The 72,089-nt window shown below is 33.8% G+C and overlaps 5 protein-coding genes and 2 non-coding genes across 7 annotated transcripts in view; 6 read left to right on the top strand and 1 right to left on the bottom strand.

Annotated features, from left to right (window-relative positions):
- LOC132606960 (small ribosomal subunit protein mS47) overlaps positions 1–16,618 on the top strand; it is a 23,686-nt gene extending 7,068 nt beyond the window's left edge. The window contains exons 5-14 of the mRNA XM_060320682.1: positions 6,597–6,676; positions 7,641–7,724; positions 10,349–10,433; positions 11,613–11,698; positions 11,781–11,902; positions 13,573–13,633; positions 14,683–14,781; positions 14,861–14,962; positions 15,936–15,977; positions 16,083–16,618. Of these exons, the coding sequence (XP_060176665.1) occupies positions 6,597–6,676; positions 7,641–7,724; positions 10,349–10,433; positions 11,613–11,698; positions 11,781–11,902; positions 13,573–13,633; positions 14,683–14,781; positions 14,861–14,962; positions 15,936–15,977; positions 16,083–16,202 (881 nt within the window). The 3' untranslated portion in view covers positions 16,203–16,618. The remainder of the gene's footprint in view (positions 1–6,596; positions 6,677–7,640; positions 7,725–10,348; positions 10,434–11,612; positions 11,699–11,780; positions 11,903–13,572; positions 13,634–14,682; positions 14,782–14,860; positions 14,963–15,935; positions 15,978–16,082) is intronic.
- LOC132608502 (small nucleolar RNA R71) lies at positions 796–902 on the bottom strand. The gene has a single exon (XR_009570416.1). It is a non-coding gene; the product is annotated as a small nucleolar RNA R71 (small nucleolar RNA).
- On the top strand, positions 4,066–4,172 carry LOC132608473 (small nucleolar RNA R71). Its single transcript, XR_009570392.1, has one exon. It is a non-coding gene; the product is annotated as a small nucleolar RNA R71 (small nucleolar RNA).
- Positions 16,619–21,364: 4,746 nt separating the features above from the next.
- LOC132606959 (beta-fructofuranosidase, insoluble isoenzyme 1-like) lies at positions 21,365–23,739 on the top strand. Its single transcript, XM_060320681.1, has 4 exons — positions 21,365–22,386; positions 22,655–22,899; positions 23,200–23,296; positions 23,407–23,739. The coding sequence occupies exons 1-4, from the start codon at positions 21,370–21,372 to the stop codon at positions 23,581–23,583; spliced, it is 1,536 nt and encodes a 511-aa protein (XP_060176664.1). The 5' UTR covers positions 21,365–21,369; the 3' UTR covers positions 23,584–23,739.
- A 15,321-nt stretch (positions 23,740–39,060) lies between these two features.
- Positions 39,061–41,742, top strand: LOC132608235 (uncharacterized). The gene is made up of 5 exons (XM_060322293.1): positions 39,061–39,120; positions 39,194–39,867; positions 39,949–40,147; positions 40,341–40,545; positions 40,637–41,742. Exons 1-5 carry the CDS (start codon positions 39,061–39,063, stop codon positions 41,740–41,742), a joined length of 2,244 nt encoding a protein of 747 aa, XP_060178276.1.
- Positions 41,743–51,944: 10,202 nt separating this feature from the next.
- On the top strand, positions 51,945–57,152 carry LOC132606957 (beta-fructofuranosidase, insoluble isoenzyme 1-like). Its single transcript, XM_060320680.1, has 6 exons — positions 51,945–52,181; positions 54,683–54,691; positions 54,792–55,819; positions 56,065–56,309; positions 56,579–56,675; positions 56,758–57,152. The coding sequence occupies exons 1-6, from the start codon at positions 51,989–51,991 to the stop codon at positions 56,932–56,934; spliced, it is 1,749 nt and encodes a 582-aa protein (XP_060176663.1). The 5' UTR covers positions 51,945–51,988; the 3' UTR covers positions 56,935–57,152.
- A 329-nt stretch (positions 57,153–57,481) lies between these two features.
- LOC132605362 (uncharacterized) lies at positions 57,482–60,362 on the top strand. Its single transcript, XM_060318533.1, has 3 exons — positions 57,482–58,659; positions 58,741–58,973; positions 59,431–60,362. Exons 2-3 carry the CDS (start codon positions 58,755–58,757, stop codon positions 60,334–60,336), a joined length of 1,125 nt encoding a protein of 374 aa, XP_060174516.1. The 5' UTR covers positions 57,482–58,659; positions 58,741–58,754; the 3' UTR covers positions 60,337–60,362.
- Positions 60,363–72,089: the final 11,727 nt, after the last annotated feature.

Genomic DNA, 72,089 nt, shown 5'->3' with positions numbered 1-72,089 from the left:
CGGAAAAAGTCGCCGGAAAAGTCGTCGGCGATGGCGCAGCGGCGTACTGGCAGCGCCAGAAGCAGATTAAAAAAGGGAAAAAAAAGGAGAAGAGAAGAAGAAGAGGAGAAGAAGAAAAGGAAAGAGAGAAGAAAAGTAAATCTAGCTGGAAAAGTGGCCGGCGTTACCTGGTCGCCGGCGTCACCTAAACAGTGGTGACGTATGGTCGCCGGACGGAGTGGCGGGTGGGCAGATCTGGGAGAGAGCAGAGGAGAGAGAGAAAGAACTCTTAATGAAGATCAAATACTCTTCTTTAAAACTTTTTCTATTCCATCACACCTTGTTTGCTGTTGTAGTGAATCAGGTGAACATGGCAGGAAGACACAATCGCAATCAAGGGAACCAAGGGGGAATCCAAGTGAACCATCCTGCACCGAAAGAAGAAGAGGAGGATGAGAATGTATTTGCGGAATTCATCAACGAAGCTGATTATGCTTCTGCTGTAGTTCCTCCTAGAACGGGAAATGCTAATTTCAAAATTGATGGTTCTATCTATCAGCTATTGAAACTTGAAGGCTATTTTCGAAATTCTTCTGAGGATTGTCCACTCCGACACCTGAAGAATTTCCTGCATGTATGTTCCAACAATCCCAAGGTGTTGTTCCTGTTGATGCACTGCGGTTACGGGTTTTCAAATATTCCTTGGCTGGCCAAGCAAGGGAATGGTATGAAAAGCTCCCCAGCAATACTATTCATACCTGGAACGAGTTAGCCAATATATTTTTGAAAAAGTGGTTCCCACCAAGCAAAAAGGCTGAGCTTCGGGACAAGATCTTTGAGTTCAAACAACTTCCGGGGGAACAATTATATGCAGCATGAGAGCGTTTCAAATACTATCTAGCTCAATCTCCGACTCATGGATTTACGGATGCTATCCTCACCGAGAAATTCTACAAGGGGTTAGATACCATGAATCAAATTGCTGTCAACACTGCAGCTGGGGGATGCTTCATGGACAAATCATTTGTCAACATCACCAGGTTGCTCGACAAGCTTACTACCCACAACCAAGCTTGGCATTCTAGTGATAGTGAAATCCTGTCATATGGTAGTCCCTCTGCTGCCGCGGTGGCCAAAGAAAATCATGAGCGAGATCATGCATTTGCTCAATTGCAAACCACCGTGGATTTATTATCGAAGAGGCTTACGGAGAAAGAAGCCAAAAGTGTAAATGTTGTCGAAGAAATGCCACCTCATGCTCCAGGAATGTACCAAGTCTCGGAAGAAGCTTATCTAGAGGGGCAGCCACAACGTGAGGATGCAAATTATATCGATCAGCCTCAAGGGGGTTATCAAAAGCCATGGAGACCCCAACAACAAAGCAATCAATATGGTCGAAATGAATATGGAGGTTCGGACAGGAGGGATTACAACACTAACAATTATAGTAATCGGAATTCCAATGCCTATGTTCCACCAAAAGGCCGTACGTCTACCTCTCAGAATTGGCGAGAAAGTCCTTCCAATGATCAAGGAACCTCTCGGATGGAATCTATGCTTGAAAAGATATTAGACAACCAACTCAAGAGTGACAAGAAGATCGAAAATTTGACCGAAGTGGTAGGTTCTCACACCGCTTCGATTCATAAACTTGAGTCACAAATGAGAGACCTTTCTCGTGAGCAGCACCCACCGTAAAGAGGGGGCCTTCCTAGCGACACAATTCCGAACCCAAGGGGTAGTGGAGGCGATCACATTGCCTCATGCAAAGCTATTTCCACTAGAAGCGGAAAGGTCCTTGACGCGGTAAATCAGAAAGTGGTTGAACCTATCATTGATGAGGTTATTGAAGAAGAGGTTGAAGAAGAAAAAGAGGCACCAATTGAAGTGCCTATTGTTGTTGAGAGGGAGAAGGAAGTGCACCCTAGTGTTAAAAAGGGTGACGAGGAGCCAAGTGTTGAAAAATCCACCGGAGAGAGCTTTCGAAAGAGCAAGGTCACAGGGGCAATTAAACCTTTAACTCAAACATATAAGTCTCCTCCCCCATTTCCGCAAAGATTGATGAAAAGAACGGAGGACGCCAAGTGCCAACGATTCTACGACCAACTGAAAGGGTTGTCAATGAATATCCCATTCCTAGACGCATTCCCAGAAATGCCGGGATTTGCTAAATATTTGAAGGATTTGTTGACAAAGAAAAGGCCGATCAAGCATGATACGGTGGGGGTCACCCACCGTGTGAGTTCTATTATTTCGTCATCAAATGTGGAGAAGAAGGGAGATCCTGGGGCTTTCACTATCCCTTGCACCATCGGTCATCATGATTTCGCTCGGGCTTTATGTGACAATGGTGCTAGTATTAATTTGATGCCACTAGCCATATATAAGCAAGCTGGTCTGGGAACACCTAAACCAACGAGCATGCGTCTCCAAATGGCCGACAGAACCATCAAATGACCGGTAGGTGTTGTTGATGATATCCTTGTTAGAGTGGGGGAATTCTTATTATCGGCAGATTTTGTCATCCTGGATTGTGCAGTTGACAAAGAAGTCCCAATTATCTTGAGAAGGCCATTTCTCACCACCGGAAGAGCCCTGATAGACTCGGAAAAGAATGAAATAAAATTCCGAGTCAATAATGAAGAAGTAACCTTCCAAGGGGTTAAAGTTGCCTAGTGCTTATGAGAGCATTTCAGTCATTGATTCATTCGATGATATAGACGAAGCGGTGGAACATCAGTTAGAAGAAGAGCATTTTGATGAGACACTTTCGGCTATCCTGGTGAACTTCGAGGCGGATAATATGCAGGAGTATATTGAAACAGTTAATTCTCTCATTGGCCGGGGTTCATACTCTTATGAGCCGAAGAAACTATCTCTTGATCTTGATAAACGAACCACTCCTCCGGCTAAGCCTTCAATTATTGAGCCTCCAAAACTTGAGCTCAAGCTCCTGCCCCCTCATCTGAAGTATGCTTTTCTTGGCCCAGATAATACTTTACCGGTTATTCTCTCATCTTTGTTGGGTGAGGACCAAACTCAAAAGGTGCTTGAAGTGTTGCAGGAGTATCGAAGAGCTATCGGGTGGATTATTGCAGATATTAGGGGAATTCCCTCCGGTATTTGTGAACATCGAATCGAGCTTGAGGAGGATAGTTCATCAAGTGTCGAGCATCAAAGGAGGCTCAACCCTCCTATGGTTTGAAGGACATGCTCAACCCTCCTATGGTTTGCATAGGAGGGTTGAGCCTCCTTTGATGCTCGACACTACCCCTTGGGTTCGGAACTGTGTCGCTAGGAAGGCCCCCTCTTTACGGTGGGTGCTGCTCACGAGAAAGGTCTCTCATTTGTGACTCAAGTTTATGAATCGAAGCGGTGTGAGAACCTACCACTTCGGTCGAATTTTCGATCTTCTTGTCACTCTTGAGTTGGTTGTCTAATATCTTTTCAAGCATAGATTCCATCCGAGAGGTTCCTTGATCATTGGAAGGACTTTCTCGCCAATTCTGAGAGGTAGACGTACGACCTTTTGGTGGAACATAGGCATTGGAATTCCGATTACTATAATTGTTAGTGTTGTAATCCCTCCTGTCCGAACCTCCATATTCATTTCGACCATATTGATTGCTTTGTTGTTGGGGTCTCCATGGCTTTTGATAACCCCCTTGAGGCTGATCGATATAATTTGCATCCTCACGTTGTGGCTGCCCCTCTAGATAAGCTTCTTCCGAGACTTGGTACATTCCTGGAGCATAAGGTGGCATTTCTTCGACAACATTCACACTTTTGGCTTCTTTCTCCGTAAGCCTCTTCGATAATAAATCCACGGTGGTTTGCAATTGAGCAAATGCATGATCTCGCTCATGATTTTCTTTGGCCACCGCGGCAGCAGAGGGACTACCATATGACAGGATTTCACTATCACTAGAATGCCAAGCTTGGTTGTGGGTAGTAAGCTTGTCGAGCAACCTGGTGATGTTGACAAATGATTTGTCCATGAAGCATCCCCCAGCTGCAGTGTTGACAGCAATTTGATTCATGGTATCTAACCCCTTGTAGAATTTCTCGGTGAGGATAGCATCCGTAAATCCATGAGTCGGAGATTGAGCTAGATAGTATTTGAAACGCTCCCATGCTGCATATAATTGTTCCCCCGGAAGTTGTTTGAACTCAAAGATCTTGTCCCGAAGCTCAGCCTTTTTGCTTGGTGGGAACCACTTTTTCAAAAATATATTGGCTAACTCGTTCCAGGTATGAATAGTATTGCTGGGGAGCTTTTCATACCATTCCCTTGCTTGGCCAGCCAAGGAATATTTGAAAACCCGTAACCGCAGTGCATCAACAGGAACATCACCTTGGGATTGTTGAGAACATACATGCAGGAAATTCTTCAGGTGTCGGAGTGGACAATCCTCAGAAGAATTTCGGAAATAGCCTTCAAGTTTCAATAGCTGATAGATAGAACCATCAATTTTGAAATTAGCATTTCCCGTTCTAGGAGGAACTACAGCAGAAGCATAATCAGCTTCGTTGATGAATTCCGCAAATACATTCTCATCCTCCTCTTCTTCTTCTGGTGCAGGATGGTTCACTTGGATTCCCCCTTGGTTCCCTTGATTGCGATTGTGTCTTCCTGCCATGTTCACCTGGTTCACTACAACAGCAAACAAGGTGTGATGGAATAGAAAAAGTTTTAAAGAAGAGTACACAACAATCAATAATTTCTAAACCGTATTCCCCGGCAACGGCGCCAAAATTTGATACGCTCAAATTACACCTATTAATGTCGTAAAGCGGACGTTGTCAAATATAGTAACCCAACAAGGTTTGGGTCGAATCCCACAGGGAATATGGAGAGAAAAGAGTACTAATCGTATGCGATACTAGTCTTTAAAGGCTTTAATCCTATTCCTGATAGTTTGAAATAGTTGTTGAATAATGTAATTAAGTATTTTGACTGAAATTGTATTTAATGCGAGATAGAGACTAAGGTTGTGTTCCCCAATTTGATTAGATATTATGCTTTAGATTTCAATGTGATATACTTCTAATGGTTGTTCTATGAATATGCACTTGGTCTCTTAAGGACTTCCTAATGTTTCCCAACAGTTAAGTCGTATTTCCTCTTTATGATTCTTCCGAATATAAAAGAGTTGCAATTGAAGAATGACCAATAATGCCAATTTAGACTTGTTCTTATCCCTAAGTTAGTCTATTAAACGAGGGTTAACGCCTCGAGTCATTGTCATTCAATCTTACCAATACTAACTCTCTTTCCCAAGAAAAGTTAATATAATGGCTTAGGATAATGCTTGCAATCATCACCCAACATTAAATCACAAAAACTGAATGAATACCAACAACCATTATGCATATATCAATAATAGAAACCCATTCACATAATATCCATCATGGGACTCACAACCTTAGCTTTAAAATTAGCTACTCATAATCTTGACTAACAAAGAAAGCTTAAAAGTTGACATAATGTACTTACAATGCAATTACAATGTGGAATGGAAGTGAAGTTGTTGCCTTAAATGCTCCAACCACTTCTAATAATGAAAACCTAGAGTTTATGCTCTCAAAATGAATCTAGCTGCCGAATTAAAACCCTATATTAAGTATTTATAGAGCCAAAAATCGCGCTAAGTTTCTGGACAAAAATGCCCTTACGCGGCATTGTTACGGACCGTAACCCAGGTTACGGTCCGTCCTTCAGTTCGTCATTTGTCAGCTTTGATGTTACGGCCACCATGCGATGGACCGTAACCAGTGTTACGGTCCGTCCTTCTGAGGCGTAACGTGTGATATTACTTGGCAACTCTCTGGAAATTTGGCTGATGTTACGGTGCTATGTTACGGACCGTAACACCACATCGTAACACCGATGGTTTCCAAGAAAACTCTCTGGAAATTTGAGTCTTGTTACGGTCCAATGTTACGGACCGTAACATGAGTTACGGACCGTAATTCATAGCGTCACATGTCCTTTCTGATACGGATAATGTTACGGTCCGTAACATAAGTTACGGATCCCGTTACGGTCCGTAACATGAGTTACGGATCGTCATTTAGCTCCAATTTGTCCGTTTTTCAGCATTTCATCTCATTTCCGATCCTTTGTCAACCAATCCTATAAAACACAAAAATAACATAAGAAACAATGTAAAAACACTTAAAAACAAGCAACATTTCTAGTTACAAAGGCATAAAATGTGCCGAAATTCACGGCACATCATTAATCTCTCTGTTCAAATTGTTAATCTCTGCAATTTGTTTGATTTTCTTGCTTCATAAGAGGAAACTAGCAGAATGATCATGAGAAGCTGCCATGTTTTTGGAGCTCTCCTTGTCTACATCAAATGAGTCTAACTCAGAAATATAATCAACATATTTTATTAACTTAGCTTCTTCTTATTGCTAGTATTTTACTTTATATTGCAACTGAAGGCCTAGATGGACCTTGTAAATTCCTATAGTTAGAGGAGAATATCAGAGCATTTTCTACACTTGCTCACAGAATTCGTTGTTTTTAAGGATAATAGTTAGTAGTTGTTAAATTTATTGCCTATGGAACTGTTGGCAAACATTTTCATAGATGCACTTATCTGCAGGGAAGGTTCAGGAATGCAAGAAGTTCTTCCAAACATTGTATAAATTTGTTTACCTGTTAGGAACATATCTCAAGCCAAATGTGAGTATCACTCTTTCTTTTTCTGCATATTGCATTGTCAGTGAGGTTGGATATTGAGATTTCTCATCAAAATGTTGTATCTCCCTTCTCTTATTAGGAGATCTTGACAGATGTTCCTTTGCGTCACCGCTTGTATCAATGCTTTGGATTTAAGTTTCTGTTTTAACTGTCAGTTCATGAATATTTATCTGCACAATTTAATAGTCTAACTCGACATATAATCGATAAATTGAAACTCAGCATATATTTATTAGGTAGAAATATGTTAAAAATCTGCTAAGTGAAACTTATATACATTGTTACAAAAAGTACTTGGAAGACATCAAAACTGTAAGGGAGGTTTCACTTCAAAAAGCCCACCTAATGTTGATGCTTATATCGTCATAGGTTAAAACATAATAAAAATCCATATATAAACTTGCTACCGCATACTGAAAAGCTACCCCATCGCGGTAAATTCATTTTCCGCTACCAGCGCACTCAATAGCTTAATTTCTACGTCATGCTGCTGACCTCTTTTCTCAGCTCTGCCTACCTTGAGTAAAATGGTCATAACTTTTTTCTAGCAAAGTTTAAGTGACTAAAATGTTTGAAACATTCAGAAGGAAACTAGCCTTGCTGGACTAGAATTGCTTCAGAAACCATGACGAAGGTCCTTCTACATTAAAACTTGTGCAGCTGAGAAGTAGTCAAGTCATGCATCCTTTAAAATCTTTTGATTTTCTCTTAGCTTCTTGTTTTCAGTGCACTTCTCCAACTATCCTCTCCTTAAAGCAACATTATAACACTACCACATGACCATTAAAAGCTTATAAGATGCTTTGAGTAATAGCGCTGACATGCGAGACTTCAGAGTGACATATTAGCCACTGTATCATCTGAAAATTTGACTTACTGAATTAACTTTCTACAAACTTTAGCAGACATGTTTAAGTCAACAAGTGTTATCGATCTTTATGTGCAGGTGGCTATTTTGGACGGCGTCACAATGGGAAGTGGGGCAGGTATTTCGCTTCCAGGAATGTTTCGCGTTGTAACTGATAGAACTGTACGTTCCTGCTTCCATGGTGCCGACTATAGCACCAGATTTCCTTATCTGATTAATTTGCAAGACACCTTATAAATGTCAATATTTTTGGTGGCACAACGAAAGAAAGTTCTTTTGCATGATTATTCTTTTCAGAGTTATATTGGTTTGGGTATAGAGTGCCTTAATGGACAGACTATTAACTATTACACTGGGAGAAGTGCTGTTGAATAGGCCCCATAAACTATCAGATATGAGGAAAATTTTAACCGTGCACTGAATAAGCTATGTTTGATGCGTGGGTGGTGATACCCAACTCTTTAATTTTGTTGCAATGCTCCAGTAATAATTTAAGGTCAAATGCACTATTTTTTAACTAAGGATTTTACTCCATTAATATTTGAATTCTGTAAGATGTCAGCATTTCTGTTGGCCAAGAAAGCTTTTCTATATGCGTTTCTTTTTGTACTTGTATCTTTTTCTTGAGTAGTGAGCACTTAGACCACAAATGCTTTTACGGTGCTTCCTTTTGTGATTGTGTGTGTGCAAGATTATTGAGTCGTGATTTTTGGGGGTCTTTGCTTGGGTTTTTATAGGAGGGATTGATGGGTGTTAAAATGGTGAGAAGCTTTCACAGAAAGCAGATTTGCTGGAGTTTTGTAGAGGAATTTGCAAAATAAATAGATTTTTGGGAGATTGTAGAAAATTAGGAGAGGATGAAGGAGGACTTGTCTGGTCTTTTTAAGGGAGTGATGTTTCTGTATTTTTGCTGAAGGTGGTTGACATTGATGTTTGGAAGTAAGATAAGAATTCAAGGATAAAGTAATGGGTAAAGAAAGAAAAAATAAGGGAAGAAATGAATAGGGAAATAGGGAATTGAAAAGAAAAGAAGGAAGAAGAATGTATCAGAATTGTAATTCAAACCCATGCTAATGGTGTGCCTAAACTCACCTTTGTGTATTCATCTTTTTTGAGGGTGTTATTTTTCATTTCGCATTTCTTTATTCTAAATAGAATGAAATAAATACTTATGTAAAAAAGATGCAAATTAACTACTCCCTCCGTCCCAACTTATGTAACACTCTTTTTCTTTTTAGTCAGTCTGCAAAGAAAATGACATCTTTCCATAGTTAGTAACAATTTAACTTTATATTTTCAATTTTTACCCTTAATGAAATGATTTATAGCCACATAAATTTCTATGGCTTATTTTAGACCACAAGTTTCGGAAGTTCCCCTTTTTCTCTTTAACTCTGTGCCAGTCAAACACCTTTACATAAATTGGGATGGAGGGAGTTGATACAATAACGGATACACGGAAACAAAAAAAAAATTAAGAAGAAAAGTAAAAGGATAGATAGATTGACACAAAAATAGGCACAATTAGGCAACCAAAGTTTTTAATTAGCTAACAGTATTAAGCACCTAATCTCTTAGGATGACCTCAAGGGAACTAATGTCCCAAGCAACCAATCCTCCCAACAATGTGACAAGACAATCAATGGCTTCAACAAGCCCTCAAACACTCTAAATTCTCAAAAGAGTATCAAAATATCATTCATCAAAATAGTCTAAGTCTAATGAAATGTTTACTCTACTATTTATACTGAGGATAGAAGGAAGACAAGCTATGCTATTACAATTCTACCCTTAATGAAGTAAGGGCCTTGTTTGGTTGGTCTTCCTGTGAGATGAAAAGATGAAATGATGGCTTGCATTTAAGTAGTAGCCCCTTTTGCACGCATAGCCATCCTCTTCACTCATTTGGTCATCTTGATGCTCCCTTTTCTTCTCTTCATCCTTCCATGCAATCATCCACACTTGGAATCCTCAGGAAGGTTCTCGAAATGTCCTTGAGGCAACTCGGATTGCATCAGGAGTACATCTATATATTGTATGCATATCAATCTAGGAAATCATGTACTAAAATTACATCTATATACACATCTAAAAGATAAAGAGAGCAACTTTCTTAATATAACTTCACCTATATATTAGACTAAAATCAAATATTCCTAAAACTTGGGCAACCAAAAAAAAAAAACTATTGTAAATTTTCTAAAAGTAGAAAACATATTCTTTTTCCAAAACAAAGTAATATCTTATACGGAAATTAATAATTGACCTATTTAGATTTGAAAAACTTATCCTAGGTAATATTTAAAAAATGATGGAGCAAGGAAGGGAAGGGTAAAAAATTTGGTGTCTACACTGAGCTTCAAATGAACTCTTTGCGACTAGACATGGAAATGATGTGTGAAAAGTATACTTTGAGTGGTGGTATACTTATGACCTCATCTTTACAGACTTCTGTATTCATTTGTTCACTTATGATGTATCCTTTTTGATTTACGAGGTTCATAATTCCTACGCCCAACTTCTATCCTCTTTAATGGATGGTTGCACCTTTTTGTTGTGCAAGTCATGCAATTCTCAATTAAATTTAGCAGACATGATATTATGTTACATGTGACAAATTGCAATACTCACCGTAGGACATTGTCCAAAACTTTGAACCATGACATGATTTCTACCTCAAGGAAAGCATGTTGTATGATATGTTGGCTTTTACTTTTTTGATGTGATGTTCTTTCCCTTAAAATTGATCCCTAAACTTACAAATGGAAATGGCAAAATCATTGCAGGTTTATTCCAATCCTGAGGCTCAAATTGGTTTCCATCCCGATGCAGGGGCTTCTTATTATCTTTCTCGCCTTCCTGGCTACTTAGGCAAGTTTAGAATAAAATATTACTGATAAATATATTCCATATGGGGCTACGCTGGTTGGTACGTAGTCTAGAAAACTTTACCTGAAGCAACATCTCTGTTAGGCGAAATGATTTGGTGTGCCATGTTGTTCTGTTATCATCTTATTGTTTTCCTACTTTGATATGTCTATTCCTGCAACATACTTGTGCCGGGTGAAACTGGCGATGCCTCTCTTTGATGATGAGGTGCATCGACCATTTAAGTAACCTATATATCCGGATTATCCTTGGAGGGGGGGGGGGGGGGGGGGGGCTTTAATCTTCATATTTTTGACTGGCCCCTTTGATTTATTTATTTAGTTATTTGAAGTCATCAGTTGGACAGAAGTGTTTACCGTTTTTGGTATTTTCTCTTTTTTCCAATTGTCCCGTTTTTATGTTCATGTATTAGATTACTTCACACCACCAAACAGTGGCGTATTTAAGGGGGTTCCTGGGTTCACGTGAACCCATGTTCCCCTCCCTAGATCATGTAAAGTACTTTTATATTTTTTTTTGAAAAATACTTAAATATATATGTACGCACCCAAGTTCAAAGTATCATATAATTCGAGGTTATTGGGCGCACGGTGCACCTCTCTAAGTGGTTTTGGTGTCACTTCTTGTATTTTAATTAAGTACTTTTTTCGTTTTCTTTATTTATTTTTTGGTTTATTCTTTCAAAATTTTCAAGCCTGACACATTGAAATTCCTATTTTTCTTGTCACCGTAAAATTTTATATAATTAAACCAAATTTGTATATTGAAACTAGTAGTAGTGGATCCCATCATCTTCGACACGGAGTATAGCTATATATGTAAAAATTTGTACAATTTGAAAAGTGATAATTAATTTTGAACCTATAATTTCAAAAGCATAATGGGCTCAATGGTAAGAACCTAAAGGTGGAATCGGTCAAATTTATATCCTGAATCTACCTCTTCGTAATAATGCACTCATCTTCTCGAAATCCTGGATACACGTCTGCCACCAAAGGGCATTGATTGTTTTGATGAATTCTCTTTATTTCTTTTGTTTGATTAATACTGCTTAAGACATGCTGGGTCTGAAGTTATTTTTATATCAATGCATCCGCCTACTTTGACTATAACCGGAAGTTTGATGCTAGGAGTTTAATACTGGCATCTCCTTCTTTACAGGGGAGTATTTGGCTTTAACAGGGGAAAAGCTTAATGGTGTAGAAATGATTGCTTGTGGTCTTGCTACCCACTATTCACTCAAAGAAGTTAGTGATAAGTTAATTTGTAACTATTATTCTCAATTCATAATCTACTTTTTTAGTAGTTCTGATGTTTGCTGTCCAACAGAGGCTTCCTTGGATGGAAGAACGCCTTGGTAAATTGATCACAGATGATCGTCTTGTCATTGAAAATTCTCTAGCTCAGTATGGTGACCTTGTTTACCCAGATAGCAGGAGTGTTCTACACAAGTAATTTCTATCTAAATCTCCTTCTTCCATCATTTTATTTTCTATTACTTGCTCATTGTGAATGCTGCGGGCTCTGCTCAATTCTATGGATTTGGAAGGGAAGAGAGTAAATTACTCTAGGATTCAATTTAGTGTTTAGGAAGCTTTTAAGATAGTGACATGTTTTAGAAACTCATGGTGGAATGGTTTATCAGCCCGTTAAATTATCTATATATGAGTATAGGTAACGTGCTATGGCTTTTGGATGTTCTATGTTTCTCCCCCCCTCTCCCTGTTTACCCTTTTGGTTTTAAATAATGCAAACTTAGAAATGGTAGTCTCCCAGCCAACTTCCAATAAGAGAAGTGGTTAAGGAACTAAGATAAAGAGAGATAAATAGAGAATAAAAAGAAAGGAAAAGGAAAGATTTCAGAGAACGTAAGACGGTACAATAACAGGAAAAGGAAGAAATTATCTCCCCCACCCCCAACAAAAAACAGAAAAGAAAGAAAAGAATAGAAGCTGCAGAAAATACGAAGATGAAATGAGATGGAATTGGAGGGAGAGGAGAATATGGGTGACAATGTGGTCAATTATGTTATCTAGTAAGCATTGGCCATCAGTCTTTTAGTAATGAGTGTTATTGCTATTTAACACGAATAAAGTATTTTACAAACGCAAACTGTAGACATGTAACTTTTGAAAAATAGGTGACTATGATATAAGCAAACTCTATACCTAATTCTTTTGTGTACAAAACAAACATTTTACCTTATGCATATAAAGTTGTGTAAATTGTAGCATAATTTAGTTCTGTGTGGTTTGCGAGCTATTGCACAGAAGCTGGGTTTACCCTGTGCGCACCCGAAGGGTAGCGGCTGCGGGTTCCCATGTCATCAAAAAAAAAATTGTAGCATAATTTAGCAATCAGCCCACAATTATTTTTGCAAGAAGCATTGGTAACTATAAAAAAAAGGGGCAGCCCTATGCACTAAGCTCCCGCTAGAACAAGCAAAAAGCTCATGTCACATCATTAACTATGAACGTTAGTTATCAAAAGAACTATGAACTCAAGTTGCCAACATCATATGTATCTTGAAATAGCACTCAAATGCTTAAAAAGGTATCTAGCACAATACTTATCTAAATGCTGAAATTTAGCTTGATGTTAATCCGAAAACTGCGTGCCTAGATTTATGACTTTAAAGAGTATGCTCCTGCTGATTTGATTTTCAAAGCTTTTGTTTATTAAATGAACCCGAATTGTCTTTCAAGTTTCTGTTACCTCAACAGTGTCTATTTAACATTCCTTTCTAAAATGTGGGAATATGTGTGACTCATTTTTTTCAGTTTGCATCTAATAGGCATTAGACTAATCGGGACTATGTGATTTAGCCATCCAAAACAAGTTATCTTAGGGGGGGGGGGGGGGGGGGGGGTCTTTGGTTCTTCCAGGGCCACAGATCAATCCTTTCTGAGCCACGAGTCAAACGAGTTCTCTTTAAGCCTTTTTTGTCTTCCCTGAAATTTTGGACGAATCTTTACAAGATGCCAGTGTTATCTTTTCTGTTGCTCCCAAGTTAATTTCGTTTGTCTTCTTATTTATAATAAAATTATGTTTTTTTCTTTCATCACATTTCATTGTAACCTGCCCTCTGTTTCAGTTTGTTTAACCCCCTTTTGTGATTCAGGCTCGAGAAAATCGATAAATGCTTTAGCCAGGATACAGTTGAGGAAATTATAGAAGCTCTGGTAAGTGCTCTCGCTCCCTCTCTTGCTTGTTCTTGATGTCCTTCCTTTCTCTTGGTACAAATGCAATAAATTACGGAAGTAGGTCTTTAAGACAAGACTAGTATTTCTGGATTTATCATTATGGAAGTATGTCTTTCAGCCACTACTAGTATTTCTGGATTTACCATATGCAAGCACTAAATTTGATGAGCTGCTCCAAACTGTTGACTAATATTGAATGTAGGTAAAACTAACAAGCAAGATTAAGATGGAAAACTTCATTTGATAAATCTTCGAACACACGCTATTTGTACCTTTTGTAAGAGAGATGGCAAATCTTCTGGAACAGTGGATAATATGACTTCAATAACAGAAACTATATCTTCGGAACGACCCATTACTGATAGCACAAGAAATGGTGCTTTCCAATGGCTTTTAGTGTTTCAATACGTGCTTCTCTGGGTTCAATACTTAACGCCTGACACAACATTCCGATAATTAAACTTAGTAGACCTTGTTATGCCACAAACCCAAACCTTTGTACATATTAGCTTTGCCAAAAAGGTAAAAAAACTTGGTCCAAAAAGAAAGTTAGAAAAATTGTATTCTCCCACAAAACTTTGAACTATAGACGACTTTAGTATACTATATTGACAAGCAGCTATAAAGAAATTTGTGAAACAATCCTGGCTGTAAATCGGCCTTATTTAGTTTCTAGGTCTTTTTCCCCCTTTTTTGTCCTGTTTCATTTTTTGGTCTTAGATCATGGTAATAGAAGTTTTAGGGACATTATTTTAAGACCTTTTCTCCTGGATATTGATCTTGGAAATTTGTCTCACTGATACTTTTGTTTGATTTAATGTTTTGCCTTAATAGAAATAGTATATGTTTTCTGATCTCAGAAATCTAGTTTAGCTGTTGTTGACGTTCTGGTTGATTTCCTTTGACTAGGGGTTGTGGAGGATGCTATTTTCTTGACATGCTTTATTGACTTTAGTATTCGTAAATATTTGCTCGTCTCTTTTTTACTTGCACCAAGTTCCACTGGTTTATTCTGTCACGAAATGCAGGAAAGAGAGGCAGCAGAATCTCATGATGAATTGTGTAAAACAGCTCTTAATAAAATAAAAGAAGCCTCTCCATTGAGTTTGAAAGTGGCTTTGAAATCAGTAAGTTGCTAACCGTTTCCTTTACTTTTGCAATCTAGTTTGTCGGGGTTTAAAATTTCTTTTTGCTGCCAAAATGTAGATTAGAGAAGGCAGATTTCAACCCCTTGATCAGTGTCTAGTCCGTGAATATCGCATATCAGTTAATTGGGTGTCCAAACGGGTGTCCGATGATTTTTGTGAGGTATGTCTTCCTCTGACCATTGGCTGTACAAAGTTGTATGCACCATATTTCGTTATAGAATGTGGAGGGAGAGGGAAGGGAAAAATGAAGTAAATCATTGTATACATACAATATGCGCGCGTATACACTGTGTGTTTGTGTGTATGGTGGTGTTTGGGCCACCTTGCATGCACCTTGACTATTCAGTGTGTACTGCTACCACCTGTCAACACAGTGACCGGGTGCCACTAAGCCTTGGGTAGAGGAGAAGAAATCACCTGATGTTTTTTTGCATTGTGTCTCCCTATCTTTTGCCAAATTTAAAACTGGAATAGAAGAGGAAATATAGTGATTTACCATCATACATCATAAACATTGAGGGTTCGTTTAAAGGTTTAGTTGACTGGGATTATAATAGTTATGCGGTGATTGATAATATATAAATTGTTATATAGGAATTGCAATACCAAACTTAAGATTTAACTTTACTAATTCATGCACTTGTAGAAGTTTTAGTTAAAGAAAACTTTAAATTAGAAGTTTTAGTTTTTATAAGCCTTGCAGTTTTATTACTCCATTTACTTGACGAGGCCCTTACTTTTAAGGGTATATTGTTGTTCGAGGTGTTCTATCCGTATACTTAATCTTATCTCACATCTTATTCCACGTAAAATGATTCATAAATTCCTTAGGTTATGCAGAGTTTTATGTCGGAAACCAACTTTTGTACTGGCAACACAGGGTTTCATTAAGTAATGTAGGTCTTGTTGTGGAATCTAAACATTCTGTTAATTAGTATTGCAGAGTTTTAAGTCAGCATTATTTTTCCTTATAACTCAAACCAATGAGTTGATGTGGAGGTAAAAATCTCCAAATTTAGCTCTTAACCTAACAAGAAAAAGCCTCTTCTGCTACTAAGCTCCTCCTTGATGTCCAACCAAAGTATAATCGTTTCTTGTTAAGCTATGATACTTATCCACAAAAACATTTTCAGGGTGTCCGTGCTAGATTGGTTGACAAGGACTTTGCTCCAAAGGTAATGAACTGTCTTCTATGCATGCTTAACTTCCTCTCTCCCTCCCTTCTCTATTTAGTTAGGAGAAGATGAGAAAACTTATTCGTTCTTGTACTGAACATTCAGTGGGGCCCAACACGGCTTGAGGAAGTTACCACCGACATGGTTGACTGCTTCTTTATCCCATTAGATGAATTAGAACCCGAACTCAATTTGGCCACTGCAATGCGGGAGCCTGCTATGTGATTGAAATCCTTCTTTGTCCGCATACGGAAAGTTCATATTCTTGGATCGATCATAGAACATGGGACTGACTGGAAAATCAGGACCGCTGAAGACATTTCATTCCTATCAACATGCTGGGTAGTTATTGTTCCCTTGGAGCAGATGTAAACGACTGAACTGCTCTAATGTCTGTTTAGGCACTAGATGGTGGTAACAGAAGAAAATGGTAGGACAAGCTGCAAATTGATTTCCTTCGTCTTTTACTTGTTTCAAATATATTTCTGATGTTTAGAGGACCTCCCAGAAATTGATTTTCGTGCAGAGGCTCTCAGATTTTGACTGATTTTGTGTGTACTTAGAAGGCTCTTGAGTTGGACTACACATCATGACAATAATATCTTGTGAAATAAATTACCAATAGCATGGTACTTTGAGAATTTTTTGCATATACTTCTTGACCCATGGACGAGTGTAAATGAAAATTTTGTAAGAGCAATACTACTAGCAATAGTTATAATTGACCCTAGTTCACATTGTGTTCTGTTGCAATTCGAATTGCTGAACTCGACGTTTGGTTCAAAATCAGGTTATGATCATTTATCCCATCCTCTATATGGGATAAGATAATGTTATGATCGTGGTATAAAATTTATCATAATTTTAACAAATACCCTCAACCTAACACGAGATAAATTTCTAATCTCAAATTTTATATAGAGATAACTCACTTAATGCCTCTAACTAAACGGTCTAAGATAGACACATGGCCTTCCTAAATTGCGGGATCATATAAATTTTTGTAAGGAAACTAAAGGCTAGTGCTTTGCTTGCTCAAAAATGATTTTTGACTAATATTTCGGTCTTAGCTAAATAGCATGGTTCCTTTAATGAATTGCCATTCAAGACGTGCCTTCAAGAGTAAGTGTAAAGTAAAAATAGTTATGGTACCTTCTAATATCTGTTGCCTCATTTTTTAATAACCAGTCCCTTGTATTGTCTCATTGTTTTTGTTATTAGTGATTTTAATTTGTGAGGAGATATAAAAATAAAAAAAATAAAAAAACAAAGAACGGGAACAAGTTACTTTAGATAAAATAGATTTGCAGCAGTAAAAATGTTTCTAAAAAGCCTGGATGAAGTTAGCACTTGCGGAGTACTTTTTAAAAAAAACTGTTGGGGAGAGTAGCAACTTGGATTTGGTTAAATCTTTTGAGAAGCGTTTTTTATTTGTAATTTATATTTGACCACTATTTTCAAAGAATGCTTTTAAGCGTCAAATTATGTATTAAAAGATATGCATATAAGTTATCACCCATCTTCATGTATTTTTGACATGACATGGGTATTCTTGTCCTAAGAAATTTTTAAAAAATACTATTTTCTTGTAGATGCTACGCACTTATTTCTTCACAAAAAGCTTGACCAAACACTTTCATCCTCTAACGTGTGCTTTTGTTAGTAATATGTGTTTGGACAATATTCTCAACAAAACATTTTTAACTGTAAATTTATGAAAAAGGAAGTTCATACTCCCTCCGTTCGAATTATTTGTCGTTTTAGGAGTTCAAGACACAATTAGTTATACTTTTCCTAATTTTTTCATTAATGGAGATGACACATAAATAGAGTAAATATTTAATAAATATAGATTATAACATAAATAAGGGTAACGTTAGTCAAATACCCATCCTAGTTAATATTTCTTAAGGGGCATGTAAAAAAAAAAGCGACAGATAATTTGATACGGAAGGAGTACTATTTGGTTTGGTAAATATGTGTTGAAGTGTGTAACCATCTAACTAATAGCTTAAACGGTTAGAAAGAGCATATTTAATTTATTTAATTATATGTTCAACACGCCCCCTCACGTGCGTGCCTCATTCTTTTTTCATGGGCCAAGCACGTAAAAATTCTTTTAAACATGTGCTCTCTCACGTGCGATCTTGACTTTTTTATGGATCACATGTGTGAATTTTTTAAATAATGTGCGAAGTGATTATATCTCTACTGGATGAAAAGTTGAACGGAAAATTTAAAAGAACAAAGAACATGTTGTTGCAGATATAAAATAATCATGACGCAAAAATGTGCCTCTTTTCTAACTATTTAAACTTGGAGCTGAACAATCACAAAATTCGAAATAGTACCTTAGTAGGGAGGGTTTATACTTAAGGTGGGGTTTGTTTTTGAAACGTGTTTGAAATATCCTCATCGAAGACTTTTGCAATTTTTTTAGAAAAGGCAACTTTTTTTTTTTCCTGAAACAAATGTCATGTTATATCCCATTTTTCATAGACTAGGCGTAGAAAAAAATAAATTGAATTATTTAATCTGAAACTTTGAAATTACCTGTTCACTTAATTCTTAAAGATGAAACTTAAGAATTCGGAAGATGCATTAGAGAAATAATTCCTCTAAACGATTTATATGTGCAAACGTGATAGCTACAATATCGTAAACTGAATATTTGACTGCTTTCAGATATCAACTTTTGCCACGTAAAATTGATCCATAAATGTTTCAGCGTTAAAATTTTAGAACTCACATTAAAAAATTATTACATGGCAACAACATATGCTGGAGCCTCGATGTCAATGCATGTTGAGTAAATTAGCAAAATTGAATTACACATCGGGTTTACTATTTTGGCACACATATTGAATAATAAGTTATTTAATAACATTAATTATAAGGAGTATTTGGAGAAATTATAAGCACTACAAAAGGAGAATAGATCGTTTATTTATCTACCGCTATTCTAGTTTGACACCAAGCAATGGAACTCTTTGTTTCTCATAAATTCCTTTCTAATAAGAGGTTGTCATTAACCATTTTTTTTATAGACACAATTAAATATTGTGAGAAGCTTAATAAGGTCTTTCCCCGGAAAGGGAAGCATAAAAAAAATAAAAGTAAATAAGTTAAGCCGGATTCTCATGACTATGCAAGAATTTAGAGTTTGAATCAAGGCAAACGGTAAAACTATTTGATTTTATTTATTTTAGAATTTTTATCCATCTCTTAACTGAGTAGTCACCAATTATATATTTTTTGCAGTGTTAAAAGCGAATTAGAAAGAAATAATTAGTGATTTCTTAGTTTCTTGAAACGAAAACTGTTTAGATAAAAAATCATTAGGCAAAGTGACGAATAAAAAGGATCGGAATCAAGAATGAGTTGACTAGTACACATTATCCTCTTAATTTATCATTAATCATGGTAATTAGTATTGTTTGAAATTCGGATAAGTTTTTGCTGTATAAAAGATTGAATTTTGGAAATAAAAAGTAGTCTAATATATATATTTTTTAAAATGAGAAGGTAAAAAAGCACATTGTACATACACAAATAAACACATTGTGCTAAAAATCCGGCAAATGAATTTTCCCAAAACAGAAGCCACCTTTTAATGACAGTTTATCCAAAATTATTTCATATCCATTTTATAGATAAATCCGCGATGTAACTTTCCATTCCTAAATCTAATTAGAACAAGCTTAGCCTTATTTTTCCTATTTTTTTGGTTGACTATATCTCTGTTATTTCTCTATAAATACGGTTCACAACCTTTCAACTTCTTCATCAGTTTCATTCTCTCTAAATTAGAAAGAAAAGGAAGAAATATTTTCTGTCAAAATGGAGTTTTTTAGGAAGTGTTCTCTTTGGGCTTTGCTAATATTGTTGATGTTGTTTTGCAACAATGGGGTTAATGCTACACATAAAGTTTTTAAGAAGTTACAATCATTAAGTGTTGTAACTGTTAAAAAGGTCCATAGAACTGGTTACCATTTTCAACCTCCTAAACACTGGATCAATGGTATGTCTTTCCTCTCTAAATCTTTTTCATCTATTTGTATATAGCGACGTACGCAGAATTTTGTATATGCATATGTATACAGTGATGTACACAGAATTTTGTGTCTGTTTCTTGCTATAATAATTCGTCTTGCACATGTGTTTGGGTTTGGGACTACTCGGTGGTTTTGAAGGTTTTATTTTGTTCACATCTGTTCAAAAAAAAAAAAAAAATGTTGTCTCAAGCATGTTTTGTCAACAGTCTTTACTAAAGGGTGTCTCCGCCACTCTATGTATAGATATGTTAATCTATCTAATGTGTTTATGCATATTTGTGTGGTGTCTTATGATTTTTGTTTTCTTCTTCTATATATCTTCTTCCTCTTTCATTTTTTTAATTTTTTATGACCACTTCATTATAGAATATCATCATGAGGCATTTGAGATATTCAATTGCATTAATTATAATGGATATTTTGACTAAATTATTTTTGTTACTTTATAAATGAGTAATTAATGATATACCCCTTCTTTGAGGAAAAAAAAATAATACGTCGCAATATACTTTTCACATTTCGCTTACTTAGAGTCGACCTATATTGTAAAATGTATTTTTTTCATCATATTGATCCGTATAAAAAAAATAATAGTTCAATTGAACCTAGTAAATATAAACTATATCTGCCCCTGGGTTTGCGGAATAGTATCTGCTATTTGAACTAATATAGAGGGGCATGCATGTTTTCTCTGTTAGAAATTGCAGTAAATTTCTCAGTTAATATATGCTTAGAAAGAGGAGTATTTTGTTTTGCATACCTAGATAATAGCTATCTGTAATCCGGTTCCCAAAATTTCTAACTCTGTGCTTTTAGCTGTTTATTCTTATTTGCTTGTCCATTTCGTGTAACTTGTTTCCTTCATTTTAGTTCCTTTCACATAATAAGATACAGATACATGCATTTTTTTTTTGTAACACTACTGTGATTGTGTTTTTAAGTGCATAAATTGTTCACTAATCTTTCAACCATATATGCTTTTTAAATTAAATTTGTATATGATCCTTACAATGAGATGATGGAATTAAAGACAAAGTCAACAGAGTTTTAACACATTTATTTTGTGTCCTTGGGTAAAATATACTATTCTAAATTTTCTTACTGAATTAGAATTTTTTTACAATTGCATTGAAATGTCTTTACTAATCGTTTTAAATTTGATTCCTTTTTATGTGGTCTTGCCCGGATGCTCCAAACAACAAACATTAGATCCCACTGGTAAGATCGAGTTTTATATTTAATAATTTTCACTAAAGTTTAGCTATAATCTTAATTCATTTACATTAATTTGGTATTATCTTTGCCTTTTTTTTTTTTTTGCCCCCTCAATAGGTCCAATGTATTACAATGGAGTCTATCATCTATTCTACCAGTACAATACAAATGGAGTAGTATGGGGCAACATTGTTTGGGCTCATTCAGTATCCAGGGACTTGGTTAATTGGATCAACTTAGAACATGCCATTTATCCATCCAAAGTGTTCGATAAATATGGTACATGGTCCGGGTCAACCACTATTCTTCCAGGCAACAAGCCCATTATCCTCTACACTGGAATAGTGGATGACAAACAAACCCAAGTACAAAACTATGCAATACCTGCTAACTTGTCCGACCCATATCTCCGTGAGTGGATCAAGCCTGATGACAATCCGTTAGTAGTAGCTGATGAGAGCATCAACAAGACCAAATTTCGTGACCCAACAACAGCTTGGTTGGGCCTTGATGGGCGTTGGAGAATGGTGGTTGGTAGTCTTAGAAAGCATAGAGGACTAGCATTATTGTACAGGAGTAAGGACTTCATGAAATGGACCAAAGCCCAACATCCACTTCATACATCAGCCAATACTGGAAACTGGGAATGTCTTGATTTTTTTCCAGTATCAATGAATTATACAGATGGTTTGGACCCATCATTTGATGGTGACAACATTAAACATGTTCTTAAAGTTAGTCTTGATGTTACTAGGTATGACTACTACACAATTGGTACCTATAACACAAAAAAAGATAGGTACTTTCCGGACGAAACATTGGTTGATGGATGGAAGGGATTGAGACTGGACTATGGTAATTTTTATGCATCGAAGACTTTCTATGATCCTAGCAAGAATCGGAGAATTTTGTGGGGATGGGCCAACGAATCGGATGCTGTTCCTGATGATGCAATCAAGAAAGGATGGAGTGGAATTCAGGCTATTCCCCGCAAAATGTGGCTTGATCCTAGTGGCAAAAATTTGGTTCAATGGCCTGTTGAAGAATTAGAAACCCTGAGAAAGCAAAAGGTCGAGCTAAGAATTCACAAATTGGACAAGGGAGAAAATGTTGAAGTTAAAGGAATCACAGCCGCGCAGGTTCGGATTTTTATTTTTTGGTTTACAAAATTAAATGTATCTCTTCGTATGAAATTATTATGACCTATAGATTATAGATTTGGGTCGTGGATTTAGCCACTGAAACTTATATCAAAACATCCTACATCATTCTCTTGGCATGTGGCCCTTTACCGAATTTGCATGAATGCAAGATGCTTTATGCTCCGAATTGCTCTTTTATATGAAATTATTGTGAAAAGACCAAGTTAGAGCTAATTTATGAGTGTTAATCTAATGACAATGACAGGCTGACGTCGAAGTTACATTTTCCTTTTCAAGCCTCGAAAATGCAGAAGAATTTGATCCTAGTTGGGATGATCTTTATGCCCAAGATGTATGTGCTATTAGGGGTTCGACAGTTCAAGGTGGACTTGGGCCGTTTGGGCTCCTAACACTGTCTTCTGAAAACTTGGAAGAGTATACACCGGTGTTCTTCAGAGTGTTTAAGGCCCAAGATAAATACAAAGTTCTTATGTGCTCTGATGCCTCAAGGTTTGTCTTCTCACTCTTTTCTTATCATCAAGGATGTGTGAGATCCCTCCACCTTTGATTGAAGAGATCTTGAGTTCAAATTTTGAAATTTTAAAAAAAAATACTAGTAGGAAGCTCCACCCACACCCCCACCCCCTTCTCTCTCTTTAATGTGTCTTACTCGGTGCAAATTTAAATTAGTTGGGCTAGTGGTTTCGAGATATCTTGAATGATTATAAATAAAAAGTGTTGTTATCTTTATCCTTTTGCAATTGGCTAACCTTGTCATTCTTTTTTTTTTTTTTTTTGTGGCGGCAACAGGTCAACGGTCAGGGATAACAAGAAAATGTATAAACCATCATTTGCTGGATATGTTAATGTAGATTTATCAGACAAAAAGTTGTCACTGAGGAGTTTGGTAAGCTTTCCTTGGTACTTTTTTCCTATAAAATTTACTTGAAATTCACATTCCCTTTACTTTTTCTTTTTTGTTGTGTTGACAAACTAGTTGATATTTTTTTTTCCCAGGTTGATCACTCTGTAGTAGAAAGTTTTGGTGCCGGTGGGAAAACATGCATTACATCAAGGGTTTATCCAGGATTAGCCATCGATGACGAAGCACATTTATTTGCTTTCAACAATGGCACTGAGATAGTCACAATTGACACTCTTGATGCCTGGAGCATGGATAAATCCGAGAGATGAAATAAAATGTTGGGAGAAAGGAAGAAAAAATAATTAGTCTTCATTTTTTATTTTCTCTTTTTATGTTGGCCTTTTTCTTTCTTGGAGAAAACTTGTACAGATTTGCTACTTCCAGTTAATCAGCAATAAAATATGCATCTTTTTTTATTAAGACTGAATTGATGGCATTTGATATAGAAAGCAAGTATCTTTCTTGCTGGATTCTTATTTCGTATCAAGATACACAAATGTTTGCTTATTCCTTGTGTGGATATAGAAGGCGCAGGCAAATAAAGGATTTATAATAATATATACTTGCAAGTCAATCTTAATGAAGTCGAAAATTTTCGATTACTAGTTTGTTATAGGATGGCACACGATTGTGAAGTCCATATAAACTGGACGAGTATTCACGTAATGTATTGACTTTTTATTTGTTTACCTAGTGTATGATTTCCCCACATGCTTACATATATAACTTTTTCACCTTTGTAGTGATTGTGAAGAACGTCATGCTTGTATTTTAATAGTGAGTTTCAAACCCAACAACAGAAAATCATATGTTTTCCATTATTTGCAGCTAAATTGGCCGCAAATTTTTCCTCTTAACTGAGAGAAAGTAACAACATTCATTTCTCGGCTTGGTCCATCCCCTGTTTTTACTATTATGTGTTACCTGTTTTTATATAAAATGTGTATATTGACACTAGTAGTAGTGGATGATGTAGCTTATTGTCAATGGCAGGGGCGGAGCTAGATAGGCTCATGAACCCTCACGGAGAAAAATTACATTATATCTACAAAGTTAAAATTATTTTTTTATGTATATATAGTATATGTTAATCCCAGCCTTGACTTCTTCTTTTATTTAGTTTTCATATTTTTGAACCTCTAGGTGAAAATTCTAATTTCCCCACTTATGAATGGCTTCAACTGTCCAGCATCTTCGACGCATGTAGAGTGTAGCTATAAATGTACAAGATTAGTACCAATTAAAAATAAAATTAATTTGACCTAGTCTTCTTTATGGACCTAGTCTTTTGTCATTTACTGATGTACTTCTGCAATTCTTTTCAAGTACTCTTTTTCTTACGTCAGATTTGCTCTACCTATTTCACACATAATCGAATTATCTTTTATTGGTTTGTTTGTGATTCCTTTAATCTTGAAAAGTAAATAATAACGTTAGCGTCTTTATGATCATTTATCATCTTTAATCTCTCATGTAAATCATTTTATGGCGTTCCAAACTCTTCTTTGATTCATAACCAATGTCATATTCCACTAACATGAGTACCAACATAGACAATAGTACACTCCGATCCAAAATAAGTGTCTACTGTCTATGTAGACTTTAGTACACCCCTTAATTAACCTTTAAAAAAAGGCTTAATGCGCAGTCCCCGAACTTATCCATTTTTTTTTATTTTGGTACCTTAATTAATTGTTGTTCTTATTGAACTCCTGAACTCGTCCTCAAGTGTGTCTATCAAACACAATCTGACTTACATAGTATTCTATATTCACGTAGCAACATGCTAATATATATTCTAATTTAATTATGTCATCTTTTAGCTAAGATTAATTAACAGCAATTGAGAGGGAAAAAAAGAGTAAACCCTTAATTAAACTGGCAATGGAAGAGCAGAACCAGCAGAAACCGACACATCCATGACTTAAAGAATAGCTTACCACACGTCTAAAATATTGCTTCACCTTCATTATCACAGTTTAATTTTTGCTTCTAATAAAAATCAGATTCAGATGGTTTGATAGACACACTTGAGGACTATTTCAAGGGTTCAATAGGAACAACACTTACTTGAGGTGCCAAAATGAAAAAAAGGGACAAGTTTAGGAGGTTGCATATACAATAAGCCAAAAAAAAAATATAGAAAAAATAGTTTTTTTTAATTAAACTATCTTTAATTAAATACCACTTAATTAACATAATTATTTGATTACATTACAACTCATTTATCTAAATAGGGGCAAATTTAAAAAGAAACAATTAATTCCTTCTTGATTATGTAAGTGGCCAGTTATTTTGAACCAAATTAAAAAGGGTAAGTGGATACTTATTTTGAACGGGAGGGACACAGTATTTCTTTCGCATTTTTTGGCAGGGTGATATGTAAATCGAGATAGAATTGCAAAAATTGGAAGAGAATTAAACTAAAAGTAAGAAAGCTAAAGAGATACTTTAAAAACGATGCCTCTGCTGAATGACAATTGAGCTACATATATCCCTCTTTCAGCTAAAGAAAGGACCGAAACGTAAAAGAAATTCAGTGACTGAAATGCAAATAATAAAACTCTGTAACTAACTTAACAACCTGTACCATTAAGCCACGTGGCTTAAAGGATAAGTCAAGGATGAGTCAGCATTGAGTGTCACAAGAGGAAACGTTATTGTTCCGGAGGAACCACTTGGTCCGGGAGACTGTTGGAATATCTCCGGAGAAGAGGTCAACAAGCTGCTGTTACAAGTTGAGTTGAACGTTATCTCCTGGAGTTATTAGGCTTAATAGTCCTCTTTATGGCTCATTATTGTCGTCTCATTAAAACTCATTATGGGAAGGGGCGTAATACATGGGATATGTGCCCTTAGCTCTTAATATAATAGAGATTGTTATTTCCATTGTAACACACGAAATTCAAGAGGAAGACACAGGACTCATACGCAATTGCTTCATTTCTTAAAGTTTTTTACTGTTTTATTAATGGAAAACTTACATAAATGACTACATTTGAGGGTTTTTTTTAGGCATAGCTACACTTTAGCTAATTACATTTCGTAGCTACAGTAAATTGAATTCACGCGCTACAGTAGATTGTAGGGGTGTACATGTACCGGGTTGGTTCGGATTTTTCAAATACCAAACCAAACCAACTGCGTCGGATTTTTAAAATTATAAACCATACCAATCCAATAAAATTCAGGTTTTTCAACTTCGGGTTTTCTCGGGTTATTCGGTTTTTTCGAGTTTTTTTCCGAAAAAGTCTTTATACAAAACATATGACTTCTACTTCAAATATTTCTTTTGTCCTAGTAAGATACAACTATATAACTAAAGTGTTTCTTAAGAAAATAACACAAAATGTGAGATGGATGATGACATCGTATTAAAATATTCAACAAAAAAGATAATAAAATCGGTTATAATAAGTATTGCTAATTAATAAGTCATAAAGAAAATGACTTTAATCTAAATACTAAGTTATGCTAAAATAAGTACGGCTAATAAGTATTAAACACATGACAAAGAAAAAAAAATTAAGTTATGTATTTTACGCTAAACTAATTATGCAAAATTAAAGAATAGATATCCAACATTACTATCATTCCTAGTGTTAGAATTGAATTTCTTTTGTTAGCATTAGTGTTGAGTTGGTTTTGATTTGGACTTTATTTGAGTTACTAGCATCTATGGGATATAAGACTTATTGAAATTCAAAATTCTAAGTTCAAGCTTAAAATAATAGGATAAAAGACAAAAAACTATAAAAAAATTTAAGAAATATTTACAAATTACATTACAAACAAATATTCTTGTGTATAAAATATTTTAAAAATCTAATACACGTAACATCGAGTCAGTTTGGTTCGGTTTGATTTTTTTTTTAGCTAAAACCAAACCAAACCAATTATGGTTGGGTATTTTTGTTTTCAACACCAAACCAAACCAATTATGGTTGGGTATTTTTGTTTTCAACACCAAACCAAACCATTAATCGGATTTTTTTCTCGGTTTGACTCGGTTTATCGGTTTGGTGCCGTTTGTTGGTTTGCTTTGTACACCCCCAGTAGATTGTATTCAAAATTTGGGTGAGTCAGATTTCCCTGTACTCAAGTTCAAATTTCGCTGTATTCAACTCAACTATATTTATTGTAGCTACTTTTACACTGTATTCACTTTATTATATTTAAAATCGGTTGTATACAACAAAATATATTTCAAGATAAAATTCACTGTATTCATTTGTATACACTTCAAATTTACTGTATTCATTTGTATACAAAAAAGATCTTCTTCGAAATACAGGCAAAAAACACAATATACACTATATGTATACAACAAATCAGTGTATTTTGTATTTTCCGGTCAGATTCCGGTTAGAACTGACTTTTTTCGATCAGATTCCGATCAAATATGACTGTTTGCGTCCAGATCTGACTCTGACGCCACCAGATCTATAAAAACACCGACATCACCATCATCGTCACCAACAACCGTCGTTGTATCCTTTGTCGCCGGAGCTTGTTCTTTCAGTCATGTTGGGACCTCATAAAAAAGGACCAAAAATGCTGTTATCTCTTCTGTTTTTATCTTAAACTGAACCAGTGTAGTAGTGTGAGAGTGAATAAGACGAGCAAAAAACGTGAACAAAGAAAATCTTATTGCCAATTGGTGGTGGCGGAGTTGGTCAGTTCCTAGCGGCAGTTGCGGTGGCGCTGCTTCTCCGCCTATTCTCCTCACCTGATCCTGTCCTTTTGTCGAAAAATAATGATGAGAAAGAAAGTGAAAATAACAGCGGAACTCTAGCTCCGACGAAACTGAGAGCAGAAGTAGTAATTTTTTTTTATAAATAATAATAATAATAATAAGTTATTCTAATTTAAATATATATGTAGTTATTAATCGTATTTAACATATTACTCTTCGCTATAGGATGTAATTTATCTAAACTATAGCTAATAAATATAAATATGTACTAGTGTTAGTTATGCCATGTAGATTTCCCTTTATTAATAATATCATTACAAGCTTGGCCGGAGGAACAAGCACCGAGCTTAGTCTAGGCTCAGGCTATTCTCAACCCTTGCTTTATTTTATTCCGTTTATATTCAATTTACTTGCATATTATACTGATTTATTAGTTATTTTTTATCCACATGTCCTTGATCACGAACACATATTCAACTGAACCGTTTTTTGGGTAAACAGTTTTGTTTTGCATCGTGGGGCCAGGACAGTTGTGGTTGTCACTGTGACCATCGTTTGTCTTAGAGCCCGTTTGGCTTAGCTTATAAGTATAAACTGTTTTCAATTTTTTTTTTAGTGGTTGGCTGACGAGCTTATAAGCTAGTTTGTACTTAAAATAAGTCAAAAAAAATAAGTTGACCCGTTTGGCTTAGTTTAAAAAAGCAGCTTATAAACCAAAAAAATAAGTTGGGCTACCCTAAGCCCAACTTATTTGTTTTGGACTTATAAGTTGTTTTTTTTAAGCCCATCCAAACAGGTTCTTACTAATTTTCCTTGAGTTTCCTGTTTTCCTAAATCCTAAGTATCCATTTCAGGTATGACAGGAGCATACGACAACACGAGTATTTGAAACATTGCAGAGAACCTTGATGCCTGGAGCATGGATAAATCCGAGAGATGAAATAAATTGTTGGGAGAAAGGAAGAAAATATAATTGGTCTTCCTTTTTTATTTTCTCTTTTGATGTTGGCCTTTTTCTTGTTGGAGAGAATTTGCACAGATTTGCTACTTCCAGTTAATCAGCAATAAAATATGCATCTTCTTTTTATTTAAAACTAAATTGATGGCTTCTGATGTAGAAAGAAATTATCTTTCTCACTGGATTCTTATTTCGTATCAAAATACACAAATGTTTACTTATTCCTTTGTGTACATATATGAGGCGCAAACAAACAAAAAGAACTCTTATATACTTGCAAGTCAATCCTAATTTATACGAATATAACAATCTTGGGGGGAAAGGGAAGTTACAGAGGGAAATTACAAGAATCCTGGGAGAAGATGTAAGTTTCAAAATGAGGGAAATTGGTAAAGTTGTGGTCGTGTTTAAAGCGTAATTAGCCGGCATTAGCAAACATACAATAAAATATAGCTGCAAATAATTTTTTTCAATTTAATTAGGCGCTAAAGGTGGGGATATGCGAACTTTAAATTTTTTGGTATAATTGGTAAATAATTAATAATGCTAGTAACAACAGTAATATCAGTCCTATAGTATAGAGCCCACGTAATTTTCCCTTATTCCGGTGGTTATTAAGCAATTTTTTGTTGTATAATATATAGCAACAAAATTATATTTGTTCCTAAATTTTCAAATCGATTACTAATAGATAATTTTGGAAAGATGACCAACTTTACTGACAAATTCTATTCCGTTATTATTTATCGATATTACCCGACCAAATTGGAAAGATGACCAACTTTACCTACGATTTTTTATATTTGTTAGAAAATTCACCAACGAAATAGTAAACGAACATCATTCTACAAGGAAAAAATTTCATAGGTATCATTCATCGGCCAAAGACAATATTGCACTTAAATTGAATGCAACCAAAATATTCAACATTAATTTGTAATAGTAAAAAGTGATTTGTATGCTCGGATAATTAAGATGTATTTGTATCATTAAATGCCACATTTATTGAAACACTCAACTAATAAAGGTGAGACATAAACATAACATCTTAAATTCAAATTAAACGGTAAAAACCAAAAGCATATAAACGTAAACAAGAAAAGTTATTTATGAGATAGGGTTATGTATATTTGTATTATCAAAAATATTCATTATTCAAAATCTCATCAATAAATAAAGATGAAGAATATATACAACTTCCTAATTGGTGCAATTAATTATGACTACGGAAATGATATAAAAGAAAATTCCTAGATCAAATCTAAGAAAGAGCAAATCAAAATGTCACATAACACTTTTTATGTAATTTCCCTCTGTAACTTATTTCGAAAAATCTATTTTGTTATAGAATGGCACACGATGTGAAGTATATAAACTGGGCGAGCATTCACGTAATGTATTGACTCTTTATTTATTTACCGTGTATATGATTTCTCCACATGCCTACATATATAACTTTTCCCTTTGTAGTGGTTATGCTTGCATTTCAAAGTGAGTTTTAATCCCAACAATAGAAAATAATCTGTTTTCCATTATTGCAGCTAAATAGGCCACATTTTTCCCATTTAACTGAAAGAAAATAACGACAATTCATTTTTCGGCTCGGTCCATCCCCTGTTTTTACTGTTATGTGTATATTGAAACTAGTAGTAGTGGATGATGTAGCATATAGTTAATGGATTCAAATATCGAGCATCTTCTACGCCGAGTATATATGTAAAAGATTAGTACCACTTAAAAATAAAATTAAGTTTGGACCTATAATTTTAAAAGAATAATGGGTTCAATTGTAAGAACCAAAAGGTCAAAAAAACATATCTTTTTTCTCCAATTTTTTTTTACTTTTATTTTTCTCTTATTTTCTTATTTATGTTATGCTAAAAATTATAGCTACATAATTCACACCTCTTAATTTTCATAACTCCCACGCCTTTCATGTTCATTCCCTCTAAATATTTAATTTGTAAGTTATTTTATCTCCATAACCTATATTTACTCCTCCGATTTAATTTGCTTGTCTTAATTTGACTATGCACAAAGCTTAAGAAAGTAAAGAAATATTTAAAGCTTATGGTCGTAAACTAAAGATGTATATAATGTATTAAAAATGTGGTCTTAAACACGCCATGTGAGATGTTAAAATTAAAGAGTTGACATATTAGGAAAGATGCATTCTTCAAACATATGGAAAGGATATACAGTAAGACAAACAAATTGAAACGGAGGAGTAGTATTCTTTGTAACTCCCATTTCTTTCATGTTCATAACCTCCGAATGCTTAATGTTTTTTGTTTAAATTTATGACACTTTATGGTGTCATTCCCTCTATACCTATATAAATAAGGCAAGAGAACCCCCATCGTGCACATTGTTATCGTCACAAGATTAATATAGGAATTTTTTTGGTTGGTTTTCAGACAACTTGAATCAAGCACATCTATATTACTTCTATTGTCTTCTTTATGGACCTAGTCTTTTGTCATTTACTGATGTTTTTTTGTAATTATTTTCTTCAAGTACTTTTTTTCTTATTCTTGTCAGATTTGCTGTAACTATTTCACACACCATCGAATTATCTTTTATTGGTTTGTTTGTGATTCCTTTAATCTTGAAAACTAAATATTAATGTTAGCGTCTTTATGATCATTTGTCATATTTAATCTCTCATGTAAATCATTTTATGGCGTTCCAAACTCTTCATTGAGTAATAATCAATGTCATATTTCACCAACATATTAAGATAGAATTCCTTCCGATTCAAAATAAGTGTCCGCTTAGTCTTTAGGTTTTAACACACCCCTTAAAAAACATTAACTACTAGAAAAAAAATAGGTATTTTAACTAAACTATCCGTAATTAAATACTACGTACTTAATTAATATATATAATTCCTTGATTACATAAGAACTCACTTATCTAAATAGGGTAAATTCGAAAAAAAGGCAAGTAATTCCTTCTTGATTTGTAATTAAACACCTATTTTGAGCCAAATAAAAAAATTAAGGTGGACACTTATTTTGAACGAGAGGACTAGTACGTACTACATTACTATATATAATAAGGGTCAATCTAACTTTTTTGTAGTCCTTAGATTTTTTGGTTACATTACAACTAAGGGTAGCCAACTAAAGGTTGCTTCTTCCATATTTGCCCCTATATTTGTCTTTTATTGTTTCGTCTACCATATGGTGTTTTAAAAATATCAAGACATCTTTTTTTGATAATACAAAACCCCTAGGACTAACTTTTTTGAAGGTAATGTGACATGTACTACAATCAAACCTCTTTATAACAGCATCGTTGGGTCCAAATTTTTTAGCTGTTATAGAGAATTGTTGTTATACATCTATAACAGCATTTGCCATTTAAATAATAGTTGGCTGTTATAGGCAAAAAAGATGGATAAGATCTATTTTTATTTTTATTTTTTTAATGTTGTGAAGAAATAACAAATTATTTAAATTTTAAATCTCAAAGATATGAATGCTTCACTAACTAAACAATAAAGAAAGTTATACAATTTCAATAAATTCATTACTGAATGTATAAAGTTTTAAGCTCTATGACACAATTTTAAATCTACCGTACTTGAAATTAAATTCTTTCAAGATTGATGGGAGAAATTTATAATTGTAGCTTATTTCATAGAATTCAATCCCTTAATGGTGATATAACACTTGAATTTACGAAGCTTTGCGTCTAAACTTTCAGCAAACGAGTATCCAATTGCTTTCCCTTGAAGGGAATCTAAGAGTTGAACCGTTAAATCTTCTAACCCAGTCTAAGTAACAAGAGGTTGAGGTTCTTTATCAGCACTTTCATTGTCGTCTTCGGCTCTCGTTCTTCCACTCCAATTACATGGGCAATAATCTCTTCATCGGGAAAACTTCAATGATAGGAAGTGTTGCATCAAGCTCCACATATGTATTCATATGTAATATTCTATCATAAATATAATTTACTAAAGTATCAAATTAAACGTTTGGTCAAAATCTATACTACTTATTGTTGGTAATCATAGATAGTCTATTTTTATAAAGATGGTTAATAATTATATTACCAAAAAAAGCAGATAGCTGTAATATGGGGGGTAATTTTACAAAGAGCGTACTGTTTTAAAGTTGGTTGTTGCTGTTATAGGTAAAATGTTGCTATAGAGAAGTAAAATATAACATAAAAAATGGGTTCCGAAAAATCTTAGCCGTTATAGAGAGGTGTTGTTATACGCGGATGTCGTTATAAAGAAGTCTGACTATATAACTTTTCATATGCATTATTTTTGCTTCTACTTTATTTCTTTATTATTTAAGGTGCCGCACCCAATTTTGAGAAATTTAAAAAATTTAAAGGTCCTCTTAAAACACTTAAGAAACTGTGAATTGTGATGATGTCAACTAAAAGAAACACGTCACTATGCATAATTTGAATGAGAGAATACACTACATTTATAGTTACCTTAATTAAAATATGTATTGCTCACAAAAATGAAGTTTCTCTAATTAACAGCTCTTTGATTATTCAGTGTGAAACTTTGAAAATTTAACAAATATAATTGGTCTTCGTTTGGACTGGATATATTTACCTAAAATTTTATTTTATTTAATCATTTATTAACAATATTGAAAATTAAATCTTTTCATTGGCATGTTTTGTTGGCTTGTAGGTTGATTAGCTATATCTTTCTTTCTTAACAAAGTTAACCTTTTTTCCCAGATATTATTTGGTGTATTATAATATTTTTTAAAGTTTAATGCACGCGTACTTAATAATAGTTTCTATACCTGACAGACAATGTAAATTGCAGCTTGTACTACATTCATTTAAAAGAATACAAGGTGTACTACGCAGTTAGTCAATTCAATTTTTTGTATGAATTCATAGATATGTTTCTTAATATATATTTACACTTAAAAATTACATAAAAAGAAACTGTGATTTGAACTTGATGGAGTAGTTTAAATGTTGAGAACATCTTTGAAAATATCTAGTTAATGAAACAAACTTTAGTATTTCAAGCATTACTAATGTCAAACAACTTGTGACAAAAGGGAGTAAACTTTTTATGTTTCTTGAGTATCTTTTTCCGTTGGCGATTTAAGAAAATGTTAGGCAGTGTTTGTTAACATAGGAAAACATGATTAAATGAATCATGAAGCATTGAATATTCATTTGTGTTTGAGAAAGGAATTAAGATATACATTTTGTAAAATAATGTTCCACTTCAACTAACAAAAGAAAAAAAAATGTCATTTTCTCATCGCATAAATTTTTAAAAAGTAAAAGGAAAGTCTAATTTTATCCAGAAAAGTAATTAATTTTCTTCATCTTTTCTATACACTTTGTATAATTTAATTGAAATTAACATCTACAAATATTAGTAAAGTATAAAATTTTATTTATAGTTATTTGAGTATTATCTTTGTTTATAAGTAACCTCATTAAAATCTCAACAAAGAATAAATATAGCATATACAATTGATGTCTCTAGAACCAAACTATTTTTCGTCTTTTTGAAAGAAAACGTTATAGTTCATATTGGATGTTGTTAAAAAATTAAGACACTTTATTTCATGAATTTGTTTGAAGGTTAAAAAAAAAAAAAGGTCTAAAGTAAAGACAAAAAAAAAAAAATCTTTGTCCAAGTTTTAAATATTTTTGTGCAATTTAAATATATGGGAAGTCTTTAGTTTTAAAGAGTTTGCAGAAAATATCGAACTAATCTTTCAATAACTTAATGTCACAAATAGTGTAAAAATAAGAAATTATTACAAATTTAATGTTTAATCTTAATTTTGGGTCCGAACAAATGCCACTAGTTTTCTTTCAAATTTTTTCTTTTGGCAGGGTGATGTAAATCGAGATAGAATTGCACATATTGAAAGTGAATTAAGCTAAAAGTAAGAAAGCTAAAGAGATACTTTAAAAGGGATGCCTCTGCTCAATGACAATTGAGCATATATCCCTCTTCCAACCGAAGAAAGGACTGAAACATAAGAGAAATACAGGGACCGAAATGCAAATAATAAAACTTTGAAACTTTGTAACTAACTTAACAACCTGGACGCAAGCTAAAAGTACTATTTCCATCTGCAGCGGCCAACGAATATGAACCTTTCTAATTTGGTAAAATAGGATTACGATCTCGTGTTTATTCCCCAAATTGTCACCCATGTTTTAATAATTGCCAAGTAAGATTATTTTTATATCTTTTAGGACTAAAATATCATTCAACTATCATTATTTTTCTCAGAAAATACTAAACGAGTAAACGTCACAACAACCCTCGTTTTATCCTAGTTGACATGTCATGTCATATTAAACTTCTATTTTTTTTTATAATAAACTTATTTAACTCGTAAAAACCCATTTAGCCCAACCCAATTCATGTCTTGTGTGTATATATATATATATCCGATTTAGACCCTACTAAAAAACTTGGTAGGCGTTTGGCCATAAGATTCGGAATCATTTTGATTTCAAATCAACGTTTGATTATAAAATTTACACTAAAATTTCGACTTCAACTTCATGTCATGATTTCAAATAAGAAATTCTCCAAAAAGTAGGATTTGAGATTTTAATCATGACTTCAAAACTTTAAATGTAAATAAATTTATATTTTATAAAAAAAGATCCAGAAATTAGTAGATATATTTTCCAAATGTAAAACTTGACTCAAAGTAACGATGTTACTCTCATGACCTTTCAAAATACACCCATATATGATATAACCTTCATTTTGATGGAAACTATTACAGTATCCATTATTAGTTTTTGTTATAGTAAGTGGGTCTCTCTAATCTAATATGAGGGTACGTACATAAGATTTATTACAGGTCACTGCAAAAATCACGAACCTCTTCACCAATCTATATATACTCCTTCAGTTCCAATTTATATGACACTTTTCGAATTTCGAAAGTCAATTTGATTAAATTTTAAAGCTAAATTGGATTAGATTAGATTAATTTAATAATTTAAGATTAAATTTATATATTTGAAAACTACATGAAAAGTACTATAATTTGTAACTTTTCTCATATCAATATTGTGAAAAAATACATCTTAAAATATTAATCAAAGTTCATGCAATTTGAATCTCGTGAAACAAAAAGTGCCACATAACTTGGGACAGAAGGAAGTATCATAAAGTTAGGCCTACATTACACCCAAAGCCGTTTTCCTTTTATATATATTTATCACTGATAATACAATGACAATTACTTTTCTCTACCTCTTGATACTCAATTACTTCACCTATATATATCTTCTTATTCTTCCATTTTTTTTTTTTTGGGATATGCTATTGTCAAGTTTTTTCCTTCACTTTCCGTCTTGTCTCGCTCTCATTATTGAGACACTTAAATATTTTCCCACCAAATCGCTAAGTCTAGCTCAATAGTCCATACGACCATACCATAATCCAGAAGCATGGCTCCATATGGTTGGTAATATTAAACTAATCAGCTGAGTGTAAAGTTTGGGGAAAGTACAAGCCGAAAAAAAATGAACTATTTATATTCATCATTTTTTTTTTTTGGCATTGTATTCTTAATGCCTACTTGGCTTTGCTCATCATTTTCTGTCCTCTATCTACACAAGCCACTAAGACAATTCATAGCATTATCCTCGACATGGATATGATCAACAAACATAAAACAAAAGACTTTCTCCACTGTCCTAATCCATGGAGAGTTCAATTCAAACAAAAAACGTTTGGTTAGTTTTTCTCCATCACAAATGAGCTGTGGTTTTGGAAATTAAACTTATGTATTTGCAAATATGCAAAAGTTAAGACTGCTCCAATTCGATCACGTTAAGCTTCAAGGATCTTTAGAGATTAAGATGGTTGAGCTGGTCAGAGCTGCAACTAGAATGCATGCCAATTGATTTTGCTCCACAAGCCACAATTTGGGAGTAATAGCCTGATTTCCAGCCCAGCTTTCTTGATGGCATCATTTGGAACAACATCCAATTCGTTCGCCCATCCCCACACAATTCTTCTTTTCTTGCTAGGATCATAGAAAGTCTTTAATGCAAAAAAATTACCATTTATTGTCCAATCTCAATCCTTTCCATCCATCAATCAATGTATTGTCCGGAGTATACCTATCCTTTTTCGTGTCATAGGTACCAATTGTGTAGTATTCAACCTAGCAACATCAAGACTAACTTGAAGAACATGTTTAATGCTGTCACTATCAAAAGATGTGTCCAAACCATCCGTATGCTTCAATGATACTGAAATAAAATCAAGACATTCTCAATTTTCAGTATTATTGGCAGATGTATGAAGTAAGTGTCGGGCTTTAATTGGTACATTTCATGAAGTCCCTACTCCTATACAATAATGCTAATCCTCTATGCTTTCTAGCACTGCCAACCAACATTGGCATTGGAGAATGTTGGTTGGCAGTGGTAGAAAGCATAGAGGATTAGGAATATTTTACAGGAGTAGGGACTTCATGAAATGGACCAAAGCAGAACACCCACTTCATACATCTGCCAATACTGAAAATTGAGAATGTCTTGATTTTTTTCCAGTATCATTAAAATATACAGATGGTCTGGTTTTGGTGGTGTCAATGTCAAATATGTTCTTTAAGTTAGTCTTGACGTTGCTAGCTTTGACTACTACACAATTGGTACCTATGACATTAGATTGATCGGTGGAAGGGATTGAGTCTGGATTATGGTAATTTTTTTTGCATCAAAGACTTTCTATAATCTGAACAAGAATCGACGAATTGTGTGGGGATGGCTCAACGAATCGGATGTTTTTCCAAATGACACCATCAAGAAAGGATAAACTAAAATTCAGGCTAATTTTTCGCAAATTCTGGCTCGATCCTAGTGCCAAACCGTTGGTTCAATGACCTTTTGAAGAATTAGAAATCCTAAGAAAGCAACTAGGTCGAAATACGAGAGCCTTCTATGTGATCCATATCCTGCTTTGCTTTGTATCCGGGAAGCTTTTTATTCTTGGATCAATCATTTGCTGCTTGACTCATATCATGGATAAAGTGCAAACATTTTTTTTTTTGCTGGATCAATAGTACTGGCAATAATTGACACTTGTTCACCTTGTATTCTGATTTGCTGAGCTCTTAAGATATGCACATTGCCTCCTTAGATGACAGGAATCACAGAAATTTTTGTAATGAAACTAAAAAAAATGAATTTTGACTAATATTTCAGTCTTTGCTAAATAATATGTTGCCTTTGATGAATTACTCCCCCATTCAAGGTGTACCTTCAAGAGTGAATGTAAAGTAATTAAAAAAAAAAAAAAAAAGGTACTTCTGTTGGCAGTGATTTTAATCGGTGAGAATTAGAAGAACAAAATGGGAAGAAGTTACTATAGAGAAAAACAAAAATTTGCAGCAGTGAATATATTTTAAAATGTATCTTGGATGATAATTAACCACTTAGGCAGTAGTTAGTAAATTATTTGAGAATTGCTTTAGTTAGTAAATTGTATTTGATCTATATTTTCAAAGAGTAATTTTGGGTGTCAAATTACAAAAAGGATACACATATAATTAAGTCGTCATCCCTATTTATGTATATTTGACATGGGTGCTCTTCAATGGCAAACCCATGATTTTGAGTTCGGGGGTGCTTGATAATAATAGAGAAGAAACAATAATCTAGCATTAAAAAAAAAAAAAAAAAGGTTCCTAGTGAAATTTGAACTCTTGACCTTTTAGTAGCAAAGCCTCCATCACCCTTAGCCAAATTACCTATCAGATTTATGACTTCATGGGTGCTCTGTTAACTATTTATATCTATTTCCTTTATATTTTCTATGCAGCTATATACACTCCGTGACTGAGTTCAATGGGTGCTGGAGCACCCAAAATTTGCTAGTGGGTCCGCCCCTGGTGCTCTTATCCTAAAAACATCAAAAGCAATTTATTTTTTTGGAAAAATTACTTTTTGAAGTTTTGCTTAAAAACTTAAAAACACTTATGCTACTACTCAGAAGTATTAATTTCTTCAACTTTTGTCTATGCCAAGTGTACTGAAGGGAAGAGGCAAGAATTATGGGAAAATTTGTACCACTTGGCAGGTAATGTGAATATACCTTGGATGGTGGGTGGAGATTTTAATGTGATTCTATCAGAGGAAGAGAAGTTGGGTGGACTGCCAGTCTCTCTTAATGAAAGTAAAGACTTTGCATTTTGTGTAAATTCTTGTGAATTATTTGATCTGGGTTATAAAGGGAGTCCTTTCACATGGAAGAGCAGCTGAACATTGCATTTTCAAAAGGTTGGATAGGGTGTTAGCAAATCAGGCTTTTCAAGATCTTTTCCCTCAGAATGAGGTGGAGCATCTTACCAAAAGTGGATCAGATCGTGCCCCTTTGGTTCTATCTTGTGGTGAGGAGGTAACTGGTTATATTAAACCTTTCAGATTCCTAAACTTTTGGATACAACATGCCTCTTTCAAAGAAGTAGTTTCACAGAATTGGAAGACTGATTTTATGGGATCTCCCTATTTGGCTTTTAAACATAAGCTGAAAAATCTTAAAGGTGCTCTGGCTAAATGGAGTAGAGAGACCTGTGGGAACATTTTTGAACAACTTATTATCAGGGAGGAGGTTGTAAAGGTGAAGGAACAATTTTTTGAAGAACAACCAAGTATCATAAACAGGATTGTTCTTCAAAAGGCTCAAGCAGAATTGAAGAAATATCTCCACTTGGAGGAGCAATACTGGAAACAAAAAGCTGGATTTTCATGGTTCACAGAGGGAGATAAAAATACCAATTTCTTTCATAATTATGTAACTGGTCAAAGAAGGAAACTTCAACTGAATAGAATTCAGGATGGTTCTGGGAATTGGCTTGAAACTAGAGAGGAGATTTTAGAGGAAGCAATTAGCTTTTTAAGAAAACAGTTTACCTAGAAGGGTGATCCAAATGTATCTACACTATTACATTATGTGCCTTCTATGATTTCACATGAGCAAAATATCAGCTTTTGTTCATATCCAACTAAGGAGGAAGTCAAAAAGGCAGTAAGTGAATTAAATGGAGACAGTTCTAGCGGACCAGATGGTTTTGCAGGGGTGTTCTATCAGCAATGTTGGGATATATTAGGGGATGATGTGTATGCTATTGTACTTGCTTTCTTTGATGGAGCAGTTTTGCCAAAATCCATCACACATACAAACTTGGTACTTATTCCAAAGAAGCATCCAATATAGAGTTTTTCAGATTTGAGGCCTATTAGTCTGGCTAACTTCATTAATAAAGTGATGTCAAGGGTTGTTCATGATATATTGGAAGGTATTCTCCCTAGCATTATTTCTACCAATCAATCAGGTTTTGTAAAAAGAAGGAGTATTAATGAGAATACTCCTAACTCAGGAGATAGTTTCAGATATCAGACTGAGAGATAAACCTGCTAATGTGATATTGAAACTGGAAATGGCTAAAGCATATGATAGAGTTTCATGGAAATATCTTATGCATGTGCTAAGGAATATGGGTTTTGCGGAACACTTTATCACTCTTATTTGGAGACTGGTAGCTAACAATTGGTACTCTATTTTATTGAATGGTCAGGCTACTGGTTTTTTCCAATCAATAGGGGGGGGGGGGGGGGGGGGGGGGGGTGAAACAAGGGGATCCTTTGTCCCCAGCATTGTTTTTGTTATCTGCAGAGGTACTGTCAAGGGCATTGAATTCTCTTTTTGAAGATAGGAATTATATAGGGTATGGGATGCCTAAATGGACCAATCCATTGAATCATCTAGCATATGCTGATGATACTATTATATTTGCATCTGCTGATATAGAATCCCTGCAGAGCATAATGGGGGTGTTGAGGATGTATGAACAGTCATCTGGCCAGCTTGTAAACAGGGCTAAAAGTTTCTATTATATGTATGCTAAAATTGGCAATGACCTGGTGCAATCAGTTGGCACTATAACAGGATTCCCTAGGGGTCAATTTCCTTTTACTTATCTGGGTTGCCCTATTACCCATTCAAGAAAGAAAAAGGTATTTTATGCAGAATTGATCAAGAAGGTAAAGAGTAAAATTCTGTTATGGAAAGGGAAATTACTATCTTTTGGAGGAAAAGCTACTCTTATCAAAAGTGTATTGCAGAGTATACCAATTCACCTTCTCTCAGTTGTAGTCCCTCTTAAGTGTGTTATTCATGAACTTCACAAGATCTTTGCTAAATATTTCTGGAGTAATAAAGAGGACGCAAAGAGTAGACATTGGTCTGCTTGGCGAAATATTTGCATTCCAACTCAGGAGGGAGTTTTGGGATTTAAATCCCTATTTGATGTTTCAAAGGCTCTGTTTGCTAAATTATGGTGGAGATTCAGAACAACAAGTACTTTATGGTATAATTATATGTGGAATAAATATTGTAAGAAAGTTATCCCCAGACTGGTAATATGGAAAGAAGGATCCCAGGTTTGGAAAAAAATGCTAGAAGCTAGAGATGCAGTGGAGCATGAAATATGGTGGGAAATAAAAGCAGGTTCAGTTAATGTGTGGCATGAGAATTGGACAAAAATAGAAGCTTTATATCATGTGGTCCTAGATGATTTCCCTATCAATGAGGAGATGGAAGAGGTGGCTGAACTTATTGAGGAAGGAAGATGGAAAGATGAGGTTTTAATTCAGAATTTCCCTTTAGACATTGTGGACCACATCAAATCAGAATTTCACATTGATCATCTCCATGGTTATTGGGACAAACCCGGGTGGATGGCTACAACTACAGGAAAGTTCACAGTTAACAGTGCATAGGAGATTCTTAGACTTAGAAAGGCAGAAAAGAAGAAGTATCAGCAAATGTGGATCAAAGGAATTCCTTTCAAAATTTTTATTTTCTTATGGAGACTGTGGAAATTCAAGGTTCCTACTGATGATCAGCTGAAGAGAATGCATATCCCTGTTGTTTCTAGATGTTATTGCTGCTCTATTCCTCATGAGGAAACCATCCAACATTTATTCATTTCAGGGGAGTTTGCTAGGAGGGTTTGGACTGTTTTTAAAAATGCTGCAGGGATTCAAATGAATTTTATGCACATACAGGAAGCTATTAGTACTTGGTAGGATGCAGATTGTGCAGATAAATTGAAACCAATTATACACGCAGTTCCTGCCATGGTTCACTTGGGAATTGTGGAAAAGAAGGAATAAAATCAGACATGGAGGTTCAGTGAGCTTTAATAGGGTGGTGCATGAGGTGAACAATAACCTATTCTATCTAGTAAAACTAACTAATCCTTGGCTTAAGAATATCCCTTTCTTATGGCCAGAGATGGTAAGATTTCTAGAGGGTTATTCTTCTATTATTGTTTCTAAAACAGTTTATTGGTACTTCCCTGTTGATAGATGCTATAAGTGTAACACAGATGGTGCCTCAAAAGGGAATCCTGGACCAAGCTCATATGATTTTTGTATAAGAAATTGGAATGGAAATTTGGTTTATGCTCAATGTAAGGAAATTGGGGTAACAACTAATATAGTTGCTAAGGCAAGCGATATATTTGAGAGGTTGGTCCATTGTGTTGATAAGAATTTGCTTCCTGTGATAATAGAAACTGACTCTAGGCTACTCAGAAATCTGGTGGAAGGAAAATGGGAAGCACCATGGTGCATTGCTACTTTGGTGGACCAAATTAAGGATCTTAAGGATAATCATGAAGTGACTGTTCAACATGTGTTTAGAGAAGGCAATTATCTGGCGGATTTTTTTAACTAACATAGCTTTTGGTTTTGCAGGTACAAGAAGGTTTAACAATTTTTATGATTTGCCTAGTGCAAGAAGAAAAATTCTTAACATAAAGCAACAGCAAATACCAAATCTTAGAATCAGGACAGCAAAGAACCACAATTATCAAGCAGGTACTTAGAACACTATGTTGCTTAACTATTAAAATGATTTCGATGGTGGTATTAGCCTTGGCTCATTCCATTAAAGTCTTGGAGATAGTAAAGCAACTAGAGTCTAAGTGCTATCAAAGGATAGTTTCATTCAGTTAACAGGATTCACAACAGCACCAACATACGCAGAAACAACACAGATTGAAGGAATTGTCTTAGGCATCTGGAGTTACCACAAGTCTCTATTTTATAGAAATGGCTAAGACAAAATCTGTACCTTCGTCGAATTGAATCGTTCTAGATAGCTCGTACTCGCACAACACAGATATACTTGTTAGGTGCGACTAAAGTGAAATCAAAACCAAAGAAGTTGTTCATTGTTGTATTACCTTTGAAGATGAAGCTACTCTGATATATATTGAGTACCAGCTCCGACGTAACCTCAGAACCTCAATCTCAGTTCAGTCGACGACGACAGAGATAGGTAGCTTCGATGTCAATTTGGGGGAGAGATTTAGGTGTGTCGGTCGATGTCTTTAGGAAAGTGAAGTTTACTCTTTGGTCGCTGTTTTGTCTTTATTTGTTTGTACAGGTTGCCTTATTATTTATTTAATAAAATAAACCACTAATGAGTTAGTGGTAATTATTTTTTTTTTTAAAAGTATTAATTTCTTCATCAAAAACTTGGTCAAACACTTTTATTCTCTAAAATTAGTGCTTTTCTTTTTGATAAATATGCATCTTTGACTTTTTAAAAGCTCGTCACATAGATTATAGATCTCATTAATATTTGTATGTGACCAATATTTGAGAAGTGGTCTTATTAATTAGTAGTCTTTTAGACAATATTTTTTTAAAAATTAATTACTGACAAATACAACTGTAATAATAATGCTACTAAAATTGGTCTATATTTTTAAATGCTATCAAAACTGGCCATAGTTTATACAATATGTAGAAGTTATTTCAACCTTAACCCACAAACCTTAGTTGCTACTTTTCTTTTACTAAACTCATCTTGAAAAGCTAAAAGTTTCAAATCTGAAAATTTTCATTGTGATGTCACAATCTAGTTCAACTGCCTTACCCAGTTACCTTTTGTTTAAAGGTATTTCATCACTAATACTTTCCTAGGGAAGGGTAAGCGTTCACATAATTTCTTTACGTTGGTTTAAAACTAATCTTATTACTGTCAGAATTAATAAAAGAAAACTCTCATCGTCTGTTATGAACCAAACTTTACATAAGCAGGGGCGGATTTAGAGGTAAAAAATTACAGTGTATATGTAGGGTAAATTTTTTGTGTTTATGTACATATATTAACTTTTGAACACCCTGAATAGATGCAAATGGTTAGCTTAAGTGGTTTAGGGATTTCAAAATAGTCTTTAGCATTGGTTCGATTCCTATTAACAACATTATTTTTTATATTTAGCTTTTGTTATTTTTTTCGAACCCGCTGAGTGAAAATCCTGGATCCGCCATTGTACATAAGGGCCAATGGGCTAAAAGTGATAAATAAGACTGATCCAGTTGAAGATATTGGGCCGAGTAAAATGTTAGAGAGTTTTGTTTGGGATCCAGCCAGTGGCGGATTCAGGATTTTCATTCAGGGTGTTCGGAAAAAAGAAGAAGCTAAATATACACTGTAATTTTTTGCCGAGGGTGTTCAAAAGTTAATATATGCACATAAACATAGAAAATTTACCCTATATATACAATGTAATTTTTTGCCGAGGGTGTTCACGTGTTCGGGTGAACACCCTCGACAACACGTAGATCCGCCCCAGGATCCAGCCCAATTAGTAATTGGTTAAAAGATACTAGGGGTAAGATAAAATAGTTTATGCGTATTATGTAGAAGAAACTGTCTGTTTCTCTCATTCCCTTTCTCATAATCTAACTTCTCATCCTCATTCTTGTCTCTATCCTTAGTTACTTGTTATCTCAGTATAATCCATTGTAATTCAATAGTCTAAGTGTGGTAGTTGTAATTTGACTATTGGTGATTATACATATTCGTATTGAGAATCTGGTTTGTTTCATCGCCCACCTTTGTGAATATCATATTTTTTTTCCTGATGTCGATATATGCCTAATGCATGCATTATTGAAAGGAAAAATAACTCTTTATGTCTATTTGGAAAAAATATTTATCCAAAATGACCCATATTTCTAACTTTACTAGAAATGACCCTTTTATACATTATTATACACTTTTATATATTGTCTACATTAAGTGTATAATGTTAATGTAGAATGTTGTCTATCTATGTATAAACACTGTTGCGAAAAGAAAAAAAAACCTATGCGGATGTAAATTAAAAATATGGCTACATAAATATAATTTTTATGGTGGATCGTATATTATTGAACGTATTGAAATGGCAATTTTGTACCTGTTCAGTGGAGTTACTATTTTAAAGTTTTCGAAGATATGTGTCGGGCTATGGGCTAGAGATTGTTTATCAAGAACAAAAAAATGTGGACCTGATCTAATGATAAAATTTCTCTTTGCCAAGGAGAAGATGCGGGTTCGATTCTCGTGTTTAAGAAAATCTTGACTGATTTCAGACACAACAAGAACATAAAGAATAACTATAAAAGATATTATGCTCACTCTCAATTTTGGTGTTAAAATTGAGGTGTGGTTGTGGATAGAAGTATTTTCTAGTGTAAATGTTGTGTAACTTGTGTTTAACACTTGATTATGTTCTTCTTTTTCTTACTTTTTTGGTATACATTATTATACATTTCATATACAAGTTATACAAAGTTATACATCATTATACACGTACAGCAAATGTGTAGTTAAAATTGAAATTGAATTTTTTTGTGTTTTTTCTTACTTTTTCTCGAACAATCTATCTATAAAGTCTTAATTTCCTTGTTGATTTTTCTGCCGAATCCCGAACTTGTAGCATTTTTTTTATTTTAAATATTTTATTTTCCGCTATTTGGAAATGTGGAAGAAGAAATCATTGTAGATTTTAATTTGTATAAACAAAGAAAGGTTAAAAATAAACGGAACAATAACAATAGTTGCGTTAGTGATATGAAAAAAATTGATTTTTTACCTTGACCTATTATTTTTAGGTTGTCTATTAGCAAAGTTATGACGGGGCCACCTGGTTGCAATATACATGTGTGGGCTGTATTTATATGCAATTCTCGCGGGGAATTGACGTGTACATGCAACTTTCCATTTATAAGTGGCATATTTTTTACCACTTTTTTATAGAGCAGTTTAAACCATAAAAAAATTGCAGTCTTTAGCCATATTTGTATCCAGCATACGAAAGTGTAGGAACACAATCTTTTCACCCCCTAAAATCACATCTATTTTGGCAAATAAAATACTCTGCAGAGTATCAATTGGTTCTGGACATGGCCTTCTAGCATATCAAGGAAATACCCAAATGTTGTTTGCCTAAGCATATTAACCTGAACTTCGTTAAGTGTTGATATTAAGGAATTCACAACGTCCGCATTTATATGTGAGCTCTAGTCAGAACTTGGAATTTAGTAAGGGACATACTAATCCCACTCCTGCATAATGAAACCCAAATTTAGTCCAAGAAATATTGTTACACAATTTGTGTATAAAACACACCTAAAAACCAATTGCTCAAACAAACCGCCGATGTATACATATCAAACTGAAATCAAAAACCAACAAACTCAAGTGCACCCACATTCAAAACTTAATTGCATTGAAAAATAAAAATAAAAACTACAGCATTTAAAAATAAAAAAGTTAGCCGGTGTATAGAAGTGACATTACACATTTAATATACATTAAAAAACACTCTACTCTTTAACAGACGCGATGTATTGTATGCACAAAACTTTACGCCTAGTATACACATTATGAACTAGAAAACAACAAGTGCTGTTACTTGCAAACATATATACAAAATGGCAAACAGAAAAGGTAAAATTGAACTCATATTCCCCAAAAAAAAAAAAAAAAAAAATGGGCGATTTGTTAGTTCATTCCTGAATTTTTATTTCGCCTTTCTCTTCGTGGCTTTGAAACCATAGTTTCACTTTGTCCCATCCAGAGGCTGATCTAAAATTTAAAGGTGACGAGTGCCACAATTTTCTTCAATGTACATCTTGTTAATAACATGTATTTGGGCCGAGTCCATCTCTTTTAAATTTTCGGGTCAACTTAATAGGCCGTTTTTATTTGTAAGTATGAAAATTACATCTCTAAAATCAAGAAACGAATATAATTAGCATTTAAACAAGGAATCACACTCATTAATAACAGAAGTAAAATTAACATTTTCACCAAGGAACTTACATCTTTTATGTATATTAAAAAATAAACTTGCACAAGTAAAATAACATCTTCAATAAGGGAATTACACCAATCAAAATAAGAAAAATTATAGAAAAACTCTTCAATAGGTAAATTACATCCCATAAGTAAATGTTGAATTAGATAAACTATAAGTTCTCAAAAATAAATCATAAATTTCATGTTTTTTCTAAGCAATGCTTATGAAATTTCCATCACAATTTAAGTAGTAAATTGATTTAAATTGAATTTAATAATTATAGAAAAGCATGAATTTTTATAATACTCTCCCTCAGTCCGCTTTTATTTATCCACTATACTAAAATAAATGTCCACTTTTACTTGTAAGTTGTATAGTTTAAAAACCCAAGACATAATTTACTATTTTATACCTATTTTACACTTATTACTAAGTACTCTAATTCATTTTTTATTTTATTTATTGCTTATTAAGAGTGTCTCAAGTCAAGCGTCTCTAATCAAATATAGACAAACAAACATGGACGGAGGGAGTAACCATCAAAAGAATTATACAAAAAATTGAATTTTGATCTCAATCCAAAATTCTTATTGAGACTCACAGATCTGAAATTAAGAGAAATGCTTGAGATTGACTATTTAAGATTTATCGCCTCATTGTTTGATCCTTAATAGGGTCTTCGGTTTTATATTGTTCGGTTTTTAAAAAGTATAATCCAATCCGAACCAAAAATAAATTTGGTTTGGTTTGGTTTTTCTCATTTCGGTTCATTTTTTTTTTCAATTGGGTTATTCGGTTGCGTCATATAAGATAATTAACATAATGGAACAGTTATATTTGAATGACGGAAAAGAATAAATACTATAGAGAATGAAAAATAATCACGCCAAAATCTCTTAAATATGTTCTATACTACAAATCACGGGTCAACTCTTAAAAACACACTATTTAAAACTATATAAATACATGTCCATAAGCTAAAGATTGAAATTGAGTCGTTTTATTTTCTAATTCAAATAGGCCACTAAAGTAAGAAATGTTGAAAGAGGTAAAACAATCAAACTCAGATCTCTTAAATGGTATGTTAAATAATAACAATAATAAGTTTTACATATAATAATTCGATTTTTTGGTTTTTGTTTTCCTAACTCATAAAATAAACCAAAAAATCAAAAATTAAAATTTTGGTTGGTTTGGTTTGATTTTTCAGTTTAATCCGATAATGCACAGCCCTACTGGCATATTGTAATTTTTTTCCCTTTTGCTTGAGTTTGTGCAATTTAATTTCTCCCTTTTTTGCTTCGAAGTTCATATCATGTAGACCTTGAATGTGGTGAAATTGAACCCGTAGATACTGATTTTTCAAAATCAGAATCATTAACCCAAGGTATAGAGGAATTCTTGACAACTTCTTCGAACACTTCTTTGCCATCGAACTAGCTGTAAGAATCACTAAAAATACTCAAAATTGTTGCAGCAATGCATCCTAAAATCCTGGACAAACCATAGTCTTTTTTGGGGAATTAAGTTAGTACACAATTGAAGATATGGTTAGAGATAACAATGTAGGAATTTTTGAGAGATTTACCGTTCAGATGGACAAATTTTAGGAGAAAAGATAGAGAGGGGAGAAAAATTGTGGAGAGAAAATGAGAAACAAACTATATGTACAAGCTGAGTTATGAGTCATGTGGTACAATTTTTAATAGCCTAAAACGTGTGAAATGTTCATTGTTTGCCAATTTCTTAAAGCATGGCTAACTTATGCTAATTTTGTGTCTTGGTATTTATTAGCCATTTTCTCGAATTGACTCTTTTAAAAAATTGTTTTAAGTGTCAAATTATGGAAAGAAAGTAATTACTAATTCTAGTCTGGTAATTGAATTTTGATATTAGTATTTAGTAATAATCTTCTCGTAAAAATACCAAAATTGCTTATTTTCAGGATAAAGTATTTTTTCGACTTCAGTAAACAATATCAACATTCAAAACCCTTTAATGTCTTCAACAAAACCTCCGTTGAACACCTTGACTTTCTAATATATATATATATATATATATATATATATATATATATATTTTAAACAAAACAACTTTTACCTTTCAAAAGTTTGGCCAACCGAGCTAAAATATAGTATGTCAAATTGTCAGCGTAGCATGCAATCTATTTTCTATATATTCTAGTAGTGGTGCTATACTGCTATCATTATTCTTTATGATTTTATTACATGGTGTGAAGGGGCGGTCCGATGTGGTTTCAAGTGGGTTTATATGAACCCACTTCGTTAAAAAATAACACTGTATATATATCTATTTTAAAAAAATATATATGTACATACAGTGTTATTTATATATTTCTTATATATTTAACCCACTTGGTAAAAATCCTAGGTCCGCCACTGGGTGTGATATCTATTATCATTTGATTAAAGAATTAGATACAAATAGAAAATCCAAAGTTGCATTTTAGGAGAGTTTGTAAAGTTTAGTCATTACTGTTTGTTGGAAAGAAATGACAGTGCATGCACTATCGTTATAGTCTGGAAAAAGAAAATATTTTACTAGCCACTACTCCATTGATTTTAGTAAGAAATATGGAATCAATATGCAGAATCTCCAAAATTACAATCATTGGAATCATAATTAAAAGAGATAGACTTACCCAAAAAATGAAAACAACAACATATCTAATGAAATCCCACAATGTAGTGTTTGGCGGGGTAAAGGGTACGCAGATCTTACCTCTACCTTGGAAGATAGGGAGATTATTTCCAAAAGACCCTCAGCTCAAGAGAAAGCATGACAAAAAAAGGTCAAATAAGGACAAACAATTCAACGCAGTATGAGAATGAAAATAACAAAAGCGAAAAAATCATGATAAAACAGTCAAAAAAAAAAAAAAAAGAGCAATGCCTACAATAAATAAATAAGATAATCGAAGTACAAGAAACTGCTAAAAATGAGAAAGCTCTTGAAATATACTAGTTTTTTATTTTTATTTTATCTTTTAACCCTTTGAGTTTTTATTTATTTATATTTTTATGAACAATTTGTTTTGAATTATAAAAAAATATCCCTATCGAACTTTTGGTACTATAATTGGAGATTTGGAGTCAATAAAGACATTGAGGATTTCCTTTCCGGGAATTCAAAGAAAAACTTATTTCCTTACATGCAAGGATAACCACAGAATTTTTAGTTTTGATATGTACAATGTTATATGTGTATCAAATTTTACGCGATCATAACATCTATTAAAGAAGTGTCTCGTTTATTTGTTTTTATTGTATTTGGAACGCACTTCCCAATATATGAACTCGACTTTTTTATATATATGGATCAAATAGGTGATTTTCTTTTAATAATGGGTGAAGTGAAAATTGAATCGAACTTTTCCTTACTTATTTGCTTTGTTAAAATTTGTAGCCATTTCAGCTATAAGTTTAAAAAGTTGGAGAAGAGGCACGTTTACATGGAGTGGGTTAAATATGTCTACAAACAAATCAAATTGAATTATTTTAATCTGAAACTTTGCAGTTAGACATTCACTTATCACTCCTTAATTTGATGAAACCTAAGAATTCGGGAAGTGAATTAGAGAATTAAGCCCTCTAAATTATTTAAATTTGCTAATGCGATGGTAGTAATAATAACGTAAAATGAATATTTGATTGCTTTGCAAATCAACTTGTGCCACGTAAAATTGATAACAAAAGTGTTTCAGCTTTAAAATCTCAGTTATTACATAAAGAAATATTATGTGGCAACAACATCTGCTGGAGTCTCAATAATCAATGCATGTCGCAAAAATAGCAAAATCGAATTACTCCTCCGGTTTACAGTACTAAATTACTCCATTTAACAACATTAATTATAAGAAGTATTTGACCAAATTTAAGCATTGCACAATTTCCAAGATACTTTTTTTTGGAAAATAAAAATACTAGATCATCCTTTTTTTTTTTAATGCATATCCTCATTCGGCACCAAACAATAAAGCGCTCTCTCTAAAAGGATTTTCATAAATTATTTTCTAATAAGAGTTATTAATCACATTTTTAATATATATATAATAGGATATTGTGAGGAACCTAATAAGATCTTTCACCAGAAAGAGAAACGTCAAGAAATAACAAAATAAGTTAAGTCAAATTTTTCATGAGTCGTGATACCTAATAACTTTAATGTTTGCATGGAGGTTTCAAACGATAAAGCTTATCTGATTTTATTTATTTTAAGTTTTCTATTTGTCTCTTACATGAGTAATTTGTGACTATATGCCTTCTTGCGTAAAAGCGATTTAGAAAGAAATAACTAGTGATTTCTCAGTTTGTTAAATCGACAAATGTTTTAGATAAAAAACATTTAGTTAAAGCGACAAAATAAAAAGGATCAGAATCAAGAATGAGTTAACTAAATATTAACATCTAAGTTACTTAATTATGATAAATTAATACGATGTGATATAGATATACGATTCAGATATTGTTTTTACCATATAAAAGATTGGACTTTAATTTGGAGATCTAAAATGAGTCCAAAAGATCCCTTTTTTTTTCTTTTTCTTTTTCTTTTTTTTTAAAATGAGAAGTGAAAAAAAAAAAAAAAAGGGATTGCGGGAGAAAAATCTGGCTATTGAATTTACCCAAAACAGATGCCACCTTTTAATGAAAGTATCCAAAAATAACCCCTATCCACTTTATGGATAAATCCGTGATTGATTTTTCATTCCTAACTCAAATTATAACAATCTCAGTCTTATTTTGTTTTTCCATATTTGGTTAGACTATATGTCTATTGTTTCACTATAAATACTCTTCACGCCCTTTCAACTTTATCCACATTCTCTTTCTCTCTAAGAAAAATTGTCAGTCAAAATGAAGTTTCTGAGGAAGTGTTCACTTTGGACCTTGTCAATTTTATTGACGTTTTTTGTGGTATTTTCGTGCAACAATGGGGTTAACGCTTCACATGAAGTTTTTATGAAGTTACAATCATTAGGTGCTGTTAATGTGAGAAAGATTCATAGAACTGGTTATCATTTTCAACCTCCTAGGCACTGGATCAATGGTATGTCTTTCCTCTCTAATCTCTCATTGTGTTCGTGTACTATGATGTACACAGAATTTTGTATACGAATATATATATACAGTGACGTATGCAGAATTTTATGTCTGTTTATTGTTATAATTGTTCGTCTCACAAATGTGTTTGTGATTGGGACTACTTGGTTGTTGAAGGTTTTATTTTGTATCTCAAAAGATTGATATTTATTTTGTATTATTGTATGTTTTGATGATTGTGTATAAACCAGTAATTTTTTCTCAAATCTTCTATATGTATTAAGATATTTACTAATTATATTTATGAAGATTTGACTGTGAAATCAGTTACTATAAACCCATAAACTTATTCTAATCTATTTTTCTAAAAAATATTATTTGAAACATTTTAATGACACTCCTTATTATAGGTTGTTTCCGCCACTCTATGTGTAGATATGTTCATCTATGTGATGTCTTACGATTTTAGTTCTCTTCTATATATCTTCTTCCTCGTCTTATTTTTTGTGTGACCACTGCATTATAGAGGAGATCACCCATGAGGCATTTGAGATGTTCCTTATTTTGAATAAATTATCATTATCTCTTTATTATAAATGAGGAATTAATGATATATATATGCCTTCTTTGGAAAAAAAAAATACTCCCTCCGTTCCATAATAAGTGTCACCTTAGGAAATCGAGACACAAATTGACTAGTTTTTTTCAATTCTACCCTTATACAAAAAGTGACAAGTTAAAGTAATATCTAAATGATGATTGGAGAAGCCACATAGAAACTTGATATTGTTGGATTCCTAATGTCAAAAGGTTTACTACTTGTGCATGCTCTAATCAGGAGGAAAAAATAATTTATTTTTATTATATAGGAATAATTTGGTAAACTTCACATTATATTATTGGTTTCTTAATATCTGTGTTTTTTGCTAAGGTGACACTTATTATGGGACGGAGAGAGTACCAGTTAAAAACCTTAAATAATACACAGAACTTAAAAACCATGTCAATTGTAGTAATTGCTGTTGTTATTGTTCTTATCATTGTTATTAATAATATGTACGTTATCATTGTGGTGGTCAAAGTACTATTTACCCTGCCTTAAAACTACTCGTTCTTCCTTTCTTGGCATTTATTGACTTGATACTCCTTGAGAGACTACGTATTTATTAGGAGTTTGATTTGTTAAATTACTTAATAATAAGGGTAATATTGAATTTTGATTTGTTAAATTACTTAATAATAAGGGTAATATTTACAGAAAATAATAAATCTCTTTTAATTTACAAAATTGGATAAGTAAAAAAGTTTATTTTAAATATAAGGAACAAGTAAAAAGGAACAGGGAAATTATAAACAGGAAAAAAAACGCATGATATCTTATCCAAAAACTTATTATTACATTCAATCCGTTTTAAATGTTGTTTTAGCAAAAAAGTTATTTTCCATACTAAAACAAATATTGTATAGAAAATTAAGAAGACATTAATTATTTTAATATGGACAACTAATGTTGGGAAGAAGGCTTAATTACCTGTCCTCTTCTTCTTTTATTTTATTTTTACCAGTATTTCTCGTTTGAAACCCAACTTTACTGAGATATATGGAGTAGTGATTGCAACTTGTGAGAATTTTTCACCATGTTATGTAATTAAATTAAAGGAATATTAATTTACAATATTACAAAGTTTACATCTTTAATTTGTTCACTCTATATTCTTCTCGAGAAGAGCCTGAGGTTTATTCAAAGACCAATCCAACATATAAACTTAATAGTCTAATATTTAAAGTTATTATGATTTCCAAATTTAATCTGTATAAAAAAATAGTAGATTCAATTAACTCGATAAATATAAACTACATACGCCCGCGGGTTTGTCAAAAGAGTATCTGTTAGCTATTTGAACTCACATATTGAGGCATGCATGATTTCTTAGAAACTACAGTAAATTTCTCTGTTAATAATGCTTAAAAAGACTACTAATATTTTGTTTTTGCATTACCTCGATATTTGTATGACTGAATATCTGTTCAGTGACAGTAAAATCTGCTTCCCAAAACTCTAAACTATGTGCTTTTACCTGCATAATAAGATATATAGATAGTGACATAATTTTTTATCTTACCACTGTTGTGATTGTGTCATTTTACTGATTGCTAAATGGTAGCTTTTACAGTATTATTCAATTTTTTTAATCGTGTATTATTTTTAATATTTGTATGTATAATCTGTTAAAAGAAATGAAGTGAGACAAGTGTAACAGAGTTTGAAAAAATGTTGTCAATAATCCTCATAAGAAAATCTTTGAATAAAACATCAGTTCAACTTACTAATTCAGCTCTGTCATTGGTTTAAATGTTTGTTATTTTTGAGATTTGATCTGAATATTTGATTCTATTTTTCTTACTTAGACTTTTTTCCAATTGCATTGACATGTACTTTTACTAATCGTTTCATTTAATTTCTTTTTATGTGCTCTTGGCTGGACACTTCTGAACAACAAACATTAGATCCTAACGGTAAGACCAAGACTTATACATGTAATATTTTTTTCACTTAATTTTAGCTAAAAATGGCAATTCACTTACGTTAAATCTTTTTTTTTTTTTTTTTGGTTAGGTCCAATGTATTATAATGGAGTCTATCATTTATTCTACCAGTACAATCCAAAAGGTGCAGTATGGGGCAACATTGTTTGGGCTCATTCAATATCCATAGATCTGATTAATTGGATCCGCCTAAAGCCCGCAATCTACCCATCCAAAGTGTTTGACAAATATGGAACATGGTCCGGGTCAGTCACTATTCTTCCAGGTAACAAGCCCAAGCCCGTTATCCTCTACACTGGAATTGTGGATGCCAACAATACCCAAGTGCAAAACTATGCCATACCCGCTGACTTGTCCGACCCATTTCTCCGTAAGTGGATCAAGCCCGATAACAACCCGTTAGTAGTCGCTGACAATAGCATCAACAAAACCCAATTTCGTGACCCAACAACAGCTTGGTTGGGCCAAGATGGGCAGTGGAGAATTGTGGTTGGCAGTGCTAGAAGGCATAGAGGAGTAGCATTATTGTATAGGAGTAGGGACTTTATGAAATGGACCAAAGCCCAACATCCACTTCATACATCTGCCCATACTGGAAATTGGGAATGTCCTGATTTTTTTCCAGTGTCATTGAAGCATACAGATGGTTTGGACACATCATCTGATGGTGACAACATTAAACATGTTCTTAAAGTTAGTCTTGATGTTACTAGGTTTGAGTACTATACAATTGGTACCTATGACACAGAAAAAGATAGGTACATTCCGGACGATACATTGATTGATGGATGGAAGGGCTTGAGACTGGACTATGGTAATTTTTATGCATCGAAGACTTTCTATGATCCTAGCAAGAATCGAAGAGTTTTGTGGGGATGGGCCAATGAATCAGATGCTTCACCAGATGATTCTATCAAGAAAGGATGGGCTGGAATTCAGACTATTCCTCGCAAGTTGTGGCTTGATCCTAGTGGCAAACAATTGGTTCAATGGCCTGTTGAAGAATTGGAAACCCTGAGAAAGCAAAAGATCGAGCTAAGAAATCACAAATTGGACAAGGGAGAAAAGGTTGAAGTTAAAGGAATCACACCTGCACAGGTTTGACTTTTTTTTTTTTTTTTGGTTTACAGAATAATTGTATCTCTTTGTATGAAATTATCGTGAACTACAGGTTACAGGTTCGAGTCGTAAAACTAGCCACTGAAACTTACGTCAGAACATCCTAATCATTCATCTTGGCATGTGGCTCTTTCCCGAATTTATGTGAATGCAGAAATGCATTTTTGGTATGAAGTCATTGTGACAGGACAAAGTTAGGGCTAATTTTTTGGTGTTAATGGCAGGCTGATGTTGAAGTTACATTTTCCTTTTCAAGCTTGGAAAATGCAGAAGAATTTGATCCTAGTTGGGTTGATCTTTATGCCCAAGATGTATGTGCCATTAGGGGTTCAACAGTTCAAGGTGGACTTGGGCCATTTGGGCTTCTAACATTATCTTCTAAAAACTTGGAAGAGTACACACCTGTATTCTTCAGAGTGTTCAAGGCCCAAGATAAATACAAGGTTCTCATGTGCTCTGATGCGTCAAGGTTTGTTTTCTCACTCTTTTTTTATCACCAAGGTTTGTGAGATAAATCCACCCTTAACCAAAGAGGTCTTGGATTCGAACTACCCGACTAGAAAGTATCTTGAGAGGGACCGCTTCCTCCTCTATAATGCGTCTTATGCAGTGCAAATTCAAATTGGTTAGACCAGTGGATTCTGATATCGAATGATTATGAAAATTAAAAGTGTTGTTACCTTTATGCTTATGCAATTGGCTTACCTTGTCATTCTATTTTTTATTTTTTGGCAACAGGTCAACCCTCCGGGATAACAAGAAAATGTATAAACCATCATTTGCAGGCTATGTTGATGTAGATTTATCAGACAAAAAATTGTCTCTAAGGAGTTTGGTGAGCATTCCCTTTCTTTCTTTTTTTTTTCTTTCCTTGTGTGGCATTGACATCTAGATGACCCTTTTTCTCCTTTTTGCAGATTGATCACTCAGTAGTAGAAAGTTTTGGTGCTGGTGGGAAAACATGCATTACATCAAGGGTTTATCCAACATTAGCCATTCATGATGAAGCACATTTATTTGCTTTCAACAATGGCACTGAAACTGTCACAATTGAGACTCTTGATGCCTGGAGTATGGATAAAGCCGAGAGATGAAGTAAAATATTGAGAGAAAGGAAGGACACATAATTGGTCTTCACCTTTTGTTCTCCTTTTTATGTTGCAATGTTTCTTCTTGAAGAGAACTTGTACAGATTTGCTACTTCCTGTTGATCAGGAGTAGCATATGCATGATAGTATAACCGAGTTATCTTTTCTATTAAAACTGAACTTATGTCGTTTGATATAGAATGTTATGATCTTCCCTAGCTCTACTTTTTCGTATCAGAAGACACAAAAGTTTACTTATTCCTTGTGTATACTGAGGCGCAGACCAGAAAAGGACATTTATGCTTCAAAATAAATCATACAATGAAGTTGATAAATTTCAATTAATATTTTGTTCTAGGATGCCACACAATATAAACTCCATCGAATATTATGACTATTGATAGCAGTCGGGATAAAAGGAAATGATTCTCCCACTATAAGTAAGGATCGGAGCATATAAAGGGAAATGATTCTCCCACTATAAGTAAGGATCGGAGCATATAAAGGGGAGCATACTTGCAGTTAATGCAAAATTAGTGGCTTGATATATGGACTGAGCTAAGAAAGAATATCAACAAAATAATACACTGGGGAGGCAGTGGATAAAGGAGTGAACTTCATCATTTGGTTTGGTCAGCCACAATCTAAAAGGTAGTAGTGTCAGTTCAGTAGTGTTTCTCATTCCACATATGCCACCAAATAGATTTGTCTAGAAATATATGCTGAAATCTCAATTGTTTCTGGGTTCTGGTTTCGGAGATCTGCAATATGAATAGGCAGGGGCGGAGCCAGTAAGGGGCAAGGAGGTTCATCCGGACCCCCTTCGACGAATTATTGCACTGTATATACAAGGTTATTATGTTATGTAGTAGATGTTGAACTCACTTTACTTCTTCGTGTGTTTACTTCTTTATATTTTTTAACCTCCTTACTAAAAATCCTGGCTCCGCCACTACACAGATGGGCCAATAAAACCAAATGTTCAAGATATATCATCAGTAGGTACTCCGTTATTTGGCCGATCTCAACATAAAGAAGATCTTAAATGAAGACCCTTGTGCAAGATTCTGCTAGCTGAGATGGCAAAGTTTCTAGTTTGTTCAGTAACTGCCAAACAAATTTGCATGAAAAGGATCCATCATTGGTGATGCTCCAAATAGGTTGATCCCTTTGGTGCTTGCATTAGATAGATTTATCTGACAATTACATGAGGAAGAACATTCTCTAAATTCAAGCTGTCCTATATGTAAAATCCAGGATAACTTCTTGGGAAATCTACATGGTGTAGACAACATTAGGCCTTATTTATATCTAGTAGCTATACTTTAAATTAATGACATTTCATAACTAAAAGGTGTATATCAATTACCGTACATAACTAAAACATTTAAACACGGTTAAAATTAAAAACCAACCGCAACATAAGGCTTGTATCCATATTTTTCCCATGATCAACCCATTTTCTCTCTCATTGTCTCTCAATCTCTTCCGATTTTTTCTCCATTATATCTATACACGATCCTCCACTGATTCCATTACCTAAATTCTTGCTGCGCATTTCTATGTAAGTTATTTAGAAGTTTTTGTGTTTATTTTTTTAAATATATTCTTCCAATTTTTTGATTTTACGCCATTGTTAAGGTTTTCGCCATTGTTAGGGTTTCTACTGCATTGTGCTTTGATTTTTTGGTGTAATGGCGGACAAAAGCACTCCATGCTGAGTTACTAGAGGTATACCCAATTATCTGCACCATTATGATGATGGTCCATCTTTTAATTTGTGTATCACTCAAAATGATGAAGAAATTGCAGGCTCTGTTGCTAGAATGGATGCTGAGAGTAGTATTAAAAGGCGCCATGACCCGGTAAGTATGGAAACAATGGGAGATGAAGGTTCAAAATCTACCAAACGAAAAGATGTCGTTGATTCATCGATATCTGAAGCATCCCTACTAAGTATTGAAAAGCGGAGAAAAGTTATCGATGTTTCTTCAGTTAGCAAGGGAAAAAATGTTGTTGAAGATGTTCCTTCAAAAGCAGGGGAGGTACTGTATTTATTTCATATTTATGAATACAATGTTTATTTGTTATTAGTTTTAAATTTTGATACACTTTGTGATTGCACATTTTAGTGTTGAATACAATATATATTGTGTATATATTCTATATTTAATATGTATATCAGTCTACTTGTGAATACATTTTTGTAGAATTGACTACAATTTGTCATTTGTCTTGGTAAGGTATTGAATACAATTTGTAGAATTGAATACTATGTATACACAAAATGCAATGTGTACATAACTATTGTTCATTAGATACATTGTTTCTTTGGATACAATTAGAATGAATTTGTATTTTGTTGACTGTAGTATAGTTAAATAGATATATTATTTTTCTTTTTGGATACAATTAGAATAATTTTTTTGTTGCCTGTAGTGTATTTAAATTTGTCATTGCTGCATACTGAGTTTTTGACTGTTGTTGAATTGAATAATGCAGAGTAGGTTTTTTCTGAAAGATCCTCCTACTCATTCGGTGCACATGAGTTGTAACACCAATGTTGAAGTATTTAAAGATCTCAAGGACAAACTAACTGATAAGCAGCACAAAATATTTGGGGAAACTTGCTTTGGTGTATTCACCCAAATGCAACACTGTTATGTTCAAGCACAAATATTGAGGTGCTGCATGGTGAGAGAACTTATTGAAAGTACTCCTGATGCTTTTTTGATTGATATAAATGGTAATGAATTGCGGTTTTCTATTAGAGAATTTGCAATAATAACTGGTTTGAAGTGTGTTGGTGATGAAGATGCTTTTAAAGTTAACTGCAAGGGTAGAAACAGGATTTTGGAGACATATTTTGGTGGTTCTAAGAAAATTCCCTCAAAGGCAGATTTGATTGAATGCTTCACAGATAAAAATTGGGGCCTCAATGATGCTGATGCCGTTAAGATTGTTGTCCTCTATTTCATTCATACCTATATCTTGTCCAATGAGAAGAATGCAGTAAAAATACCAAGGCTACACTTTGATTTGGTAGAGTCTGGAAGATACGTGGATTACCCATGGGGTAAGAAAGCATTCAATGAGTTGATTAAAAGTATGACTCACAAGATGACTTTTGAGAAAAAAATTTATAGGCTCCATGGAATGCCACTTGCTATGCAAGTTTGGCTTTATGAGTGTTGTTCATTCGTTGACGCCACTCTTGTAGTCAAGACGGGCAACAACATTCCCAGAATGCTGAATTGGATGACCATTGAAAGTCAACCAAGCTTTAAGGAACTGATGGACGGCATGTTTAAAGAAGATAACACCCCGGTAAAATGTTGTACTCAACATTGTTATATAAGTTTCCTTCATGTATTTAAATTTTTATTGTTTCTTTATTTTATATTTTGACAAATGTATTATATTTTCTTGTTATAATCATAAATGTGGAACTATTGTTTTTGACATTTATTTTGATACAATGCAGTCAAAGACACAGTGTATCAACTTTATACTTCACTGTAGTCTATGTTGCATTTTTTTGATGTATTCATAAATATGCAATACAATTCTTTGATACAATATCATTTTGACTATAGTATATACTTGATACATTGTTTCTGATATTATTTTGATACAATGCAGTCAAAGACACAGTGTATCAACTTTATATTTCATTGTAGTCTATGTTGCTTTTCTTGTTGTATTCATAAATCTGCACTACAATTCTTGTATACACTGGCATTTTGACTGTAGCATATAATTCATACACTGTATACTTGACATTATTGTATACTTGACAAATTCTAAAAACTACTTATATTTTGTATTTTGATACAAGTTCTGACAGTATAAAAATGGTGATTAGGAAATGCGTATTTTTACCAACATAGTCCCGAGGGTCAATGAGCTTGTTTGTCTTCAATTGCCCTCACCTGTCAATGGTGTACCAGAAAGTACCACTGCCCCCGTCCTTGATAATGATGATTTAGCTTCTACACCACCCCATAACGACACACATCAAAAGGTAGTTGTTCAATCAGAATCTCCACCGTCTAAGAAACGTAGGCAGATGTCTGTTGGGACTTCGTCATCAAAGAAAGCAGATCTGCAACCCGATCCAATTTCCAACATTGCTCCCCGTAGAAAGACGCTTATTGTACAAACAAGAAAGTCGGCTTCTCCAATTGGGAATGAAAAAGTGCATGTAAATACCCCATCTGTCCAGTTCCCGACATCTACCAAACAAGACGAGTTGTGTCTCATGAGGTAAGAAATTGATGAATTTAAGAAGTCGATGAGTGTAATTTATAGCTTTTAGTTGAAGGATGAGTTCAAGGAGTTAATGTGTCTCTCTTATATTTGATTTTCTTTAATATTTTTAGGTGAAGGATGAGTTCAATGATTTGCACAAATTGATCAATGACAACTTGACAATGATTCTTCAAGCTATTGAAGCAATTAAAGGGAATAAGGATTCTGAAAAGGTAAAATAAATTTTTTTTGAATATTTTCAATTGAAATAATTTTTACATATATGATCTTTTTTTTCTTTAAGGGTGCTGCCAGAGAATCTACAATTCAGCAACATGATAATGGAATACACAATAAATCACCGATACAAAACGGGAGTTATACGACTCATTTTCCAACAGAGGTATCTGATGAGTTGCATGTATCAGTCTATTTCTGTATCCAAAATACTTGACTGTATCTTTTTTTGTATCAAAAATACTTGACTATATCCAAAATACTCCACTGTATCCAAACATGTATGCATGTTTTCAATTATATTCAGACTTTCATTTTTATGATACAGTTAAGTGATTGCATTCATATTTTAACAGACTGTATTCATAAACATAGCATTGTATTTATGTTTAAACTTATCTTTATACTTCCTTTTTTATGATACAGTTAAGTGATTGTATTCATATTTAACAGACTGTATTCATAAATATAACACCTTATATTTGACTGAAACAATTTAAACGACTGTATTCATATCTCAGTCCAGTATACAAATACTTGAAAGTCTTATATACACATATGAGCAGATTGTGTAATGCTTGTTCATTACTAAATTTATTGATTTTTTCCTTTCCATTTTAGGGCCTAGTGGGAGATGTTGGTGTGAACGAGGTTAATTCTACTGGTGATACATTAAGGGATTCAACACAGGAAATTCAGGGACTGTTGACACCCAATTTTGTCCCTCTCCTATTTAATTTACCCGGGTTTCTAAATTTACTGACGAGCTAAATACTTTATTTTCACTACTATTATTTTCGCTACTTTTATTTTTTTTAACATTATAAGTATTACTTTATCACAGATTTTAAACGGTTAGTCATCGTTTCATTTTCGGGTTTGGAATCGTTAAATTAATTACAAGACAACACTTTGCAAAATCTTTATTTTTTCTTCTACATATTAATTATTAATTACATAATATATATTATACCAGTTAGAATCCCAAAACAAATATAATTAAATAGCGGAGGAAGGACCAATATTTTTCAGCCAAATTAATGGCCCAAAATACAAATATAATATCATTTCCCTACCCAAATAATCACCCCACATTTTAATACCCAACCCACATTTATATCAGCCCATATTTAAATTAAACGGACCAGCCCACTACCATTTTAATTTCAGCCCAGCCCATATTTCACCCGACCCGGTCCACTTCTTTTCCTCTTCTCCTTTACCCTAAACCTAATCCCATTTTCCGCCTCCCTCTCCTTCTTGACCCTCATCTCTCTTTCTTTCTTTTCTCCTTCTTTTCCGCCTCATCTCCCTCGTCTCACTCACCCCACTGCCGCCGCTCCTCTTCCCTTTTCCCCACACACGCTCCCCTCCACTCACTCATCCGACATCACTCCTCTCTCATACACTCATCTTTCCCTCCTTTTAAACCCTATAAATGTTTGTTCTTGAAGGGTAAAAAAGAGGAGGTGGAGATGGACCCGAAAATCCCATAGTTTCTTGACATCAATTGAAATACCAAACATTTTATGTCGTTAGCTTTGTTATCTTTCCGAATTCGAATACGTAAAAACTCGGAGATCTTTTCCGTGGGATTTTTGGTGATCTTTAACTTATCCCCTAAATTTTATACGATCGGAAAATTACTTCATTTGTTTCTTGAATATTTTCTCTTACATAATTTTTCTGTCCCATTTTGATTTGGGACTTGAATCCGTTCGGGAAGATACGAATCCCTACCCTCTGCTCTTAATGTTCGATTCAATTCATCAAAAAAAAAAAGAATACAAAACTTTAGTTTGCAAAACCCTCAATACTGTCCTTCGAACTCAGTTGGCTCAAGGTTCGGGTCTATTCGTAATGAGAGTGTAGATTCGACGACCTCGACGACCCCCATTCACTGTACCAACAAAAGGTCGGTAACTCTTCTTTCTCTTCTTTCCAGTTCAATGTAGGATTATATGATTAGTTTTAGTTTAATCTAGTTTTTTTTTCATGTCGCAAGTTAGGTTACTGATTTTGTAGTTCACTTTTAGTATAATTTTCTTCTCTGAATATCTTTGTTCAAACAGATGAATTAAGTCAATTTCAGTTCTGTCCCGTTATTTAGAGTATTTAATCTTATGTTCCTTGTGTGATTAGTTTTGTCCTGTTTTAGTGATCTTTGGTTCTGTTGCCATACAAAATCCCTATCTTTATTACGGTTCTTATTGTTCGTCATCGTTAAGATGATTTCCCATGTAGTATAATATGTATTGCTTGCAATTTGGCTGCTTCCTTTCGCTCGATACAATTCTGTGAATATGAATGCAATATGTCGAGTATGATGCACATTTGCTGAATTTGATCTTTTTTTCGAATTTGAAGTGTTGGGCTGAAACTGGTTTTAGAGTTTAGCGTTGTCTCTTGAATTCTACCCGAAACGATAGGTGATAGTCTGGATAAAACAAGATGGACAGTTTGAGATTTAGGTAATGTTAGATGATAGTTGCTGTTTGGTTAGTTGTAGCTTTCCTCTAGCTTACCTTGCTGCGACTGTTTGTTAAAAAGGAATTTGATCAATATTAAAGGGTTAGTTTAAGCTTCCTACTAGTTCATACTGTTATAATTGATTGTCTTAAGTTTGAACGGGATCGGTATTGAACTGGAGTTTTGCAAATTTGCTGGCTTATGCTGATATGGTGGTTGTTCTAAGTCTATAATAACATAGAAATTGTTCAGTAAGCTTGGTGTTTAGTATGTTTTGACTTAAGTTTGGATGTTGCATTGGCATAAGACTAGTATTATTTGCATACTTTATCTCGAATTCAAAAGCTGCCAAGCAAAAGGATGAATTGAAACTTCTTTTCTTTGCAAGGTCCATGTCTTAGTTCCAACATTTGTTGATATTTGAATGTGCTTTACGAAAGTTCTATAAACTGAGTCATGCTAATTCTGTTTCTGAAGTTTTCTAGATATAAAGTTCTTTGCTCCTGTTAAAAGATCAGTATTTGTGTGTGTTTATATATATTAGTTCAGATTTTAATTTGGTCGATGCTATATGCTAAGTATGCCAAATCTCCTAAATGTATTTGAGTTGGCTGATGCGTTGATGAAACTGCTGCACTTGCCTATCTAATCCGGATAAAAATTATCACTGCTTAAGATACTATACTTGATGAGGCATATAAGTAGTGATTTCTAAACCAATCTGTTGTTGCACAAGTAAAATTACTACCCCGCTATTCTAACATATGCTGGAGTGCATCCAGTAGAGACCATGTCTTTTAGGACCCTCAAACGACATGTCATTTGAACCGAAGAAAATTTCCCCTATTCTCTCATTCCTTTTGGTTCTACTTTAATATAGTACTATAGTACTTTAACTTGCCTCAGCTCAGTTTGCTGCCACTCTTTCTTTTTTTTTTTACATTCACTGCTACTTTGAATTTTCATAGTGTTCAGTGTGCTGAGATGATTTTTTTTTTACTGCACATGTGCCTACTTTGATCCCTGCTGTATATGTATCTTCTGCAATCATTTTGGAGCACATTTTCCTTTAATCTCCAATATGTACAAAAATGAGAACAGTTTCATCCAACTGAGTGTACTGCTTCTGATGATATATTTTAGGATAGAGTATCATCATGCTCGAGTCCTGTCCTGCTTCCATTATGCTTGCTGCTGTCTTCATTTGTTTCTTTTCTTATTCTTTCTTTTCAACCCTCTGCTTTTGTGTTCTATGATCTGGATGTGATGCCAACGTTGACACTCTCCCATTCTGTCTAATTGCTAAACATCGACACTGTTTAGATATTGAATCTACTTGAATATACATGGTATATGCCCAGTCCCTTGGTCTGTTTTTATATGCATTTGGTCTTACTTATTGGTTACGTATTAATCTCTTTTCTTTTCGTTTCTCTGCATGATATCTCGCATACGAGTCCAAGGAACTCATCAATTTCCCGCATTTTGGCGAGGGACTAAAAGCCCAACAAAATCCTCTCGTGTCCAATCCCCGTCTGCAGCCGAACAAAAAAAATAAACATATGGGCCAAGGCCCAACAGACAGAGACAGCCTGCATCAATACATGGATAAACTTGCTGGGCCGAAGCCCAACAGTAGCGGACAACAGTATTCCTTAATGGGCTGAGCCCATTTACATCATACCTATTCCTCTATTTTTTTTTATTTTTTTTTGTGTGCATTTTGATGTGTATTGTATGACTAACATCTTTTCTTGTTTGTTAATTTAGATAAACCTTAGTGAAGTTAAGGGTTTTAGTTAGTACCGGGTAGTTAAATCCACAAATTACATTCACTTCTATTTTCTAAATTATTTATAGCATCTATAATATTTATTCGAGTAATTGATTTTCAAATAATATGACTACATATTTTTGAGTTAAATGAAATCATCTTTCATTCTTACTGTCTCATGAATTTCAAACGTCGTTAAATAGGAATCCAATTAGATTTTATAATATTTTCAAGATTTGTCCAATTATATATATCTTTTCAACCGAAATTGGTTAACTAAGAGTGATAAAAAAAATAGAAGAAAACTTATGGACATTTCATCATATTTAAGAACATAAGTCTAAGCATTTCTATACCACCATATTCATATAACATCATTTTATCTAAAGATAATATTTGACAAATCATCTTTTAAAAGGTTATTATTCATAAGCAAATTACCCTATCTTCTATAAAATTTTATTTTTTCGAATAACATTACTATATTCTTTCATTTAAGGCCTTAGCAATATTTTGAGTCTGATTTGACATTTAGAATCTCCTTTACTCAAATTATTACATTTTCTACAAGTATTATTTTAAACAACACTATTATATTTTCGTTTAAAACTTTAACCACATTTATAAGTCATATTTCAAAAAAAAATAGCATTAAAAGGTATCCTTTTATACGAATTATTATTTTTCTGTAAGTTCTATTTTAAATATCGTTCTTATATGTCTATTTTATAATTTTAATCATACTTATAAAACTACTTTCTTTTTTTCTATAATACTATATTTACACTTAGCCTAATTAATTATAAGTCCGGTCGGTTAACCATTGTTAATGGGTCTTAAAGGGTGCCTAATACCTTCCCTTTAGACTAATTGAACCCTTATCCAGAATCTTAAGTTTCGCAGACCTTAAACAGAGTTAACTTTAGATAATAACTTTTAATAAACTTTAGGTGTCCTAATTCACCGTAAATAATTAGGTGGCGACTCCTTAAAACAAAATCAATAAAACATAGGAATCTCCAATACGTCATACTTCTAATTTTAACCTCCCGGGTTAAAATGGGGTGTGACAGGGACCAGGTGACATTTTGGGAGATTATGTCGAACGAGAGGTACTACATTTAATAGTTTATTCAACTCTTCGTTGAAATTTTGTTATATGATAAATACATTTCAGATTACGATTAAAGTTTGTCATCTCTTTGTTTATAGCCGTTTGGATCACAAATCCCTATCAAGACAGCTAATGTTATCGTTATTACTCCTGCTACCATACCTATCAACGAAGGAAGCAACATGTTAGTTCATGATAATATTGTGCAAGGTGTATCTTCTTCTTCATTTTGTGCCGGTACAGATCATTCTAATCAAGTGACGCCGCACAATGTCGTTGTTGAGTTTGAGGGTATTCATGTTGGTAAGGAACAGGAATATGTGCCTCAGTATGAGCTGGCGGATGAATTCCTTCCAACACAGAATACTATAACAAAAATTGTCATGACTTTGCGTAAAGAGAGGCGTCCTGGCTTTTTGCAAATGTCTCCTTACATGACAAATTTTGGGTCAGCTTCAGGTAAGCATTATGATGTATTTTTTTTATTTTTTACATTGTATTCCACTCTGCTTGTAGTTAATGTGATTAAAGATTGTATTCAACTATGTTCGTATTCAAACAGGTAGTTCAGTTAAGTTGACAGAGATATTTGACAAAAAACACCCATTTGATAATAATTGCATCACGGGGCGACATGATGTCAAGCTATTCAGTGAATTCTCAAAATGGGTAAAAGAGGGGCTGCTTGTTAGGCATAATAGCAGGTAAGTTAGTTGATCTATTGTATGTACTTATTGTATAGACATAGTTTCAATAATGTTTTGATATATATTTTGTGTGTATTTTATAGAAAGAACAAAGAGGACCACTACAAAAAAGGTAAGGCAAAACTGCCAACATCCATGGACTGTGGTATTAAGAAAATCAGTGACAAAAATTAGTTGTACCTTTTATCAATGGAGGGTCAGATGTGGAATGACGAGGTGTGATTTACCTTCTTTTTTCACATACATTATATTGCTTTGTGATTTAAATATTAAATGTTTTTGTTCGTTTTTATTGCAGCATCTTGATGTCATGTTTTACTACTTCCGGAAAAAAGCCAAATATGATACAAATAGCACATACAAGTTTACCACTGTAGACTGTGTTCTCAATACCCAAATTGATGCTACTCACAAAGGATATCTTGACCCGGATTGTGCCATAAGTGTTGGGAATCAAGAAGATGTTTTATGTGAATACGTTAAAGGCCACCGGTTCCATTGCACTGTCCCGTGGCATTTGGTTGACTATGTATTCATCCCAGTCAACATTAAAGAAAAAAACCATTAGTTGTTGGCAGTCCTTTCATTCCTTGACAGACGTCTATATATATATGACTCGTACCGAGCGGCTGGTCATGATGCAACTGTCTCCTTTCTTAGCTTATCAATGATCAAGGTCTTTTGGGTTGACGGTGGTCCGTATAAGAGTAACTGTTTTGTTTTTAAGGGTCTTTGATAAATGAGGTTACAGGCAATCCAGTCTATCAGTGGGTTAGATCTGAAATAGACAAACTCGCCAATCTATTGCCCTTGTATTTATATTTTATAGACTTCTACCAGTCCAAGCAGGGAGTTGATTGGAATTATCACCCTGCGTACAAAGACAAAGCACCGGCTGACAAATTTGACGTTCTTTCGTGCAGGGATTGTGGAATGTATGTTGCTGCATATGCGGAGTATTTGAGTCAGGGAGAAGGTATTCCACATGGAGACCTTGATGAAGAATTACTTCGTACGAGATATGGTGCTCTTTTGTGGGATTACGCTAAAAGGAAGATGGAAGCAAATGCCGAAAGCGATAATGAGGCACCTCCGAAGCCAGTTAGACCAAAGATAGATTTTGATCAAGTCGAAAAAATCATAGTTAATTAGTTTGTAGTTGTGTGGTTCAAAATCAGATTATGATGTTTTTAGGAAAAATATTATCTTTATGTTTTTTGTAAGGAGTTTTTGCTGTCAAAATGGCAGTTGTTAGTATGAATTCACAATATACAGTTTATTTTTTTGATGAATACAATTAAGTGTTCTTACATTGTTGAGTTAATCATTATGGGATGCCATTATTTTACGTTTGTCAATTTAATCATTGGCCATATGCTATATATAGAGATGTTAAAATAATATATTCAAAGATAATAGAGAGCTGTATTTAGAATTGATACGGATGGAATTAGTTTCTGACTTGTAAAACAGATATATCTGTTGAATACCTAATATACAGTTATAAAATTTAATGAATACAAAACAGTTTTTTTACATTGTTGAGTTATTCACTTATGGGATGCCATCATTTACATTTTTGTCAACATTTGGCCATTGTTGTATCCAGATATTTGAATGTATACAGAATTAACCTTTTTCAACATGAATACATAGTTGTATTCAGAAATATAACACTAATGTATACATAATTAAAACATAACTGTATATCGGCCAGCAAGGCATACATTTATTCTCTATCTCTGATTACTTGTCTCTGAATTCTGAATTTGATGAACTGAACATGATGCAATTGGTTTCTGATTTTGGAAACAGACACATATATAGAATACAAAGTATACCGGTCACGTATACATCCAATATAATACAGCGGAAATATTGCAAGTTATTCATAGAGAATTCCTTTATTTTCAATCATCCAATATCAACAAAAAAGAACAGAATCAATCATCAAAAACCAGCTAATAAGAACAGCAAATGTCATGACGCTTTAAAGTCGACGTGATTCAATACAAAAACCAGAAAAACATAACAAATTACTAAGCAAACAACAACTACTTTCTTTTAGGCTCATTCCTGCAAGAGCGCCTATTGTGTCCTGCATGTCCACATCTACTGCACGAGTTTGTACGTGTATTTGAAAACCATTCAGATAAAGACTTATCACGCTTCTTTTTTGGCCTTCTAGGCGGTCTCTTGTACCTCAGTGGCAACACTATTTCTTCTGAAATGTATACAGGCACATTCCACTCACTCTGATCCGGTAACGGATAAACTGGGACATCATAAGTCTTCATCACATTTTCTGGTTTGTACAAGTTTGAGCAGTAGCTGTCGACAGTGAGATTTTTCATCTTAAGAATAGCCCAAGCATGGGGGCAGGGAATCTCATCGACTTAGAACATTTTGCAACTGCAAGTTTTCTTTTCAATACAAAAAATGAAACTCCTCCCTTCATCAATTACGGTGTGTAAGTATTCTGTTGATGTAAATTACCTATGCAACAATATACAAACAGATTCACATCAAGTTTTTATTACAAACATAGCCATATCAATATATATTTTTTTTGTATGAAATATACTTATGTATAAGAATCGTAAAGATGAAATATAAGAAATGAAAAAAATACGTATACAGATACACGAAAACAAACCTTCATGCGAGTAGATTTATCCTCATTAATGGTCAGCAATTCTTGAAATTTTTTCCCAAGCGTCGTGAATGTATACTAACCATTTTGTCGGTTTGTGAAATTCCATCGTCCATACATCAACCTAACTTCCTCCAGAAAATCATATATTGGTAATTCTCTAGCAGATGTTAGTGTTGCATTAATGGACTCAACAATATTTGATGTTATTGTCCATGCTCGGTTAACTGGACAATAAAGTCCAGACCACTTTGCCCTTCCCACTGAATCCAAGCACTCCTTCACCCGAATATCCTCTTTCTCAACTTTTCCCATTAGCATATCAAAGTCATTCTGTGTGTATGCCTTTGCCATTTTATAGTATACACCACTCAACACTTCATGACTCTTCCTATAGTTATTATATACATTTTTCCAAAGATGCCATATGCATGCGAAATAGTAGGATAAATTCTAGCAACAGCCTTGATGATGCTTTCATGTCTATCAGATACAATACACATGTTATCCCTTACCCCATATGCTTCCTTGAACCGTTGAATGAACCATGACCAAGACTTATCGTTCTCAGAATCGATCACGCCATATGCTAGAGGCAGTATATTACCTACAAATTCAATTGAGAAAAGCAAAAGGTTACTGATTTTTACTCCACTGTATTCATTGTATGCAAAAAACAATACATTTGTATACGAATTACCTGCACCATCCAAAGTGCTCACTGAAACAAATGTGCCATTGTATTCTTGTTTTAGGTAGCTTCGTCTACAACCACTATTGGTCGACAATAGTTGAACCCTTTTATAAAGGCATACAATGCTACAAACAGATATAAGAAGTCATTTTCAGGCGATTTTTGCATTCTTATATGAGAACCTGGACACGTTTTATCCAAGATGTATACATATCCAGGTAACTTGTAAGAATCTGTTGGCTCTCCCCTCAAATCGATCATAGCCTTTTCTTTAGCACGATAAGCCTTCATGTAATTCACATCCACACCAATTTCATTTTTCACATCATCTACTATATCCTTTGGCGTCTTCCTCTTGTGATTTGTTAACTTTGGTTTAATAATGCCTGCTATAAAACCTCTACTTGCTTGAATACAAGAACACACCTTATCCTTCAATGGACATGTATGTTTGTCCACAAACTCTCTAACTTTGAACATTGCAGATTTGTTAATGCTTGAAGCTTTCATTTTCCACTCACATTGTTCTGATATACATACAATGGTGTAGCTGCAACTCCGCAATTGTATGCTTATACATTCAGTTGCCAACACATATCAAATCATTAGGCAAAAAATTGAATACAATTTCATATACCAATTTAAACTAGATAGTCAGATATATGTAAGAAATGTCAACTAGTTAAAAACACATCACTTAATGAAAAAATATACAATTTTATTGTTATATACAAATAAATAATAAACAGTTTAACAAGCATACCTTATAGAATTTGATCTATCTGTACGGAACTGAAACCTATTGTCAATTGCATATTTTTTTCATCATAGCCTTCAAAGTATCCTTGTCATTGTATACCTGATTTACCATGATCTCCTTGTGATTATGATTTGAAATGATCAAATCATCATACACAACTATTTGCTGACCAGAAGTTGACGTTGCCAGTTCTGTCGCATCATCTGTATTCATAACTTGTAATTGACGATTGTATTCTAATTGAATTATGTCACCTTCAACTACACTTTCACTAGACACATTGTATTCAATCAACTTATCAGTTATGGTAATACACAAAGGATAACTCCCAAACTGCCTACTATCTTTCTTCAGTTCAACATACACCCTGACACTCATGTCATTGTGTATTTCAAGCGGCATAGAATCACCTTCGATCATGTATTTGATATTAATTGTTTTGTTACTTGTATCTATTTCTACCTGTTTCGCTATTACATCAACTACATTCTCATACGAGGCA

The sequence above is a fragment of the Lycium barbarum genome, chromosome 8 (genome assembly GCF_019175385.1).
Source record: "Lycium barbarum isolate Lr01 chromosome 8, ASM1917538v2, whole genome shotgun sequence".
NCBI classification, from domain to species: domain Eukaryota; kingdom Viridiplantae; phylum Streptophyta; class Magnoliopsida; order Solanales; family Solanaceae; genus Lycium; species Lycium barbarum.
This window is presented reverse-complemented; position numbering and strand designations above follow the sequence as displayed.

What these genes read in the sequence shown, in the direction of transcription:
- LOC132606959 (XM_060320681.1), top strand. Translation starts at nt 21,370, where the DNA reads ATGTATTACAATGGAGTCTATCATCTATTCTACCAGTACAATACAAAT. An exon ending in AAGGAATCACAGCCGCGCAG is followed by an intron (nt 22,387 to 22,654) that starts GTTCGGATTTTT and finishes TGACAATGACAG; the next exon opens with GCTGACGTCGAAGTTACATT. An exon ending in AGTTGTCACTGAGGAGTTTG is followed by an intron (nt 23,297 to 23,406) that starts GTAAGCTTTCCT and finishes TTTTTTTCCCAG; the next exon opens with GTTGATCACTCTGTAGTAGA.
- LOC132608235 (XM_060322293.1), top strand. Translation starts at nt 39,061, where the DNA reads ATGGTGGGTGGAGATTTTAATGTGATTCTATCAGAGGAAGAGAAGTTG. An exon ending in AGAAGTTGGGTGGACTGCCA is followed by an intron (nt 39,121 to 39,193) that starts GTCTCTCTTAAT and finishes TGGGTTATAAAG; the next exon opens with GGAGTCCTTTCACATGGAAG. An exon ending in CCATCACACATACAAACTTG is followed by an intron (nt 40,148 to 40,340) that starts GTACTTATTCCA and finishes CTCCTAACTCAG; the next exon opens with GAGATAGTTTCAGATATCAG.
- LOC132606957 (XM_060320680.1), top strand. Translation starts at nt 51,989, where the DNA reads ATGAAGTTTCTGAGGAAGTGTTCACTTTGGACCTTGTCAATTTTATTG. An exon ending in AAGGAATCACACCTGCACAG is followed by an intron (nt 55,820 to 56,064) that starts GTTTGACTTTTT and finishes TGTTAATGGCAG; the next exon opens with GCTGATGTTGAAGTTACATT. An exon ending in ATGTGCTCTGATGCGTCAAG is followed by an intron (nt 56,310 to 56,578) that starts GTTTGTTTTCTC and finishes TTTTGGCAACAG; the next exon opens with GTCAACCCTCCGGGATAACA.
- LOC132605362 (XM_060318533.1), top strand. Translation starts at nt 58,755, where the DNA reads ATGGATGCTGAGAGTAGTATTAAAAGGCGCCATGACCCGGTAAGTATG. An exon ending in TTCCTTCAAAAGCAGGGGAG is followed by an intron (nt 58,974 to 59,430) that starts GTACTGTATTTA and finishes TGAATAATGCAG; the next exon opens with AGTAGGTTTTTTCTGAAAGA.